Source organism: Ricinus communis, chromosome 1 (assembly GCF_019578655.1).
Source record: "Ricinus communis isolate WT05 ecotype wild-type chromosome 1, ASM1957865v1, whole genome shotgun sequence".
In the NCBI taxonomy this organism is placed as follows: Eukaryota; Viridiplantae; Streptophyta; class Magnoliopsida; order Malpighiales; family Euphorbiaceae; genus Ricinus; species Ricinus communis.
In genome coordinates, this window is record NC_063256.1 from 6,959,093 (window position 1) to 7,026,862 (window position 67,770).

The 67,770-nt window shown below is 32.7% G+C and overlaps 10 protein-coding genes and 1 long non-coding RNA gene across 14 annotated transcripts in view; 4 read left to right on the forward strand and 7 right to left on the reverse strand.

Annotated features, from left to right (window-relative positions):
* The first annotated feature begins 912 nt into the window (after nucleotides 1–912).
* Nucleotides 913–7,226, forward strand: LOC8272038 (ARM REPEAT PROTEIN INTERACTING WITH ABF2-like). Its single transcript, XM_048374682.1, has 19 exons — nucleotides 913–1,546; nucleotides 1,684–1,841; nucleotides 2,565–2,737; nucleotides 2,820–2,940; nucleotides 3,041–3,115; nucleotides 3,206–3,300; nucleotides 3,381–3,456; nucleotides 3,638–3,745; nucleotides 4,217–4,345; nucleotides 4,435–4,503; nucleotides 4,676–4,735; nucleotides 4,880–5,003; nucleotides 5,118–5,257; nucleotides 5,617–5,680; nucleotides 5,791–5,870; nucleotides 6,203–6,267; nucleotides 6,353–6,470; nucleotides 6,559–6,683; nucleotides 6,784–7,226. Exons 1-19 carry the CDS (start codon nucleotides 1,291–1,293, stop codon nucleotides 6,860–6,862), a joined length of 2,115 nt encoding a protein of 704 aa, XP_048230639.1. The 5' UTR covers nucleotides 913–1,290; the 3' UTR covers nucleotides 6,863–7,226.
* Nucleotides 7,227–8,214: 988 nt separating this feature from the next.
* On the forward strand, nucleotides 8,215–13,311 carry LOC8272036 (ribosome-recycling factor, chloroplastic). The gene is made up of 11 exons (XM_015720206.3): nucleotides 8,215–8,370; nucleotides 8,477–8,618; nucleotides 8,741–8,810; nucleotides 8,950–9,045; nucleotides 9,386–9,483; nucleotides 9,858–9,969; nucleotides 10,175–10,216; nucleotides 11,216–11,272; nucleotides 11,384–11,434; nucleotides 11,952–12,008; nucleotides 12,936–13,311. Exons 1-11 carry the CDS (start codon nucleotides 8,316–8,318, stop codon nucleotides 12,951–12,953), a joined length of 798 nt encoding a protein of 265 aa, XP_015575692.1. The 5' UTR covers nucleotides 8,215–8,315; the 3' UTR covers nucleotides 12,954–13,311.
* A 6,627-nt stretch (nucleotides 13,312–19,938) lies between these two features.
* Nucleotides 19,939–25,472, forward strand: LOC8272034 (protein TIME FOR COFFEE). 2 transcript variants are annotated; one of them, XM_015720162.3, is made up of 12 exons: nucleotides 19,939–20,211; nucleotides 20,300–20,575; nucleotides 20,685–20,749; nucleotides 20,824–20,995; nucleotides 21,101–21,368; nucleotides 21,455–21,515; nucleotides 21,593–21,667; nucleotides 21,765–21,990; nucleotides 22,110–22,176; nucleotides 22,293–22,359; nucleotides 22,490–22,879; nucleotides 23,004–25,472. In XM_015720162.3, exons 1-12 carry the CDS (start codon nucleotides 20,112–20,114, stop codon nucleotides 24,723–24,725), a joined length of 3,489 nt encoding a protein of 1,162 aa, XP_015575648.1. In that variant the 5' UTR covers nucleotides 19,939–20,111; the 3' UTR covers nucleotides 24,726–25,472. The 2 variants fall into 2 exon arrangements, with proteins under 2 accessions (XP_015575648.1, XP_002520735.1); XM_002520689.4 differs by having other exon boundaries at nucleotides 19,940–20,211; nucleotides 20,303–20,575.
* LOC125369109 lies at nucleotides 21,132–21,598 on the reverse strand. The gene is made up of 2 exons (XR_007214600.1): nucleotides 21,392–21,598; nucleotides 21,132–21,310 (listed from the first exon to the last, which is right to left on the reverse strand). It is a non-coding gene; the product is annotated as an uncharacterized LOC125369109 (long non-coding RNA).
* A 585-nt stretch (nucleotides 25,473–26,057) lies between the features above and the next one.
* On the reverse strand, nucleotides 26,058–29,253 carry LOC8272033 (fatty-acid-binding protein 1). Its single transcript, XM_002520688.4, has 4 exons — nucleotides 28,823–29,253; nucleotides 27,622–27,871; nucleotides 27,081–27,172; nucleotides 26,058–26,400 (listed from the first exon to the last, which is right to left on the reverse strand). The coding sequence occupies exons 1-4, from the start codon at nucleotides 29,220–29,222 to the stop codon at nucleotides 26,261–26,263; spliced, it is 882 nt and encodes a 293-aa protein (XP_002520734.1). The 5' UTR covers nucleotides 29,223–29,253; the 3' UTR covers nucleotides 26,058–26,260.
* A 10,278-nt stretch (nucleotides 29,254–39,531) lies between these two features.
* Nucleotides 39,532–45,055, forward strand: LOC8272032 (ent-copalyl diphosphate synthase 1). Its single transcript, XM_002520687.4, has 15 exons — nucleotides 39,532–39,687; nucleotides 40,281–40,367; nucleotides 40,484–40,572; nucleotides 40,752–41,055; nucleotides 41,204–41,387; nucleotides 41,543–41,757; nucleotides 41,856–41,976; nucleotides 42,117–42,229; nucleotides 42,322–42,548; nucleotides 42,658–42,773; nucleotides 43,008–43,106; nucleotides 43,222–43,473; nucleotides 43,854–43,974; nucleotides 44,096–44,278; nucleotides 44,685–45,055. The coding sequence occupies exons 1-15, from the start codon at nucleotides 39,609–39,611 to the stop codon at nucleotides 44,895–44,897; spliced, it is 2,403 nt and encodes an 800-aa protein (XP_002520733.1). The 5' UTR covers nucleotides 39,532–39,608; the 3' UTR covers nucleotides 44,898–45,055.
* Nucleotides 45,056–47,899: 2,844 nt separating this feature from the next.
* Nucleotides 47,900–50,429, reverse strand: LOC8272030 (N-terminal acetyltransferase B complex catalytic subunit NAA20). Its single transcript, XM_002520685.4, has 6 exons — nucleotides 50,247–50,429; nucleotides 50,079–50,169; nucleotides 49,839–49,971; nucleotides 48,940–49,009; nucleotides 48,289–48,349; nucleotides 47,900–48,197 (listed from the first exon to the last, which is right to left on the reverse strand). Exons 1-6 carry the CDS (start codon nucleotides 50,322–50,324, stop codon nucleotides 48,106–48,108), a joined length of 525 nt encoding a protein of 174 aa, XP_002520731.1. The 5' UTR covers nucleotides 50,325–50,429; the 3' UTR covers nucleotides 47,900–48,105.
* A 2,845-nt stretch (nucleotides 50,430–53,274) lies between these two features.
* Nucleotides 53,275–54,718, reverse strand: LOC8272029 (COMPASS-like H3K4 histone methylase component WDR5B). 2 transcript variants are annotated; one of them, XM_015720125.3, is made up of 2 exons: nucleotides 53,769–54,718; nucleotides 53,275–53,685 (listed from the first exon to the last, which is right to left on the reverse strand). In XM_015720125.3, the coding sequence occupies exons 1-2, from the start codon at nucleotides 54,432–54,434 to the stop codon at nucleotides 53,398–53,400; spliced, it is 954 nt and encodes a 317-aa protein (XP_015575611.1). In that variant the 5' UTR covers nucleotides 54,435–54,718; the 3' UTR covers nucleotides 53,275–53,397. The 2 variants fall into 2 exon arrangements, with proteins under 2 accessions (XP_015575611.1, XP_002520730.1); XM_002520684.3 differs by having other exon boundaries at nucleotides 53,275–53,688; nucleotides 53,769–54,709.
* A 1,983-nt stretch (nucleotides 54,719–56,701) lies between these two features.
* LOC8272028 (F-box protein SKIP17) lies at nucleotides 56,702–62,521 on the reverse strand. Of its 2 annotated transcripts, XM_048376679.1 has the most exons (13): nucleotides 62,096–62,521; nucleotides 61,832–62,007; nucleotides 61,561–61,755; nucleotides 61,361–61,471; nucleotides 60,785–60,870; nucleotides 60,589–60,710; nucleotides 59,812–59,876; nucleotides 59,651–59,723; nucleotides 58,522–58,584; nucleotides 58,372–58,436; nucleotides 58,211–58,285; nucleotides 57,797–58,065; nucleotides 56,702–57,092 (listed from the first exon to the last, which is right to left on the reverse strand). In XM_048376679.1, the coding sequence occupies exons 1-12, from the start codon at nucleotides 62,429–62,431 to the stop codon at nucleotides 57,849–57,851; spliced, it is 1,584 nt and encodes a 527-aa protein (XP_048232636.1). In that variant the 5' UTR covers nucleotides 62,432–62,521; the 3' UTR covers nucleotides 56,702–57,092; nucleotides 57,797–57,848. The 2 variants fall into 2 exon arrangements, with proteins under 2 accessions (XP_048232636.1, XP_048232642.1); XM_048376685.1 differs by lacking the exons at nucleotides 61,361–61,471; nucleotides 61,561–61,755 and having other exon boundaries at nucleotides 62,096–62,519.
* Nucleotides 62,522–64,043: 1,522 nt separating this feature from the next.
* Nucleotides 64,044–64,944, reverse strand: LOC8271085 (photosystem I reaction center subunit II, chloroplastic). The gene has a single exon (XM_002520681.4). It carries the CDS (start codon nucleotides 64,853–64,855, stop codon nucleotides 64,226–64,228), a length of 630 nt encoding a protein of 209 aa, XP_002520727.1. The 5' UTR covers nucleotides 64,856–64,944; the 3' UTR covers nucleotides 64,044–64,225.
* An 805-nt stretch (nucleotides 64,945–65,749) lies between these two features.
* Nucleotides 65,750–67,770, reverse strand: part of LOC8271084 (pre-mRNA-splicing factor 18) — a 3,394-nt gene continuing 1,373 nt past the window's right edge. Inside the window, exon 2 of the mRNA XM_002520680.4 lies at nucleotides 65,750–66,359. Coding sequence (XP_002520726.1) covers nucleotides 65,946–66,359 — 414 coding nt within the window. The 3' untranslated portion in view covers nucleotides 65,750–65,945. The remainder of the gene's footprint in view (nucleotides 66,360–67,770) is intronic.

Here is a 67,770-nt window from a genome sequence, read left to right on the forward strand (position 1 = left end):
TAAAAAATCATCAAATTAGAAATATTGAAATATGAAAAATTATGATCAAGAGTTATAACTTTGCAAAGGGTGATGATCAAGAGTCATGACTTTATAAAGAATTATAGTCCCTTATTGTAAAAAAATCTATAAATTCTCATTCATCCCCACAAGAAAATATAACTTAAGAAAATCTAAGGAAATTCTATAATTGAAAGAACACAACCTATCAAGTTCATCTCTCAACAATTTAGTCAACACTCCTTAATCAAATTATTATGGATTCTAAAAGTACGCTTCCGCTACATTTTATTTATCTCTTGAATCATTATAGGATACTAGTATGTTTCTTATTAAAACTATTATCATACTTGTTAATTTAAAGATTAGAAATAGGACTAAGATGATCAATTTATCCATCAATTCATTCTTTATAAATATGAAATTATAATAAAAAAAATTAAAATTAAAATTAAAATTTTACTCAAATTAAAATATATTTTTATCGTCCATATTAAGCATGTAAGTGTAAATATTCTAAATTTCTTAATGGATCATTAATCTTGTAATATATAGACATGGTATTCTATAAGTATTGTTTTATTTACTACAATTTATATTATTTTAAATATATATTTTCCAAATACAAATATTGTAATGTTAGAAAAATAAATAAAAAAATTATTTATATTAGATTGGAATTAAAAAAATTAACGAATAACATTGTACTTTTTAATTGTTCTTTTTATATATAAACAAGTTAACTGTACATGCAATAAAGTGACAGAATAAATATTTGTTATAATTTGTTAAAATAATATAAAATATAATCATTATATTTGAGAAATATTTTTTCTTTTGTAAAAATTCAAATAAAATTAAAAAGAATTTGAAATAGTTTTCTAAGATTTAATAAATAAAAGCTAAGTAAACATGTTGGTTCACAACTATAAGAACTCGATAGCTAAAATATCGGCAAGCCTTGCTATCACTTATCAGTTTTAGCTTTTAAGTCGTGATTTCGATAATTGCTATCGTATGGGAGTAAATGGCGCGCACGTTAGAATTTAAACTTCGTAACCGCCCAAAGGCGGGAAAACAAACTAAAAGCACGATATAATTAAAATTGGAAACCGAAATGGCGGGTTTTACACACCACCGGAGAAATAAAAAATAAAAACTATACCCATTATTTATCACCTTGATTATTAACCCACACCTTCCATTACCTTCATTTCCAAAAGAAAAAGGAAAAAATAGAAAAAAAAGAAGCCAACATCTTCTTCCCCAAATTACCCTCCCTCTCTCCAAATGGATCACCAAACAATCACCGCAAGAAAGAGCTTGAAGAGAAAGCTTGAGCAGGACTTCCACGAAGATAGAGATCACGATCGCAATCGCAAGATTCCTGCTATTGAAGCCGACGATGATGACACCACTCGCGAAGATCTCGCGCGAGATATTCAAGCGCATGTGGATGTCCTTAACTCCACTTTCTCTTCTCTTGAAGCAGATCGGGCTGCTGCTAAACGCGCTGCTAACTTACTCTCTCAGTTCGCTAAGAACGGTAACTTTTTTTTTCTTTTTTATTTAAATATATATTTTTTATGTGATTAAATTTGTTTGTTAAGTGGATTTTATTGAATTCTGATTTTATTTGAATTTAGGATTTAATAGGTTTGATTAACTCGTGTATTTTTGCAGAGGAAATTGTAAATTTGATTGTGGACTGTGGTGCTGTGCCTGCGCTGGTGAAGCATCTTCGAGCACCAACGCCTTCTAGAGGTGAAAGTGGACCAAAACCTAACGAGCATGAGGTCGAGAAAGGGAGTGCTTTTGCACTTGGACTTCTTGCTGTCAAAGTAATCAACGGATTTTATTTATCTTCATATTTGCATATTTCTTAGGTTATTAGCAGCATAATAAACTACTACATTGTGACTCTGATCAGATGGATCCAGTTTCCGCTGTTGCTATATTTTATATTGACTCAATGTCGATTTTATTTTTTATTCATTTTATTTTTACTTCTTTTGATTATTTTTATTTATCATTTACATGTTTGTTGATTAATTGTTGCAAAAGGACAATGAGAAACGTCTATGATATGGTTAATACTACTTCATTTGTGTTTGGAAACTCTAGAGACACAAGAATTTCAATTCAATTCAATTCAATTTTATTTGGTCGATTATTGTGTTTTTTGAAAGCCCATAGTTACTATTCTCTCAATTAAATAGAAAGACACACAAGGCATTTTGAAAGAAGTGAAACTATGCTTGAGAAATAACATATGGTATACTCCAAACAAATCATAAAAGTTGCCTGTGATTGTTATTGGTTCCGTCATTCAATTGGAGTGACTTAAGGATGTCCATAGTGTATCTTGATTTCAATATCTGTTGTCAATCTTTTTCCCTAATGATTCATCTTGATGCATTCTTAAATATAGAGTTTGTATCTTCAACTTTCAGGGTTGAGCTATATTGCAAACATTGGCTTTCTGTGTGTAAGCTATGCATATGAAACTTCTTTTTTCCTGTAGTTCTTAATTTTGTAAATTTTCTCTATCACTTGATGAGTAGCCTGAGCATCAACAACTCATAGTAGACGCCGGGGCTCTGCCCTATCTGGTGGACCTGTTGAAGAGACATAAGAGCAGTGGTAATTCTCGAGCAGTCAATGGTGTTACTAGGAGAGCAGCTGATGCAATCACTAACCTTGCCCATGAAAATAATGGCATCAAAACACGTGTCAGGTGTGCTTGTTTTTATATTTGTTATGGGTTCTAAAGCTAGTTACCATTATATCCCTTCTAACATTTTGGACTATACATTCAGGATTGAAGGTGGCATCCCACCTCTTGTTGAGCTGCTTGAGTTTGTTGATGTGAAGGTACAGAGAGCTGCTGCAGGGGCCTTGAGGACTCTTGCATTTAAAAATGATGAAAACAAAAATCAGGTAAATGAATTTTCTCAGTCACTCTTTCTGATTTACTTAGTGGGAAGGGGATACTGTTTTTGGGTGGGCAATATTGTTGATATGGAAAATAAACTTGCAGATTGTAGAATGTAATGCTCTACCCACTCTAATACTGATGCTTCAATCGGAAGATGCTATGATACATTATGAAGCGGTTAGTTAGCTCGCACCTTTTATATATTGCAGTTTCTTTCTTTTACATTATGCTTAACTTGGCATTGACCGACTTTCAATGGGTTGCCAGGTTGGTGTTATTGGAAATTTGGTCCACTCATCTCCAAGCATAAAACGAGAAGTTCTTCTTGCCGGAGCTCTACAGCCTGTGATAGGATTGCTTAGGTAAGAATGAAATTTAAATGTTTTCCCATTGATGCTTTTGAAGAATCATGTACTTGGTACTAATTGTACGACTTTGACAGCTCCTGCTGTTCAGAAAGTCAAAGGGAAGCAGCTCTATTATTGGGTCAATTTGCTGCCGCTGATTCAGATTGCAAGGTAGGAGAAATATCATCTGTTTGTGATGCTTGAAAATTGAAATTTATTTTAACAATAGGGATATAATTTTACTGGAGCATTGCTTGCAGACTGGCACTCCTCACACACATATATGAGTGGGAATACGTGCATTTGAAATTTATTTTAGAGTTTAATTGTAATAATATTGAGGTTAATGCAGGTGCATATCGTTCAAAGAGGAGCTGTCCGACCCTTAATTGACATGCTCGAATCATCAGATGCACAACTCAAAGAAATGTCGACCTTTGCACTTGGGAGGTTGGCACAGGTTATTATGTATATCTTTGACCCATTGCATGGCATGTCTTATTACACACATGCATGAAACTGTTGGATGACATTATGGTTTTGACATTTATTTCATTTTATTTTTAATATCTGAGTAAGTAGGAAGCATGCTATATTAGTGATTCTGCTGTATGATTCATACAATTCTAAGGAATGATTAGTGTAAATAATTTTATAAAATAATTGTTCATCAACATGTTCAACAAATAGTATAAGCATATGCTACTATTGTATCAAAGTTATAACCTTTAAGTCTAAATCTTTATCATCTTTAGAAGAGAGCTCTGCGCCCTTTCTCATTATTTGGTTCTATATTGAGACCATGCATCTCTCCCTCTTTCTCTATTTGTCTCTTTCGCTTTCAATGGTTTGTAGTATGCTGTGAAAGGGTTTTCTGCTTTACGTGCTTGTTAGATACCTTTTCTAAATCATTACTTCTTTTCAATTTTAGGAGACACACAACCAAGCTGGCATTGTTCATAATGGTGGGATAGGGCCACTGCTTAGGCTTCTTGAGTCAAAGAACGGATCTTTGCAACATAATGCTGCTTTTGCACTCTATGGTCTTGCAGATAATGAGGTAGGAATTAATTTCTTCTTTGCCTATTTTGGTTTATAGTGCAATAAGTTATTTACTCAGGCTGAAAGTTATTTGGATTATTTCGATAGGATAATGTTGCAGAGCTTGTCAAGGTTGGCGGTGTTCAAAAACTCCAAGATGGTGAATTCATAGTTCAAGTATGTTTTCTGATGTTTTTTATTTGCAATGGCTTCTTGGTACTTGAGTTGACTTATGCGCTTGTTTTATATTTAATAGAGCTGGAAAGTTATAGCTGTCTTCCCTTTTCTGATTCTGTTCGTTTGAATATTACTGTCTAGCTCTTATTATTCTGATTTTGTGATTATGCAGCCAACAAAGGATTGTGTTGCAAAAACATTGAAAAGGCTAGAGGAGAAGATCCATGGTCGAGTAAGTTGTCTAACAGGATATTTTGGTCATTCTTTACTTTGATTAGATCTTTGATTACTTGATAGACAGTTCAAGGTTTTTCTATTTGGACTGAGAATTTGGGCGCAATAGTTTTCTAAATCCTTTTATGCCTTTCCTTTACAGGTGTTGAACCACCTCTTATATTTGATGCGCGTTGCAGAGAGAACTGTTCAGAGACGAATTGCTTTGGCTCTTGCTCATCTTTGTGCTCCTGATGATAGAAAAGCTATTTTTATTGATAACAATGGTAGAATTTCTGGTCTGCTAAATTTTTCTACCTTTGTTTCTTTATCAGTCGCATTCATATGGACTGGAATGGAGTAATTGATTTTATAATATATGTATATTTGATTTCTTACAGGATTAGAGTTGCTATTGGACCTTCTTGAGTGTGGAAACAAGAAGCAGCAAAATGACAGTGCAGCGGCTATGTACAAGTTAGCCACCAAAACTACGTCAGTGTCACCTGTGGATGCTGCTCCTCTGTCCCCAACCCCACAGGTAAGTTATTCATATGTTATCCTTTTGATGCATCTGCAATTTTTCCTTAACAACTCTATGAATGTTTTGGGGGATATGACTTTTATACACGAGTATGTGCTTGAACTGAGGATTTTATTTTCTAATCATATGTGGTTCACTAGTTTATGTAATTAGTTGTTTTTTCTTTACATAATTGCTTACAGCGCTTTTTTTTTTTTTTTTTTCCAAAAGGTGTTGAGACATAATTATTATGATTGGTTGGTTTGGCTGTCATCAATCAATTCATCTCTAGTGTTTTAGCCATTTGTTATCCTCTCATATTGGGGTAAAAACAGCAGCTGCAAAATTCATTTTTGTTCTTATTGTTTTTACCATAGGTATATTTGGGAGAGCAATTTGTGAACAATCCCACGTTGTCTGATGTTACCTTCTTAGTTGAAGGTAAGATAAATTTGCATACAATAACTTGAACTTCCAAATACCATACTAATGTCAATATTTTCCCTTTATAGTCATTACTAAGAGCAATGATTGTAATTTTGTTTGACCAGGTAAACGGTTCTATGCTCATAGAATTTGTTTGCTTGCTTCTTCGGATGCTTTCCGTGCAATGTTTGATGGGGGTTACAAGGTGAGAAGTTATAACATCCTAAAAGCTTGCTTTTATATAATGAATTTTCTATTTATTCTTTATTGTTGCTCTTGCACCAACTTGGCCCCCTAACAAATGCATTTACATTAGACAGCATAGGGAAAAGTAGTCAGAATTACTCAGTTGCAGTTGCGATCTTACTTTTTGGTCAACAGTAAACTGTCAATTTATAAAGAAATGTTTGTTTAATTGATCTGTACAATGTCTTGCATTCTAGTTATATGTTTGCTTTATGCCAGGTAAAAATGAAATTTGCAGTTGCTGGTAAAATGGCTTATTAATGTCTGATTTGTTACTTCTGAAAATTGCAGGAGAGAGATGCTAAAGATGTAGAGATCCCAAACATTAGATGGGATGTCTTTGAGTTGATGATGAGGTGAGGTGTTGCCTTTGCTTCTTAGTTCCAGAGCGAACTTGCCTTCTGCTTTCTAGTACCTCACTGATGTGTGTTCTGTTTCTAGGTTTATATATACAGGGTCTGTGGATGTTGATATTGAGATTGCACAAGATCTCCTTAGAGCTGCTGATCAATACCTCTTGGAAGGCCTTAAGCGTCTCTGTGAATATACTATTGCCCAGGTCAGGTCCCGTGCCTTTTCAATAGCTGCTCTTCAATAACATCGTTAACAGATTAAATTTGGTCTGATAAATTCTGTCTTATCTTCAGGATATCTCTGTGGAAAATGTTTCGCTTATGTACGAGTTATCGGATGGCTTTAATGCTTCTTCACTAAAAGAAGCATGCATACTGTTCATCTTGGAGCACTTTGACAAACTGAGTTCTAAGCCATGGTATGTCATTTACTTCACCTTTCCAATTCTTTCCCAGGGTTATAGTTTAAAGCGCTATACTTTTCGATGTTTTGAAAATTTAATCCTGAGAATTTGCCAGGTGTTCTCGTTTGATCCAACAAATCATGCCTGAGATAGACAATTACTTGCAAAAGCACTTATCAAGCCCATCCAACTAACTTGAGGCAACCGTAGAGGATCCGTCGCATTTTAATCTTCAACTAACCACTTAGAAGGAAGGCAAAGGAGGAAGGATGTACAGGAATTCTTTAGTTGAGCTGATTGCTATTAGTCTTCTTTGTATAACTGGGCTAATTCAAAAGCCACAATTATTTTTCATCAGGTGCTTATTCACCACGCTAAGCATTGGAGCTCCTAGATGTACTCGTTGCAAATTTCTGACAACAGTATATAGTCCACACTAGGTAGTATTTTTACAAATTGTATCAGTTGTCAGTGTAAGGACCTAATAATTGATTGTTTTTAGGATGTTTCTTTCTTTTAATTTGTGAAGAGGAAGGAATGACCGATAGTTACTTCGTATAACTGTTGTTTGCGTGCAATTAGATTTTCAAATAAGCCAAAAAGAAAAGAGAAAAAGAAACACAGTCCAATGCGATGCAATTAGTGTTACGGCCTAGTAGCAGTAACTTGGCCGCATGGACACAATTTGAACTGTTTTGAGCTGGGAGTATAGCAACATCCACTGCAGAAAGCTGTCTCGGGCGATGAAATGTATCAATAAAATTGCTGGCTTATTTAGGAGGATGGAGTCATCGCCAGAGGCATAAGTTGATATAGGAAATGTGGCATTGCAGGATTGGAACTGTGGGTATCGATATAGGAAATGTTGCATTGCAAGGTTGGGCCTCTGGGCAGCCCACTATAAGCACATTGTATTATGCAGGATTGTAGTGAAAAACTGCAGTTCCACAGTAAGATATCTATAGAGAAATTATAGTTAAAGAGGGGAAAGGTGGGAAAAAGAAGTGCAGAAGCTTACGAAGAGGATCACCAACAAAGAAGTCCTTATCAGCAGCCCACTCACCGTAGTCAGACTGTTCGGCTAAAGTCCAACCAGCAGAATTACCAACCTTATAGTCCGCTGCGATGGAGATGGATGCTGCATAATATGCCACTGTCATGAAGACGATCACTTCAGCACAGTCATGTCTCAGTCACAATCACAATGCCAGAAATTTTCTTATTTTTGTTAATGTGAACTTACATATACATATACGTGAAACTTGTTCGAGTACAAACCGAAAATTCATCTGCCAGTCACCAAAACTTCATGCCCGGCTTTCACGCCTCATCTAAAGATTTCTAAAAGATTTGGTGAAATGAAATCTTTTCTGGTATTTAATCTGAAGTAAAATAAAAAGAAAAAAAAGAACGCCAGAATCACCCTTCTCGCTTTGGGCTTCGTATGAAAGGCCCGTATTTAGAAGTTTGATCGTTGGCCCATGGCTGACGTAATTAACCAGGATACTCGTAGCCCGCGTCGGGAATGCGGTTGTGCGTACTCCAGTTCGAGCAACCAAACAAGGCCTTGAGGAAATGAGTTGCTCTTATCCACAATCCTTCTCTCAAATTCTCATTCTTACCCTGTAGTGTGCATTACCTTTTAAAATGGCGACTCAGTTCTCTTCAAAACCATCTTTCAAAACTCTCCTCTCACTTCCAGGTTCTATTATAATTTTAATTATTAATCATTAATTCCTGCAATTTTACATTTTCTTTTGTACTACAGCATTTTTAATGTAAAGCACTTGTCATTTTATTTTCCGTAGGTTCATTTTGTAGCGTGCCACACTGTGTTAAAAATCATTCCAACTGTGCCAGTTTGCGTTTCTGGAACTCGTCTTCTAGCTACGCCGGCTCCGCCAAACTTTCCAGCAAACAGATCGTTGTCAAACACTTGGTGCAAAAGAGGCAAGTAAATAAGAGCTCCATATTCCACTGTGACTGTGTTGTATGATCGACAACTTAAGTTAACCTAATGTTGTTTAATATAAATAACAATTGCGTGTGCAAAATGTTGTGCGAGTATGCAGAAGAGGTTTTGTGAGGTGTGCAACTATTGAAGAGATTGAAGCTGAGAAGTCATCTATTGAGAAAGATGCTGTGAGTGCATTTCAAATTTTTTTTGATAGTTCTTCTGTAAGATTTAATGTATGTAGTATCATAGCCTAAAACCTAAAGTTGAAGGCCTTGTGAGTTTTCAATGTAAGTGATTGACAATGTTTGGTTTGGTTATTATCAGAAAGCAAGGATGGAAAAGACGATCGAAACAGTTCGAACCAATTTTAATTCCATAAGGACTGGCAGAGCTAATCCATCAATGCTTGATAAGATTGAGGTATAAAATCATTTTGTAGCTGTATGCAACTTGTATGTCATTTTTTTTCTTTTTATGAAAGCACTCTTTAAGGTTTGATAATATATTTATATATTAACCCTATGCCAATAGTAAGAGTGATACATATACCTACAGTGGAAGTATGTGATGTAATTTCTTATGCATTTTGCTTCTCCTTCCAATTTGGGTTAAATGGGCCACCTCTTAGCAAACATGAGTTTGCTTGTGCAATACTTGTTAGGGAATATCTACTCCATTAAATAATTCTTCTGCTAAATTATTTATTTTCTCTTTCTGAAAGCTATGAACTTCGAAAAGATATGAAACTATGCATATGTAGGTGGAATACTACGGAACTCCAGTCAGCTTGAAGAGCATAGCTCAAATCAGTACTCCTGATGCAAGTTCTCTACTGGTCCAGCCATACGACAAATCCAGGTTTTTGCAAAGATTATATAACTGCAGAGCTGTGAATTTCTTAGGACCAGTAGACTATGTTCATTTACTTTTCTGGAATTGACATAAGATTATAGACTATGTTCATTTACTTTTCTGGAATTGACATAAGATTCATACTTATCGTTCCTTTTTCAGATGAAGTATAAGAGAGTAGGAACTAACCGGTTTCACAAAATCTCTAATTGCTGGACTTCCTGACAAGAGGCTTGTCTTTTCTTAGGGGTTTATTCAAATGAGAACATTTGCCTGTTTTCTTAACAATATGAACTGGATATCTGTCAAAAGCATCTTGAAAAATTATTTACGTTATTTCTGTTATCTTTGCTTATTTCTGTTACTTATTGATATGCCAGCCTAAAGTCTATAGAGAAAGCCATTGTCAGCTCTGATCTCGGTTTGACTCCAAATAATGATGGAGAAGTCATACGATTATCCATTCCTCAATTGACATCAGAAAGAAGGAAGGTAGTTTCCTTTGGTCTATTGGGATGATGTGGCAAACCTAAATAATTTGGCAAAAGTTTCCTGAGTCCTGTAGTCCACCACATTACTTCATGCACTTAAATAATGTATCATGTAAATTGAATGTTAACTTGTTTATTATATCTAATTAATCCATAATCCTCCATATAGATGTTGGATTTACTATGTAGTTATGTTCCATTTGCAGGAGATGTCGAAAATGGTTGCTAAACTGGCTGAAGAGGGGAAGGTACATATCATATTTAGTTGATGGTTTGAATAATATTTGACAATCAGATCATTTATGAATAAGGCTAGATCTTCCTGGACCCACAGGATGTACATGTAGCTTATAAAATAAATTTCCTGGTATGGAATAACCAGAAAAACTGATGCGAAAGTATGTATTTTCTCCCTTGCAATTATCTTGGTATACTGTTAGATTTGGTGATGACATAACAAAATACAGTAAGTAGTTGCTTTCTAAAGTTGGTATTCTTAACTATCTCATCATTTTCATGTAGATCAACAGTTTCTAATAGGGGTATAATGTAACCAAGCGGATTTCTCAACTGTGTAAGTTGGGTTCCTCAAGATGCCTTCTTAAAGCTTGGCTTGAATGTTTCCTCTCAAGGTCAAGCCTGACTCGATATTGGCTCTTTGACTTCAAGCAGCCAAGCTAATTGAATGAAGGACAAACATTAAAAACTTCGAACTAATCATTTAAGGCCTTATCCTACAAGAAAGGCCCCAAACCAGAGGAGGATCATCAACATATGTGAGAACTAGAAGAAAGGTTCTGTTAAATAGAAAGAATGAGCATGCTTTAGGACATCCCCCAGCAAAAATAGAGAGATCCACATTCCTCACAGTATCTCCTTTTATTTTTCTTTTCCGGATTTTATTTCTAATAGATATGAGTCTTAATGCTATCTATTATTATGACTATTTATGTACAAAATATGACCGGTTATTTTGAAGATATCATAAACACTACATTTAAGACTGATGATCTAGCTACAATTATTATTGAACTTACCATCCTTGTGTTGAATTCATGTTGGATTCACTTATTAAATGAGCCTAAAATTAGTGTGTGAAATCTTAACTTAGCAAATGAAGGCACTAGCTTTTGTCAATTACTTCCTAGCTGTTCGCCAAATCAACTACTTCATTTATGGTCTTATGGCTAGTGGACTGCATTAAAATAATTAATCTTTCTCCCAGTTTGATCCTTCCTGATTTATAGGTGGCATTAAGGAATATCAGAAGAGATGCTTTGAAAGCCTATGAAAAACTTGAGAAGGTTTGAATTGGAAAGCATTGGCTTGCTTTTCCAGTTAATTTTTTTCCTTCTGTTTTTGTTTTTCCTTGATGCTTCGGTTAAGTTCGTACACTTACATTTTTTCAACTTTAGGAAAAGAAGCTTTCAGAGGACAATGTGAAGGACTTGTCTGGTGATTTGCAGGTAACTTGATGCTTTCCTTTTTGCCACCCATTCAATGGAATAATTCAGGATGTCTTCTATTGATCAGTACAGTTAAGATCACATCTGTTTAGAATAGTTTTCCAACAAACTGCTTCAGCAATATGAGTAGGGTAGTTTTAAAATACATGGTACTCCATGTTCTTTTGGGAGTTGTTGTATAGGTTGAATTAGAAAGTATTGCTCAGAGATAAACTATGGTGCTTATCATGTGCCATTATTGAATTGCAGTCAGATACATGTGTAAAACGCTACTCAAGAGAAAACCAAATAGTTCAATTACATTGCGGCATGCTGCAATTGGTTTTTCTGGAAATACCTTTATGGTATTTTGATCATATCATTTGTTGCCAATAAAATCTTAGTATAAATCTCATCCTCTTTCGTGTTCTCATCAGTGTTTATCTCATCTTTTTTCCTATGATGCAATATAATTTGATAGATTCCACTTTCCGCCTTCTTTTAAGCATTCTGTGCTGACATTGTTTTCTTCTCTCAGAAACTGATAGATGAATATATGAAGAAGATTGACACCATCTTCAAACAAAAGGAAAAGGTAGCTTTTTGATAATCAAACTGGTAGAATGGAAATTGTGGTTTACTTATGCTTCATCATTATTATTCAGCTGATTGTTTTCTTGCACGAATAATCCATAGATGTAATACACATAGCACCGCCAGACCTATGGTAAACATCTTTACTTATCTTGAATTACACAAAGGTAGAAGCTTTTGCACAAACTCATTAAAAATGGAATATGGATTCTTTTGGCTTGGGTTTAAATTTACTGTAAGCTCCCAGGTTATTTTGGCAAGTCAGATCAAAAGCTGAAGAAGTAGCTTACCGATTAAAAGATAAATCCTGAAAAGAACAGGTGAAAGTGACTTAAATCAGGGATTCAAAAAGGTAAAAAGTTAGAATAGCTAAGATAGAAATGTTATCACAAAGCTGAGCAATCTTATATGATAAATGGGCAATAAATTAGGATCATATTTTGTTATCATTAGATTTGGGAATAAAGTTGAAGTATTCAGCTGTTCAAGTTATACTTTTGTGAAATTGCAAGAAAGAAAACGAGTAAAGATATTGAATGATGGGCCTTGATATTTTGGCTTTTAATGGGGAAGTGGAACTTTCATGGCTGTCAAGTAAGAATACGGTCTTATCAGAATAAAGATGCAACTTTCTATCATTTTGCATCTGCAACTTATCCCAACAGAAGCATCCAAGCGTGAAGAGAGTGAAATAATATTCTGGATACTTCCAAACTCCCAATTAGCTTATATAATGAAATTGAGAGGGAGGGCTATTGTCATTTGTCAAAACAATCAAAGAGTGCTGCATCCTCAGTGCTGTCCACCCCGGTTATTTTACTGATTAGGAAATCCAATTAGACCAGCCTGAGACTATTCCGTTGACAATTGTATTTTGATTTTCTTATATGATGGTTGTCATATGCTGATCTTGAGTTTGTTCTTTCAGGAATTGCTGAAGGTTTGACGACTGATGGATTACAGACGTAAATGAGTGAGCCTCTGCTTGAAGTCTTCTTTTGAGCTTAACTTGTGATGAAGACTTTTCTACAACTGTCCATAGGCACTTCGGAAATTAATTGGATATGAATGGTCGTTATGTTGTCAAATGAAAGATGAGATGCAGTCTTTTACTTCTTTTTTTTTGAAAAAACAGAAAAGAAAAGAAGAAAACCATTTTGTAAGTCATTGTATAGCAATTTTCAAAATTCTCCTTCCTTCATTGTCTCCACTCAGGAATTCCTCCAAATAGCGTCTACAAGAAAATATTGTCCTTGTCGACATTCTAATGGTGAGGAATGTTAGCCCTGTTATTTTTTTTCCAACATCTGTTCCCCATGCCATTCTTCCTCGTACATTCTTTATCTGATAGTGTATGTGTCACACCATAGTTTCTTATCTACAGTCTTACTTGAGCTGCTGTAAGCATAAAACTATATGCATTTTGTGCTGAAATCTACTCAACTGCAATTCCAAGTATGAACAGTTATTTCTTAAGGACCAATACCAGTAAGCAAACCATCTACATTTGGTCTAGCCACATTCCTTGCATTGTTTTCGTTTTATAAGCTGGCGACCTTACCAATTTAGTATATTGTTTGATTTGAAAAAGAGAATTTTGAGGAAACCTTCAAAGTGGATATCGTCCCCCACATTTCAAGTTCTTGGCCAGCTCTATTCCGGAAGAGAGAGAGCTAAAGTTGGATGAGAACAATTTCTGAGAAACTTCCAAGAAACATGGAGGTACAGATTTCTTGTTAGCAACCATGAGTTATTACTTGTTAGGTGAGGACCACCACGCACTGTACTAAAGCAACTCTTTTTGGCTCGAGTAGTTGATAATTGATAGGCAGATGAGCTACGGTTCTTTTGATTGCATTTGCACTACCCTTGTTTGATTTTAAACCCAATGGGATAACCATCATCATCATCATGCTTACCGGTCTCTTTCCTTTCTAAGGGATTTGAGGATGTGAACAAGTTTTGTGGATTAGAATGAACTTTTTTAGCCCACTTTCAATGGTTCCTCGAGCAAAATCATTTTAGTCCCACCACCCATGTCCACATTGTATCATCCTTTAAGGCAAAAAGTTACCCATCAAGAAACTACTTCGAATAGGGTCGGTTACCTATTTATTATAAACTAGTGTATCCTTGACCTTAGAACGTCGAATGCTTGTTTTAACTATTATTATCTCTCTCATCACATATTCTAATGCTATATTTGATTAAATTTATAAAAAAAATTATTTTATATGAAAAACAATTAAAATGAAAATAATTAAGTTATAAAAAAATTTCTTTTTTTTAATGTTATAAACTATATTAGTTTACAAATATGAAATTTATTTAAAAACTTTATTTATTTTATTATAATTCAGTTTATCTATGATTAAATTTTAATTAAACATAAAATTTTAAATAATTATATAAATTTTATAAACTTCAACCAAATACAATAATACAATCTATTTTTCTTAAATTTATCAACACTTTTATTTTTAATAAATTTTATTTTCATCATTGGCCAGTGATAGTGTTAAAGCTGCTCAGACTTAGTACCTTCCATGCGAAGATAAAGCTAGCGATTGACAAATTAATTTTAAAATTAGTTTATTTTTTTCATTCGTATTTGGTGGTTATTCTACTAGTTTTCTTTAATTAAATAAAAGAAAGAAAATGCAAATACTATGACCCATTGGGTATGGGACCCAGCGACAAAAAAGGAAGCAGTTTACATGGGATTACTCCTCCTCCATTCTCGAATGGCTTTTAACTTTCCTCATTAATTATCTTATTAGGAAATGCCTCAAAGATATTGAAAATTGATGTGTGTTTATTTGTTAATTAGGTTCTTGGTTCCCGTCATATTCTTCTAAATATTATTAAAATAAACACAGACAATCCCATTTACAATATAATATCATAACTTGATAGTGTTGTTCGTCCTGCTAATGATTTCTTTTTCATTTTTAAAAGCCATTAGTCCAGAGTCTTCCATTACAACTCATAGGAACATTAATAAAATAATAATAAAAGGCTCTTCGCATTTCAATGCAATAACAAAATCTTACACAAAACAAATACAAAATTTAAAATATTATATAATATGATTTTAAAATGTTATAAAAGGGACAATATAATATCAATTTTCAAGTTGCTTGTTGCTTGACCCATTAGTATGCTAATATCCATAAAATTAAAACTGATTAAACAATGATACAATCTCGCAAACTTCACTAAACCCCTCTTCAGTGCTTACATTATTGACAAATTCGTCAAGACAAAACCTTTTCTTTATATATATATCCAAGTTGAATCCAATTAATGATAAAATAAATGGTCTAGGTTATAATATTCTTTCTTTATAATAAAATATTTAAAAGATGAGGTTGTTCTTAACCCACTAACTTATTTTAATTATATAATTTACATTTGAAAATAACAAAGTAAAGGTTACTTTATAAGATCTATTTGATTAAGGTGACATATAATTAATAATTTGATTAATTGAGTTCTATTAATACATATAAAATTATTAACCAATGGTCAAGTGTGATTAGGATTCGTGTAACACTTGTTTATTGTGTTATTCTGTATTAATAATTATTTTTGTTTTGGGTATGTGGAAGAGTGGATGGATTCCTTTGCTTGGATTCAATAGTACTTAAAAATAATTAAAATAAACCTGAGGTGTTGGAAAGCTAAAGAAGCATGCTTTTTTTATTATTTATTTTTAATTAGAAAGGAGAATATAATAGCAAGTATTTTGTGCACATCCATTGTAGAATGGTCCAAAAATAATGTACTTATTTAATGTATATGAATAGTTTATTGCATTGAATTGAATCATTATTGCATAAAATATTGTCTCTAGTCAACAATTTCCTATGCCAGTTACTAGTATGAATTGTTGAATGTTTGTGGGAGTCCCCCACCTATATATAATAAAATGAATATGGTTCCATTAAATCGAAAGTGCTAATTTTCTTTCATAATTAATTAGTTCCTCTTATTTTTAGAGTTTTATGGGGTATAAATTTTGAAATTCATTTTTAAAATAGTCTTATTTTATAAATTTATATTAAAATAATTAATTAATTAAAGGACAATACATAAATTTGGTTTACATTTTTATATTGGACGTAATGATGTATTAAATTTATTGAAATATTTTATGACGATTAAAAAAGCAATTGATTGTTTATAAAAATAAATTTTAAATTTTAAAATTGTTGCTTTTATAAAAGACTTGGAGTTAATAAATATGTTTGAGTTGCCTTAGGAATTCTAATAGTTTTTGGTGAATTCTAGAATGTTATAGTTTATAATAATTTTAAGAATATTTATATATTTATTAATAAAGAATTATAAAATTTTGTTAATAAATTTAATTTAGATTTAATATTTTTTATCAAACACATAAAGAAAATATTAAAAATTACTATAAACTACGACATTTTAAAACTGGTTCAATTATTTTAAAATTTTGAATTCTCCCTTTTAATCATGCGATCTGTTGCTTGTTTGATGTGTGAATTTAGTTGGGTGGTATAACAAGCAAAGAAAAACAATTTTGTTGATAATAATAAGAAGAATAGGTATTTTTTATTTGATGAAAGGATTTTGAAGAAGAACAATTGTGTTCAATTTTGATTCCTATGTCCTACACTATAATTAAGTTGGTGGCTGCAATCATAACTTAAACACAGGTTTGAATGAAAGTTTAATAATCCTCAATTCCATCATCATTTGTCTCTTTTTTCTTCCCCTTCAATTCTAAGTCTCAAAACCACTTTTGATCACAGAATCTAAACTCTTTCATTATTCGCCACCCAATCAATTGCATCACTTTTTTAACAAATAATATGTCAATATAACAATATTAAAAATACAATTAAAAAATATTAAAACTTTTTTATTTTTCAATGCTTTGACTAAAATAGCTATTTTAAATTGAAAATTCACTCTTTATTTTCAATTATATAAACACTATATCAGCAAAATACCATAGTTGTTTGAAATTTTAAATTTCATAAATATTTTTATATGATTATCCACAGAAAAGAAAAAAAAAACACTTTAATGAAATTAAAAAGTAGACAAGTAGGACGTAGGTTTTATATTATTTATCGCCACGTGTACTTATCACGATTGATCTTGATATTTTTACTACATTAGATATTTTCTTTTTTTCTTCTCTCTCTCTTCCTTTTCAAGATTTAACTATTATGGGATAAAATGTGGTTTAATAATTCTATCCTTTTCACCCTACAAACAACCGTATACTATCATTGTCTATCTCTGGTTTGTCTCCTCCGCTGCTTATGTCATCACAGTGCCACCTCATTGTTCAGACTTTTAGTATGGGATCATTTTCTGCAACTTCTATGATCGCGACTCCACTTCCACACTCTGGGCTGCCAACAGATTATGGACCGCCCGTGTGGAACGACACCAACGGCGGAGATCTCGCCCTTGATTTGGAAGCACAAGATCGTTGGTTTGGTGCCGCCAGCGCCAGGTCAGACTCGCTTTTTATGATTGGTTTGTCAAAATAAGCACACATCCACGTGGGATTCGAATCCGATGGCTATTTTGCTTACTGATAAAAGAACAGACAATCCGATCCATCAATTTCCTACATGCGGGCCATCGGGTTGAGGTCTCCTGTAGGGGGATCCGCTTGCGTGGCTTAAAAATATATAGCGAATTTGACCGGTTGGAGCGGTTGCTATGGAACTCAAGTCTCACGTCACGTGATGCCCTTTTATGTACGGACAAAGAGTTTGTTTGCCCCTCCAACTTGTCCAAAAAGATCAAATAAGGCAGAAACTCTATTTTAACATGAATTTTGCATGTACACAAAAATTAATTACATATATTAATTATTTATTATGATTTTATCTTAAACATCAAACTTCTACCGAAAAAAGTCCAAACTTTTTCTTTCATTCTCTCTTACAATTTTTTTTTTTCTTTCAACCATCTCTAGTTATAATACGTGTTTCATTAATTTTTGTTATTTCGTGGCACTATTAAAATTTGTTTCTTTTTTCATCATAATTTCATTATGAAATCAAAATTTTCTTGTGCTATCAATGGAAAGAGACAAAAGAGAAGAATTTATAATACCAAAAGGCCTGTTTGGTTCGGCTGATCAATGCAACTGGTAGCTAGCGGCTGATAACTATAAATTAAACTGTTTGATAGAATTTTATTAGCGATTGCTGTCATTATATCAAATGACCATTAAATGTATAATTTATCGTTAAATATATTTTATTTTATTATAATATATTTAATGATACAAATTAATAAAAATAATTTATAATAATTTGAAATTTTATAATTAATTTTTTAAACTCAACTATATTTATTATTAAAAATATTAATAAAAATTATTTAAAAAGAAGAAATTAAAATTCTACTAATAGAAATTCTTAATTTCAAATACTATAATTTTACATATTATAATTATTTAACTATTAAGAATAATTTTAAAATAATAATTATTTATTTTAAAAATAAAAATTTAATTATATGAACTTATTTCTAATAAGTTTTAATAAGAATAATAGTGTCAAAATAAATAAAAAATCAAATCAATTATCAACTGATAAGAAAAAAACTTTAAAATAGCGCTGATATAATCAGCAGCTGATTAAGACTAAATCAACTATCAACTGTTGTTTCTTAAGTCTTTACCAAACGTTTTAATATAGTTGTTTAATGAAAAACAACTATTAGCTACATCAAATTTCTGAACCATACAACCTCTAAAAATTATATTTAATTCAGCAATGAGTGATGAAGGGTGGCGGACTGTTTAATTTGAACTATTAAAAGTGTGATGATTGACACTTATAAAAATATGAACTTAATACTAAGGAGTATAAAAAGTAATTTTAAAAAGTTAATTCTCATCTTTTCTCAATTATTATCTAGAATTTTAATTATTTTTTAAAAATATTATAATTTGAATATTGTAAACACGTTATATATATTGATTTTATAGATATTAATAATAAAATTGTTGACCAAGATAAATATAGTTGTTCAAGTTGCAATAGCTAGTAGTTGAAGAATAATTGCAAATTTAGAATTTGAACTTTTTGTTAAGAAAATTTAAGATGTGATCTTTATTTTTGTTATAAGTAGTTTTTAAGAAGAGTTGTTGGCTAAATTTGTGGCTTTTTATTTTTAAATATTAACGGTATTTGACTCAGTAGATTAAAGAGAAAAAAAAAAAGAGAATACCGTGAATGTTTTTTCTTGAAATAAAAGATGGTGGTTAGAAAAGTCGAAGAGAGTAAAGAAAAGGATATTGATAAAAATAAAAAATATTAATTAAAAATATATAAACAAAGAAATTGATTTTAATATAAATTAGAAAAAAATTGTAAAAATTATATCATAAATATTAATATATTTATTTTTATTAAATTAATTATAGTGTGTATTGTTTATGGACGTATAAACTTATAATAAAGTGTTTCATCGTAGTCGAATATGTGAAATATATATCTAAAAATTAAGTTAAAAGTTGAGAGGGATCGTGGGCTATTTTATATAAATTCAGGTGCCAATGTATGTATTCAACCTTATAATTTATTGAAAATTTTTGTTTTTTTTTTTCTTTCTAACTAGTGATGGAGTTTTTCTAGAAATTTTAGAATTTTTATTTCACTTTTCTTCACAGTGCACCGTACGAGGAAAAAGAAAAGGATTCTAATAATCCAAATGTGTCAATCCAAGGTTTTTCTTGATATTTTTGGGCAATTAAGAGGGCAAAATGACACTTTGTCCTTTTATCTACAGCAAGTTCCACGGGTAACCGGCTTCACACATTCTGACGAGAAGAAGAAGAACAGTACATGGACAAGTATAGTTTCATGGGTGGGTGGGATCCACTCACCGAAGAAGGTGAATGAACATACAGAGAATATAAATATTATATAAAGAAAAGAGTACAAGTAAAAGAAAGAAGAGATAAACAGAGAGCATAAAAAGAAACAGAAAGACAATAATAAAAAGCAGGTAAAAAGAGTAGTGAAACAGAGAGAGAGAGAGAGAGAGCGAGCAAAATAATTGGAAATTGCAGAGAATTCAATTTGATGAGAGAATGGATAGAAGTAGAAAATTAAATATGGCTGCAGGAGGAGCCTCCGGTGGATTGTTAAAACGCCGACACAGAAGAAACACTCCCCTTCGAGACTCCCCTGGTAAAAAGAGATATTTATATGTTTATATTTGTATTAATAACATCTTTGTTGTTCAGTGGATTGATGATTTTATTTGGTGTCGGAAAAGAAGATGAGACGCAAGAAAGAGATAGAGGGAGTACAAGGGAATTAATGACAGATCGTAGTAACACCAACAGCAAGCCGAGAAGAGAAATTAGCACACAAGAACAAGAACCAGAGCAAGAAACAACAGAAGATGAAGATGATAATGAAACCGGAGACTGTCCAAATGCGACGTCCTATTCTTCAGTGTTTCGCAATCATGTTCACCGGAAGAGCCTGCCTTCTTTTAAGGTTGCTGATGAAATGATTGCACTCTCCGTACCAAGAAAGTCTCGCTCAGGTTCACCAATCTCTGCTTTGTAGATTTCTTTTCTCTTCTTCTTTCTTTTTTTTTTTTTTTTGCCAGATTTGTGAAATTTTTAGTTATTCTTTTTTGTTTTTTCTTGCAGCTTCTGCGAAAAGGTTGAAGAAGACTTGGGTTTCAGGAAATAGTGGAGATGATGCATCATCGAAGGTTGGTTGCTGCTGGTTCACTTTGAGTTTCAATTAAGTTTGGAATATTTTTGTGATTTTTGATGTTATTTCCAGAAACAAAAGACTACCGTTCCAAAAGTAGCTGTTGTTGAAGAGGAGGAGGAGGATATAGAGATTGAAATTGCTGAGGTGTTGTTTGGGTTGATGAAGCAATCATCATTTACCCCCAACATCGTTCATACTAAGGATACAGTTTTGGCCCTAAACAGTGGCCCTGTGCGTGTTGGTATATTTTTGCTTTTGCATTTTTGTTTTCTCTTCTTCTTCCTCCTCTTTTCACGAACTTGTTTTTGGTTTTTAATTCTTTTTACACAATGAATGATATCTACAGCTTCAAAGAAGCAGAAAGCGGAGGCTGATGATTCAATTCAAATACAAGACTCTTCAGTTAAAGATGAAAGCCAAGAAAAAATGCAACTGCTTTCCGGTAAATTGGAGAACAACGCCCAACAGTGTGATATGACTAGTACTAAATCACCGGAGTCTCCTGTAAATTCAAAATTGGCGATCGAAGATACTGGTGTTGCTACCAAAGAAAAATCTGTATCAGTAAAGAAGGAATTAGCTTCCTGCAATAAAGATTCCAAAGTGACAATAGCGTGAGCATCAAAGAATATAAAACCTTTTCCTTCTTTGGATAGTTGATTCTCCCTCCTTAATGCGATCTTCTTCTTGTATTTATCAGGACTTCAAATCTATCCGAGGTAGAGGGCCACTGCATCGAGAAGTTCAAGATCGATCTGATGGTGAGATATCTATTGATTAGAATTCCATCGGGATTTCCTGTTCACATTTCTGAACAAGACTACTTCCTTTTTAACAGGTTCCTCCTCCTCTGATATCTTCTCCAGAACAAGATGGCTTCAGTGATAAGCCTACATCTGAGGATGTGGAAATGGTGAACAGACTTAGCTTTTCAACTACATTCAGCTTTTTGCTTATAGTTCAAATATTGCATTTGATATTTGTAACTCAGGTATTCACGGAATTTGCAGAAAATAGGAAATATGGTTAGGAAGGAAGAACAGGTTGAGAGATTGGTGAAGCAGGAACCAGTATCGGTAGTGGAACTTGAAGATAAGAAGATAAAGACAAATGGGCAGAAGCCAGAACCAAGAATTGATTTGGAGAAGCTGAACCAGGACAGTAGAAATGACGATAGCACTCAATTACAGCAGAAACAGCAAGCTAAAGCTCCCATTTCTAAATTGGAAACAACTGGTATTCTACCTTTTAGCTTGCTGTTCAGTTTAATGATTTGTAACTTTCCTTTTAACTTGAATCTTAGAACTATATATTTGAATGCATATTTTTCCTTCCTTTTTGCCTCGTGTTATCAGCTGAATCTAGCTCAGTGCCTCTACCAATTGCAATTCCTGGTTGGCCAGGTGGTCTTCCTCCTCTCGGGTGCGATATTTCTCATCTTTCTTTCTTCTCACTTCTGATTCTCCTTTTAGATTCTTCTGTTAAGAAAACATCCATGTGAGTATGGAACTTAGAAAATAACTCGTGTTTATTGGCAGATTCATGCCTTCCTTTCAGACAATCATGCCCTTGGATGGGACTGCAGGATCATCTGCAGCACTGCAGGTATCCTGTGTATTTTATTTTTCTTCAGGGCTAAAACTTTTGACATATGTGTTTTTTTTTTCTTCTAGTTATTCTTATTTTTTATTTTGAGTATTATTATAATTTCTGTCTACTTTAAACAATCACGCAGCCTCCTCCTTTTCTTCTCTCTCAACCTTGCTCGAAGAGATGTGCAACCCACCATTATATTGCTAGCAGCATTCGCTTGCACCAGCAGTTCACAAAAATGAACCATTTCTGGCCACCAATAACTGGCCCTGCTGCTCTATATGGAAGCAAATCCAAAAATTCCAATAATATGCGTTACCTGGAGAATACGGTCATTGGAAATCCATTGCAAGGGAGCAATCCAGTTGTCAATACAAACACTTGTCAGGAAAAAGGAGAGAATGTGCCAAATATTCCAGATTTTACCAGAAAAGATAGAAGCTCTGAAGGGGCCAACTTCATAGACACAGTACAGAAAAAGCAGGTAGTGCTTCATCAATCCCCAGAGCCAGCCGCTGCTGCTAATTTAACGGTATGGCTTATCCAGTTAATATTTTTTGTTGGCTCCATAAATCTTGTACACTTATTGTATCATATATTTCCTTCTCAAGGCATACTCCTTTAGTGTTGTTGATCTTCTTTTTCTTGAACTATAGCATGGCCCTGCCTTCATTTTCTCTCTCACTCAGCATCAAGCACCAGCAACAACAACAGGAAGTCAAACTGAGGCTCCTAAATCTACTGCCTCATCAACATTGGCAGCTGCAGCTGCAGCTATGAGCTTCAGTTATCCAAATATGGCTGCCAATGAAGCTCCATATATGACACTACTACCAAACAGTGGTTACTCATTCCCTATCTCTGCCCCCATTGGGAACTCACAAGCATTCAGAGGTGGAAATCCTGCTCAAGCATTACCTTTCTATAATGGGTCCTTCTACACATCTCAGATTCTACATCCTTCCCAGTTTCAGCAGCAACAATCTCAAACATACCCTCTGATCCAACCAGTTCATCGGAATGCAAGCTCGTCAAGTGGCTCATCATCATCCCACAAACAACCGCAAACTCAGCAGCTCCACAGGACACAGGTTAGTGGCAATAACTTTGTGACCTCTACAAGTTTGCAGTCACAGCAGCAACAGAAGCAGCATGTGCTATCCCATCAATCAAGGAAGCTTGAATCTAATATGAGTGGAGAAAGTACCTCAACAATTGCTGATACTTGGGCCTCTCACTCTCAAAAGAGTGTTCATGGCCAGAGCTTCATGCTTCCTCTTCAGCCAAACTTTGCGTTAATGCCTTCCATAACTGTTGGTGGCAGTCGCAATTGTGGTGAGAAGCAGCAACCGCAGGAGAAGAGCTTGAAGGGTGGAGTTGAAATTATCCCTTCTCAAGCATTTGCATTGTCATTTGCCTCTTTCAATGGAGGTAATGCACCTTTAAACTTGAACTTCTCAGCCATGGCACAAAATCCCACAATTTTCCAAAGCCTTCCAGACATGACTCCTCAAGGTTACCAGGTTATATCTGCACCACAATCCACGCAAAAGAAAAATTACCAACTGTCTGAAGGGAAGACTGGAGATAGTGCTGGCAACCCTGATGATAGGAAAAACGTCACGCTGGGAAACACATCAAATGTCGGCCGGACAATTGTTTTTGATAATTCAGCTAGAACCCTTAACTTCGTGTCATCTCCTTTCACTGGAAACTGGCCTTCTTGCTCCATTACTTCTAACACTAATGCTGCAGTTGCTGTTAATGCTCCAAATTCCCAGAAAAGCCAACTAAATAAGCTTCAGAAGCAGCATATTTTGCACCAACAGCAACCTAATGGAGTAGCTCAGAGTAAAACACCAATAGCTCACAGCCTGCCTTCATCTGCCATTAATTCCAAATTTCCAAATAACGCTCTCATTTTTACGCAAACTCTATCTCAAAGCAATAGCTCTCCCCAAAGTCCCCAGTGGACAAGCTCACAAAATATCCCAGCAACTCGAGCCGCAGGAGGACCTCTCTTAGCATCCAACGCATCAACACTTGAGAATGTTACCTGGCATCAAGGAAGAGCTACACAAGGCCAAATATCTTTCGGGGGAGACCCCAAGGCCATATTAGCTCCCCAAGGGCAACAAATGCCTCCAAACAGTCAGTCTTCGTCTGTATTAGTTGCTGGGTCTCTACCTAGTTCTAGCAACTTGAGAACACCTACAATAAATGCCAAGGCAGCTAATTCATCAGTTAATGTGTTGCAGTCACAGCAGAGTGACAACTCTTCTACTGGGAATGGCCAGAAATCATCCCCAGTTTGTGGTAGGGATGTACCTTCAATCTTAAGCACATGCCCCAGTCACCTTTCTCAGCTGAAGTACTAGAATCTGGTTGAATGGGATTCAATTGGTGCTTCTGTAGGGTTAATTTCATAATAGCATTACGTTCTGTGCCTCCAGTTCAGGTACTGCTAAGTCTGGCTGTAGCCAATGCTCTAGATGGTGTGTTGACATCCTGTTTCTGGTAAAATTCCTACCATATACTGGGTAATCTAATGGTGTCCCATTTCTTTGCCCTTTATCATTTAAAGCCGTACTAGCTGAAGCCACATGACTGAAGAGCGGATTGTCTTCTAGAAACTTTTGGAGTATTTGGCATGTGTGCAGTTTTCAAGTCTTGGTGGGTAAGGGAGACAACTTCAACATTTACTGGCTGATGGTGGAATGACGCATTCTTTTTAGAGGATAGGATGTAGCATAAAGTCTAACTGATACGTGGATTCGTCACTGCCAAGTGCCCCCTCCCCACCACCCTGCGGCAATGATTTGGCAGGAGACTCTGTAAGTAGGCAAGTTTTGGAGGGGCGATGTGCTCTTCATTTATTTGGCCTACAAGTTGTGACATTAGTTAGTTGAGAACGACTGTAACTTGAAAGGGACTGAAGTGGGACCTGCCAAATAGAAATACTTGGGAATTTAGGTTGGTTTGGGCTATTAAGGGTAATGGTTGTTCATGTGTCTCTAATTTTGATTTCATTCGTCCACTGTGACGTGAGATGTATAGATGTTATAAATATATTAATCTGTAGAACAGAAAGCACTCTAAATATAAGTCTTCCCAATTATTGATGATAGGAACCTTTTTAACTGCCAGTTGAGTTCTCTTTTCAATTTTGTTGTTAAATGGAGATGGGTTAATTGAATGAAACTAGAAAATGTCCCAAGAAAGGACGCCTGCCTATTATGACTTTTTAAATGGAGATGGGCTAATCGCAGTCAGGAATCACATGAAAAAGTCATGATCTGGTAATTGCATCCATTGCCATCCACAAATCACTCTCCAGCTATGTTATGGATTTATCAGGACCATCCAATGCTGATATTGTCGGTTTTGACGGTAAAAGAGAATAGAGGATGTGCTGCAGAATCACAATCACTGTTAATTGTTAATATGCCGAGGAGATGCTCAGCATATTGAATCCACAAGATTGTCGTTCTTCCGCATTTCTTCCAGATGATGATACTTGTTAGACACTGCTCATATCCAAGAAATTTCCTCAGCCAAGTGGATTTCTTCCCTCTGTAACTGCTTGCACATTGCTGAACCAGAGTATGAAGGCAGACCTAGTATCCTCTTGCACAATCTATAAAGATATCTTTCACCAGTTCTTATATTTCAACCAACAGATAATCAAAACCAGATTTTGAAACCAAATGTCGTAAAACTTATAGCTTGTGCACCATGGTTTATCCTTAGAAAAAGTCTTCAAGATGTTCAGCTTATATCCCTCAGATGTGATGACTAGTTCAAAGAGGATGGTCTACTAGTTCGATCAAATACAGATCAAAGTAAAGGAAAACTGCAGATGTCTACATATATCTATATATATATATATATATATATATATATGATCATTTGCTCACTTTTGAATGAGAGACACCAATTTGCTCTCGATGTCTTCTTTGGCTTGTCTATCAAATGGATCCTCACCAATATATAAATCTAAAATTGATCGACATAGGAGTTTGCTTTGGATGCTTCCCACCTCCTTCCCGTCAACTGCAGAAATTAAATGGGAAATGAAATTAGACAGGCTTCATCTGATGATTGCAACATAAATATATGATCCATGATACAGAAAAATCTTCGGTCTATATTGACAGATGCATCCTGTTAAAAACTGAATTCCCTTCATGGAACATAAATGCACTTACAAAAATGGTGTATATTTCTGGTATCAGATTGGATGTTGGACAGATAGCCACATCTGACACAGGTTTGTTTCTTGAATGTAGATACCCAAGTACCCATGCCCATTCTAGGTGTCTCATATATGTCTAGCAAGGATATAATAGTGAATAGAATTAAAGTAACAACATGTGCTTAATTGCTGTTTACAAAGACAATTCAATCCCAATGTTTTATTGTTTAGTGGTGTCTACAATTTAACTTCATATGATATGTTCACTTCAATGCTTAAATCTATCACTAGCTATTTTCCAGGATGCCCAAAAGATTATTGATTCTGTTTCCAGGTAAATACTCTAATCCTGGTTGAGAAGTGCTGGATTTTTTAAAGCTTCATCATCTCTATTTCAGTTCAGAATCATAAAAGTGGTCATAGCTTAATCCAAAATAATTGTTTAAACAATATTAAAATAAACAAATACAATCATGAATCATGCGATAAGGTCATTTCAAACTTTCTTAAGAAAGCATATCAAAAAGTAAGATCATACTTGTTGTTCGAAGCACATGGCCTTTGTCTCTTGAGAGCTCTATCACAGAACCTCGTGGTATTTTATATTCATCCTTAAACTGAGAAGTGAACCTACAGATGAATCAACTATTAGAATAATATAAATGCACAAAGCATATATCATGCTGAAAACTAATCAACTAAGAACATTATCAGCAGGGAAATCTCTTGGTCTGTTGAATGAAGCTGTCTAAATCTTTAAATACACAGGGAAAAGTGAATGTAGCCAGACGAGAAACATTATGGGAATGCCAACATGATGCAGGGGCTAAGCATGCCAGGACAACTACAATGTTGGAGCAATATATCACACATTAGCAGCAAGAAAAAAATAGAATCAACTAATGCCCTCAAAAAAGCAAAGATCAAAGGTACAACAAAATTATACATAACCCGTAAACTGTAATTTTTCAAAATTAAGAGCCTCAGAATGGTTATATCCTGTTAACTTCTGGTAATCAGAAAGGCTCCAGCAGGAGTGTTACTAGCTGGAAAAAAAAAAAAAAAAAAAACAGTTTCACCTCTGAAGCAATTCCTTATTATCTGGACCCCCAAACTTTTGCAGTCTGCTTCCTACAGATTCTTCAAAAGCACTTCGTACTGAGCGAATGCTAAGCTTACTGTAGACTATTTGGAGTCTAACAGTTGTGCAAATATCACCTTCCATGTAATCATCTTTGAACCCTTTGTTTTGCTTGAGTTCGGAAATTGATATTTTTCCATATTTCTCACCCAAAACCTTTTTCACTTGATCATCATCAGCATAAACACCTGCGAAAACATAACTTTGTCAAGATCTATAAGTGAAAATATTTTTTCACCATTCAAATTACAATATGGTGTTTGGATTACCTCGCATTACATATTCATGTTTAGATTTGTCATTATCATCACTACCATATGCTACAACGACAACATATACTGAAAGCATAGATAGAGCGAACATCATAAGATTACTATAAATATTCATGTTTATATTTGTCATATATTTGGGGGACATGAATAACTTGAGCTATGATAATCATTGAATTAACGAAGCACATTAGTTCCATCAAGCAGATATGTGCAGTGATTCAAGTAAAGCTTAAATCCTAACTACATCCAGTAAACAACATGCTTATTTTTCTCCCAGAGGCAAAATGGAGCAAAAAGGCAAAACAACACAAGAGAATGAGAGAAGTGTTGTTAAGGGTCCCTGCAACTGAGCAGTGCAATCATAAAATCTGCTCAGAAAGTGTTTTCCGTCTAATGTCAGCGCCTAAAAGCATCTACTATACAGCACAATTTGCAAATCACCAATGTTACAATATAATCAACTATTCCACACAGAGTCCATGATGCACTTCATCACGACACTAAATCGTCCTCAAATTACACAAATTACATCTCATTTAACCCTAAATCACTTAAATTAGCATGCAAAATAATTTCTCTTGCTTTTTGGTTACTGATCAAACTAGAATTTCCCTTCATAAAGTTAAGAAGAAATTTCAAAATGAAAATCTACAGCCCAAAAAAAAAGGCGAAATTGTACACACCAACACTCAGTTTCTCAGCTAAGTAGGCAATGTACAGTAACAGACGAAAGGAAAATAAACTACAATATAAAAGAACAAACCTTTTTTTAGGCTACGAAAGAAGAAGAAAGAAATGCAATTACCGAACGAAAGAAAAATTATACTAAAATAAGAGAAATTTACAAGCTAAAGAAAATGCAATTACCAAATGCATATACATTAATGTTCTTCAATCCCAACACGCTCTTTCTCCTCAACCCAACTCCTAAAAGTCTCCGCGTTTCATAAACAACAGAAGGAAAAGACACGCCGGTTTTTGATTCCACAACAGTAGTAGTAGGTGAGGCATCAGCTAAAGAAAGTGAACCCCAAGGAAGAGAGTTAATATTAGCAAATAGCAAATTCAATACGTTTTGTGTAAATGGGCGTTCTTTGTTATTAAAATTGTAGCTATTGTGGGTTGCTGCTATGCCTGCGAATGTGGCAGCTCCGGCAGCCACCGCACATGCCACGACGGTTCTGGTGGCAGAGAAGTGGCCGGAGGTGGCATGATTGGGTTGCTTTCTCGGCTGAGAAAACAAGAATGGAAAGCGCAGTGAAACCATTTTAGTTTTTATTTAACACGATTGGACGTTAACCGTTTAAATGAATGTAATGCCATGGTGGTGAAAAAAATCACGTGCGTTGCACGTGATGTGAGTTTGGTAGAGTAGGGTTCGGACATGAATTGGGCCACTAATTGGTACAAAGATCAAACACTGCGTTGATCTGAGCCCATACATCAGTTTTCTATAGATAAACACAGACGAAGCCCATAGTTCACTTGAACCATAAATATTTATAAATATAATAATTTTTAAAATTTAAAATTTTGTGGACACATATACTAATTTTTGATATATCAAATTTTTATTTTAATACATGTACTACTACATTTGACACATATAATTCAAATCTATGTATAGTTTTATAATTTTTTATATTAATTTATTAATTAATTAATTATATTTCAAATTAAATACATACTCTAATCTTAAGAGATAAAATATTAATTATATCTTAATGTTATATTAAATAAATAATAATTTTTAAATAAAATAATGATATTAATTATATTCTAAAAAATAATAGTACACTAATTAAATTCTAATATTATATTAACTAATAAAAAATTTCTTTGTCAAATAATAATATTAATTTTGTCCTAAAAAACAGTATATTAACTATATTTTATTATTATAGTAACTAATAAATTAGTTTTGAATTAGATAATAATTTTAATATAGAAAATAACATTTTAAATTATATTTTTAATATTATATTTAATAATAAATTAAATTTTTAATTATATAATAATATTTTAATTTTAAAAGATAGTAATATGTTAATTTATATATTAAAATTAATTAATAAATAATCTTCATAATATTGTATTAATAAAATTTTCAAAAAAATTAAAAATAATTAGTTTGTTATTATTTTTTAAATTTTACAAAGCAATGTTATATATTGAAAATTTTATTAAATTATATCTATCAACTTGATTTTATAATCAAAATAATAATTACGGTCGTGCAATGCACGAAAAAGTGATTAGTGTATGCTTATTCTTTAACATATAAAATTTTTATTTTGACATACGAAATTTAACTTTATATGTAATTTTTTAGTTTTTTTTTATTAATTCATTGATTAATAAGTTAAATTCATAATTTAACATTGATTCTAATCTTAAAAAATAATATATTAATAATAAATTAGTTTTCCAATTAGATAATGATTATTTTAAAAGATAGCATATTAATTATATTTTAATATTATATTAATTAATAAATTAATCTTCTAATTAGATAATAATTTTAATTATAGAAAATAATATTTTTAAATATTATATTCACTAATAAATTAATATTTTTAATTAGATAATAATTTCTAATTCTAAAAGATAGTAATATTAATTATATTGATAGCATTAATCTATATAATATCATAATTAAATAAAATATATATATAATAATAATATTATATTATTATATTAATTAAAATTTATAAAATTAAAGACAATTAAAAATAGTTAGTTTATTGTTATTTTTTAAAATATCATAAAATAATATTAATATTAAAAAATTATTAAATTACATTTATAAATTTAAATTTATAATTTAAGGGGAAAAGACTCAAATTTGCCTCTAACGTATAACCACTAGTGCAGATTGACCCTCCAAGTTTTTTTTTAGCCAGTTGCACAAAATATCTCGCCAAACGAAGTTCTTAAACCCCTCTTTAGAATGGAGCTGAAGAACGGAAGAAACTTCCATTAAATGCAACTGAAGTGGCAAATGGTGAACTCTTCATCACCATCTTCCCTTCTCTTTCATCACTTTCCTTTTCATAGAAAATAAGAAACCCTAAGTTAACCAATTGATTTCAATTAACCCTAATGTAAGTAAAATCCATTGCTACACTCCTAATGTAAGTAAAATCCATTTCTCGGTACACAGGATTCTGTAGTTGTTACTACTGATTTATCTGAAAATCAAGATTCCTCATCTTTCTTTTCTACTCATCCTAAAATTCTTGGTACCTTAAAAAAAGAGTTCTAGTACTACTTACTCTACTCAAAAGCTACTTGCTTTCCTTTATTTTGATCTTGGTGCTATTGTTGCTATAGTTTCTTGATGCTCTCAAAGCTGAAACTTTTTTACAGCCGCTGATCCCAGAATCATAGAAAGAAGATTTTACCACTACCAAGAAAAGAGCAAAGGGAAAAGTTTTCTAGCAGTTAATGTGAGAAAGAAAGAGAAGAATCCTGACCCAGTTTATGAGATGAGCTATCTGATACTACTGCAAAGGGTAGCAAGGGATTTTACTTACATTAGGGTTAATTGAAATCAATTGGTTAATTTAGGGTTCTTTATTTTCTACGAAAAGGAAAGTGATGAAAGAGAATGGGAGATGGTGATGGAGAGTTTACCATTTGCTACCTCAGTTGCATTTAACAGAAGTTTCTTCCGTTCTTCAGTTTCGTTCTAAAGAGGGGTTTAAGAACTCCGTTTGGCGAGATATTGTGTGCAACTGACTAAAAAAGAACTTGGAGGACCAATCTGCACCAATGGTTATACGTTAGGGGTAAATTTGAGCATTTTTCCTAATTTAAATAATAATAACAACCATACAACAGATAAATCACTAGTTATTCTTAACGTAATAAGTATTCACAGAATTATGAATATTAACTTGACAGAATATCTGCTGATGCGGCTTAGTGTTTTGATGATTTTTGCTTAGTGCAGGTTCTACAATCTTTGGCAAAAAGAAAACATATAAATATTTAATGGAGAAGACAAGACACGATATAGCAAGCAATCTCTTGATTTAGAAAAAGAAGAAGACTAAAAGAATCATCAATAGTAATATTCAGACATAAATGAAATCACTCTGATAGAGTGAGAAATTGGTTCGGGTTCGTTCACTAACTGATTCCACTTCAACAGAAAAAGAAGACTTGCATAGATTGACCCATAATTGGTTTGTTTTCTTCTTTTTTTTTGTTGCTGTTGAAAGTATTGACCCAGAGAAATTAACAATAGTCACTTTAATTGAAATTTCAAAATTCCAAGGATTTTCAAAATTGATGGCGTTAAAATATATATGTTGAGAGTAATTTGTTCAAAGTAGCCGTAAACGATTCCCTGCAAAGACTAAACATATATAAATATTCATACCTTTCAATTCTGTTAGGGCAGTTGCGATATTTTGACCAGAAAACTTTAACAATAAATTATATTTGGATCAATCGTCATCACAAGGGGATCATGGGGGTGGTGGCGGGGCCGATTTTTAATTTTCAGAAATATATATTTATTTATCAGAGTTCTTCATATCTTCAATATTTTGCTTATCTACGTTACAGTTTTCTTCATTTTGACATCTCAATTCTTAAATGCTTTTCTATTTTTGAGTTCTTGTTTCCTTTTTCTTTTCATTCTAATCCTTTCTATTTCCACTTCCGGCTCCAGTCCTATAATGGGGAAAGGAGAGGAAGTGTAATGTAAGCATGCAAAAACTTACTGTAAATTACCAAACCTCCCAGAAAAGAAAAAGACCATGAAAAATGGATTCTGTGGTCTACGAGCAATTACCTTGAAATGCAATAGCAGGAAAGCCAAGGAAGCTTAACATTAACTTCCAAGTCCCTTTAGTCAAAATTATAATCATATTTATATCTTTCTCTGGGGGCATGCCCCTAAGTCAATCCGTAAACTAATAATTAATTAGGATATAATAATATTATTAAAATGGGACGAGAATATCAGTTAAATTGGAATCTATGTTATCAAATACAGGTTACTCTTTTTATATATATATATATATATATATTTTTAAATGCTATAAATTGAGATTTGAACCGATTATTAGAATATGTATATTCCTTTTCAAAGTGAAAACATAGTATTAGCCACCAATATTTACTTATACGACAGCCTGTAGCCCTTCATATTATCATAACACTTATTCAAAGAAAGCTATATGTTAGAAAACCATTTCAATCTTTCTGATTTTCTTACGAAATTGTTACTCAATTCAAACTTGACTCTAGCATTTTGCCAAACAACACTACTTCTTCCAGGAATTAACACGAATGATTTTTTTTATTTATTTTCATTTTTTACGAGAAGTCCAATCATCTATAGTTAATTATTTAATAATTCTTTTACATTAGGTATAAGGGTGATAACATTGAGCCCAGTAAATAATTTAATTAATTTAGAATATCCCTATATTCGTTATATTTTATACTTTTATTGTTAGAAATTTATTTAACCGTCGGACTGAATATTAGATATGAGATTTAATATTTTTTTAATTTTTTTATTTATTTACGAGTTGAATGTTATTAAATTTTTAAATATAGAAAACACTTATTTTTTCTATTCAATAAATTTTAACAATTAGTTCCAATAATATCACTTTACAGCATGTTTGTGATGTGTTAAATGAAATTAGATTTACTCACATGTTATAACCTATAAATGTTTTGATTACTTTCTGAAAATAAAATATGAAAATGACATCCCAATATTGCAGTACAAGCACTCATAGCACAATGGAAGACTTTTGAGCTCATCTACGGCTAGAATTTGTTTCCTTCCTAAATCTATGAATGCTGTTGCTGTCCAATTACCGAGGAAATATGAAAATACGCAAATGACATATCGCATTAATTGGGTGTTTTTAACTCTCCACCTACTCTTTTGCCTGTTCTTTATAAGAATTGATAATTAACCAAAGTATAGCTACCGGAAAATGATAACTAATCAAGTTGTAATCGTACTATAATATAGAATTCTACTATATAACTAAGAAGACCGATCCTAATAAAATTAAAAGAGTTTACATTTATAAAGTCTTATTTCTTATAGGAAATTTTTACTGTGTCACAATATGTCAGATCCATTCATCATTTTATAATTATTGCACATTTTACAACTTAAAACCATTATTGACTTAATTATTAGAGTGAGTGGTCTAACAACTCTATTCAGTGATTTTTAACCATTATTTCAGATACTTCAAAGTTTGGATCGGACTTAAAAATTTTGTTTAGCTTATATTTTTTAACTAAATTATCAAATGGAGCCGTTTGTGGGAAAAGAATTGAAAATCTTTTCTAAAACGGATTATAAGCTAATAACGAGAAATAAAAATACTAATGTTCTCCATCCACGAATTCATCCAACATCAAGAAATAAATATTGCATCTCACTTATTTATCTTTGTCAATTAGCTCTAACAGAAATCATGATACAATACAAAAAAAAAAAAATTAAAACAAGAAAGATGAGCAAATGGACACACGAGGCACCGATCTAAATAAGGAAAAAGATGATTTAAAAATAATAATGACAGTAAAAGAATGTTAAAAATTGATCATAAAAGCTCACGAGAGAGCATTAAGTCACGTAACAAAAGTGGCGATTTTCAAAAAGTTAATGACTTGGTACTTATAATTAGAAAAAGAATAATATTATAATACATAATCAAATTATTTCAAGTTGGATGAGTTAATGACTTACTAAATATGAGTATGTATATTCTTATATCTTATATGTCAAAGTAACACATATAGTAAAAGGATAAACTTACAAATCATGAGGATGCATTTATCAACTTTATCACCGGACCGAAACACTATACAGTTATAAAGGATTCTCATTGTAATAACACGAAGAACACAATTTTGCAATTTAGCTTTATCGTAGTCTGTTGATGTGTACATATTTCGTTGGCCCTAAAATAATGTTTTTGATGTATTATTTTTCAAAAAAGAAAGAAGAAAAATTAAGATTATAGTTATGAGGTACAAATGGCATCAAAAAGTAAAATGGTTAAGGTGAGGCATGATAAACAATGGAAGAGAAGAATTGAGAGATTCCAAACTGCAAACAAACACTCAGAACCCTGTGGTTGGGGTTCCACTGTTTTTAAGGTCATTGAGACAATTTGCTTTTGTTGGTTTACTATATCTATTTTCTTAAGCAAATCTTCTTAACTGTATATTCACATGGTCTTTTATTGATTTGGTTATGATTTGATTTTTGTGGCTATTCAATTCTTTTTTTGATCAATTTAAGACATATATATACATGGTAATGCTATTTTCTTTTTTATGTTTACAAAAATATAACGTGCTCTTCGACTATTAAATTATATTAAAATTTTTAGTCTATTTTTAAGTATCACCTAATCAAATAGAATGATTTTTAAATTGACTATATGCAATCTTTATCAAATGAATGGTAGACCTTTTTTATGTTATGCATATGCATTATCACTATATTTATGTGCTAAAATTATTTACACTTGTTTGAAATATTTGTGTCCTATATTTATGTATACCATGTTAGTGAAAAAAAAAAAAAAGCTATTAAAACTATAAATTAAATATCGCAACTCCTAAGAAAGGAACTATGACTATAAATATAACAAAGATTATCCGCTCTATCACAACTATGACTATTTTATATATATATATATATATATATATATAATCGAAAATATACTATTATTATATTTTAGAAAGATTAATTGTATCGCTGTCAGAATAAAATTAAAGAAAAATGACTAATTCTAGTATAATTAATATATCAGCGATATTTATAACTTACAGGCAATAAAGATCATCAACTTTACCACAACTATGATATATATATATATATATATATATATATATATATATATATATATATATATATATGGAAAACATACAATAGTTTCAAGAAGATCAATTGTATCCTTGTCAAAAAAAAAAAAAAAAAAGATAAAGAAGATTAGTTGTACAATGATAATTGACAAATTAAAGTCACTTATAACTTAAATCGGTAACAAAGATAATCAACTCTATCATTACCATGACTATTTATTTCTTTGATTCCAATTGTGCTCAAGACTTCAAATTAGTCTTGTGATTATTTCTAATAACTAACTATGAGTCAGAGAAATTAAGAAAATGGCTATTGTTAATTAAGAGTGCTAAAATAGAAAAGAAATCTAAAAATATATAGAAATTTTTGAAAATTGGGGGGTTGGGAAAAAAAGGTATTGGAAAGTTGTTGATATTGAGGGGCAAAATGGAAAAAATAAAACTTTAAAAAACATAGGAAAGAAATGTAAAAGTTAGGGAAGGAAAAAAAAAAAAAAAGAAACTTGAGACTATTATTATGACTTTTTTGAAGGGCCAAAACGTGAAATCAGCGTATTTATTTTTTTAGAGAAAATTAGCCAATTCTTTTACATGGTAAAAAGAATAAATATAGAGATTTGCTAGTAGTTTTTCCAATTGTATGCAATCAATCCTTTCGTAATTAATAATTAGCATATTTAGTAGACTAAATAATTATTAAATACTATAAATATTAATTTATTAAATCCAAGAAGATGAAAAATTATAAAATTGTTGTGCAATCAATGAACTTAAACCTAATCACATTTATAAGTTTAAAGTCAATAAGCTATTATATGTGAGAAAATAAAAAATTATAAATATGCGAACTAAATACTTAACTTTTAATGAATAAGTAACTCTTCATAAAAAGTTAATACTCTAAAAATGAATTTTGATATCTTTTCGTGTGAATGATTTTGATAGCTAGGTAGGCTTAAGTCGATTCCATAACAGTCGGTCCAAATAATCAAAGATTGAAAAATAAATTATAAAATTGAATAAAATGAGCTGACCCAGACTGAATCATATTGAATAAATCTACTTTATGTGATTTCATTTGCTCTTTTAATTTTCTTTTATGTGGGTCATGCATTTATAATGCTTAGAATATTAATCCGTTGACATTGAATGGAATTGATCCTTTCAAAAAAAAAAAAAAAAAAAAGACATTGAATGGATTGGATGAACTAGATTCGTCTAAAATTAAAGACATATCAACTTGATTTTAATATTTTAAATAACCGCAGGCTTGATTTAGAACAAGAGAAATTGTAATGATAGAATAATAAGTCAATTATATCTCCCCTAATTAATATTAAAATTAAAATTAGTCGATTTTTAATTTTTTAACTTTTTTTTTAAAATTTTGTTCTTTGTCCAAGTCTCTCGACCTCTACGTACATGCATATGAAGAGTTGGACAGTCCATTGCATTACCTTGACAACTTGTCGCAGCTTAATTAATTAATTTTAACTTAAGCTATGAGACTCTTAAATAATAATAAAACTTAAAATTTTTTGTTTAAGGTTCATGTAAAAAGATTAGAAAACTGATCCAATAAATTTAATTATGATGAATATAACTTGTTTTTTTTTTTTTATAAAAAAAATACATTTAAAATTACTATAAGATTTAATTATAAAAATATTAATTGAAATAAAAAGTGAATTAAAGGATTATGAATTTGATGGAGGTGGCGACCGCAATAGCAGCACATACCAAATCCTTATCAGCTTCGGAAGATGTTTTATTTTAGTTTAGAAGAGTAAAATAGAATTAATTTTGGAGGGATATGGTGGCGAAGGAGACAACGTTATTTGTTTTTAATAATTTAATATCGGATTAAGGCGCAGTACACGAGTCTGACCCGCAAAATGGGTGAGGTTTTCAAGCATAAGGTATTGGTGAGGGCGATTTTTGTGCCCAACCCAAACCCTTTGAAAGTCCAGATACCAGTTATACTATTTTTAATCACACAAAGTTGAATAGTCTCTTTTCTTTTCGAAGGAGGAAAGTTATAAGTAAATTAAGACTGCATTTAATAAAAATAATGCAGCAGTGTGGAATAACAAGTCAATAAGGTATGTTTCTATTCTAACATGGAAATTTTTAAGAAGAAAAGTAAATAAGAGGACGACGTCAACCCGGCATTCTAATGTGGAACATATTAACTCACAGCATTACATGCTGTTTTATATCATATATTTCAGCATTTTAATGCGTTAATTTTGGAAGTAAATTCATGTTCAATGTATTTCAAATTCAAAAATTATAATTAACTCATCCATTCACACTCCACTTGGTTTTCTTAATTAAGGATATTTATACAATGTCAATCTGCTCCATGAATTACTTAACTTTAGTCAATCAACTCCAATCTTAAACATAATGTTCATGGCTTCCTTAAGTTTTTATTTTGTTCTATATTATATTTATGGTACCTGCATTTTCATTCTATGAAGAATTAAACCTAATTTGTACGTAACAATTTTAAGGAACTAATTGAATAAGAATCTTAATATTGAAATTAGTTGGTCATCTTTTGCAAATTTAGGAAACATATCTTTATGAACCTTAATGTGGTTTGCTTTTAATATTGTTCCCTTTTATACCTTATTTTAATTTTCAAAATTTCCCTTGCTTCCTTCATTTCCTAAAAAAAATAAAAAAATTGAACAATGACACTGATCAATTTGTTAATATGTTAAATTTTGATTAGTTGAATTCCTTAATTAATAGGAAATCACTAGACATAAATGTTTTTTTTTTTTTTAAAAAAACATTATTTTTTCTTTAAAATCTCTCTGTTTATTTAATTTAATTTAATTTTATTCTCATCCATTTTTATCTTCATGATTTTATTTCCTTTGTCATGTCTAATAAAAAGTTGGATAAAAGAACTGTACTGAGAAAAACAGCGATTGAAAAAGAAAATCAAGTAACCTTTGATAAGTAAAAAACAAAAAAACAAAAAGGTTACCAAAACCAGACCATTTGCCAACTTAGATTTAGTTGTAATTAAGGAATTAAGTCAGAAAGAGTAACAAAAAAAAAAAGGAAGGTAAATTACTTATATATGTGAGACCAACAGGTGGGGCTACAGATACACTACCACTTATCTCCCTCAGGTAACATGAATATTTTCTTTCAGTATTATTATTATTATTATTTTAATAAGTAATTATCATTTTTTTGTATTAATTAATATATATTTCTAATTTATATATGGATTATTTCTTTAAAATGAAGGAGGTATTTTTAAGCTACTCACTCGATATTCATCAATAAGTCAGAATTCAGATTACAAAAAGAAACTTACAAATTAAGGAAAATCCGGATGACATCTCACTGTCAAATATAATAATAAAAGAAGTAATAAAGAATTTAATTTCAATATTTTATATTTACGTACTCATTTTACTGTAGATTATATAATATTAATAGAATTTAAAAAAAAAAAAGGAAAAATACAAGAAACGGAAAGCGAAAATAAGGAAAAAAAAAAGAAAGGAAAGAGAAAAAGACAGCTCTGCCTTCAAACAAATAAAAAAAGAAAAAAGAAAAAAGAAAATGATCCCATGCACCTATTAGCGGGAATCTCTTGGGAAGTCGATTCTGTCTGCTTCCTTCCCTCTTTCTGCTCTTCACTTTTGAGTACCCCTCTTTCTCTCTCCAGACTCTCTATATATACACATATACAATACCATTCCCTCCTCATTTCCTTTCACAACACACCAATTTTCTCCCTTCCTTCATAATCCTAAGCATGTCTTCTCAATCCCTTCACTTCCTCTCTACCGCCTCTTCTTTCTCCACTCCCAATTCTCGTCCTCTACTCTCCTCTGGTAAGTTCTTCTTCTTTTCTCTCCATTCCCTTTTAATTCTTTTTCACCATCTTTCCATTGATTCTTCGACTTTCCTTTACTTTTCCCCCGTTTAATTCAAGATCACTATGTATATCATCTTTTTTCTTCTCTGTATGCTGATCAGATTTTCTTGCCAATTTCATACACCTGATTACCAGTTTAATCATTTTCTCTTTCCTTTTCTTTTGTTTTCTTTCTTTGTTTGTGTTTTCTTTTTTCTCTGTAATTTGTTCGTCCTGTTTTCTGCTTCCCTAGTTGATTCATATTCAGCATTATAGTGTCAGAAAACAACATTTCCAATCTCTCCAAAACACTCTTACTACTGTAATCGGTTGTATTTACTCTAGTACAAATACTAATGTCATATACATATATAATTTCACTTTCAAGAAAGCTAATATACATTCAAGAAAAAAAACGTATATTTGATAATTACTACGAATGACTATAATGTCAATTACCGTTTTAGAATTTTATCGATGAACATATTAGCCAGTAAATCGGTAAATTTTTTTTTTTACTGTTAGTCATTAGTAAATTTATCATTTCTTTTTGTTTGGTTTTATTGGTAGGTGGTGGGCTTTTCGGGGTTAAAGACACAAGAATTACCTTTGATGTTCGTCCAAGATGCAGTGCACTATCCAATCCACCCACTCAGGGTAAATACAGATATTTATCTCCAATACGTACAATCCACTTTTTTTTATATACTTATAGCAAATAAAGATTCTACTTAATTAGTAAAAAGAAAATAAATATTTGATGATTCATGCAGAATACCCAGATGTCTTTCAAAGAAATGGTGTGGCAGTGATAAAGCGCCGTGAGGTTGTGGAAGATGCCATAGAAGAGCAAGTTACTAAGGTAATTTCAAAGTGGCACTTTTCGTTCACTTTTTCTTTTTTATGGTCCGCATTTAATTAATATCCATGTAGACTACTATTGACTAGTAAATTATATGAAATGATTGCCAAATAAATGGTTTATGGTTGGATTAATAACTAACTAAATTTCTTGTTAAAAAAAAAAAAATTCGTCCTCAGATTTCCGTATCGAATGAGATCCTTAAACGTGTCCAAAACGTTAAATCGATGTTGGATTCGATGGAAGATGGAGAGATAAGCATATCAGCTTATGATACAGCATGGGTTGCTCTTGTTGAAGATATTAATGGAAGTGGTGCTCCTCAATTCCCGTCCAGTTTGCAATGGATTGCTAATAATCAACTATCTGATGGTTCGTGGGGCGATGGTGATATCTTTACTGCGCATGACAGGATTCTCAATACATTAGCTTGTGTTGTTGCCTTGAAATCATGGAACATACATCCTGATAAGTGTGAAAGAGGTACTAATTATTACAGTGCTAATTATAAGAAAGATAGCTATAATTGATGAGTCTAATTAGCCTGCTCTTTTTCATTAATTAATCTAGGGGGGAGACATAACTTTCTATGCTAACTTATTATATATGTTTGCAATCATATCATCATCAGGAATGAAGTATTTTAAAGAAAACTTATGCAAGCTTGAAGATGAGAATGCTGAGCACATGCCCATTGGTTTTGAAGTTGCTTTCCCTTCACTTCTTGAGTTAGCAAAAAATTTAGACATTGAAGTTCCCGAGGATTCTCCAGTCTTGAAAGAGATCTATGCCAGCAGAAATATAAAGCTAACAAAGTAAAGATTTTCACAACTCAAAATTGAAGCTATAGTAATTATTTTGGCTGGTGCTTTTTCTTCTATTTTAAAGCATATAAGTTGAACTAAAAGTGAACTCTTATCTTCTATAAATTGTGAAAGTATGTGATGTAATTATTGTGTATGCTGGATAGGATACCAAAAGACATAATGCACAAAGTGCCCACCACACTACTCCATAGCTTGGAAGGAATGCCAGGTCTGGAGTGGGAAAAGCTTCTGAAATTGCAGTGCCCAGATGGGTCATTCTTGTTCTCTCCATCCTCCACTGCTTTTGCACTCATGCAAACTAAAAATGAAAATTGCTTAGCATATCTAAACAAGATCGTTCAAAGATTTAATGGAGGAGGTAACGTTTCCCTTTAAGTAGAAAGAAAAACCTACCTTTTCATTCTTTATATTCCTTCCGATATCTAAACATGCATTGTTTGGTTATGTTTGTTTCAGTACCAAACGTCTACCCTGTTGACTTATTCGAACATATCTGGGCTGTTGATCGCGTTCAACGCCTTGGAATATCGAGATATTTCAGAAAGGAGCTTAAAGAATGTATTGACTATGTTGCCAGGTATAGTTAAAAATCGCAAATGTCATTGGTATCAGAAAAATTTAATAACAAATCGTTAAGGAACATAATTATAAAAAAAAACGGGAAGATATTTACAACTTTCATTTTTCTAAGAAAAGGGTATTTGAAAATTTCTATAGATACTGGGAAGAAGATGGTATTTGCTGGGCAAGAAATTCTGCAGTTCATGATATTGATGACACAGCCATGGGATTCAGGTTGCTTAGACTATATGGCCACGAAGTTTCTTCTGGTAATTAATTATCCACACAGGAAACAACTATATGTGTAACTTCTCTGTAACTCTCTTCGTAATCCTTACAGTATGTTCTTACTACTTGGCAGATGTGTTCAAGCATTTTAAGAAAGGCGATACTTTCTTCTGCTTCGCCGGACAGTCAACGCAGGCTGTTACCGGAATGTACAACCTGTATAGAGCTTCTCAGGTATTGTTTCCTGGAGAAAAAGTCCTCGAGGAAGCCAAGGAATACTCGTCCAGTTTCCTAAAAGAAAAGCAAGAGGCTAACGAAGTACTTGACAAATGGATTATAACGAAAGACTTGCCGGGAGAGGTATAATATTCATGCATCTAATTTGATCTTCGATAATTATATTAATGGTAAGGTTGCACGTTTATTGTATAAATGACTTAATAGTGATATATAAATATTAACTGAACAGGTTAAGTATGCATTGGATATTCCATGGTACGCGAGCTTGCCTCGGGTGGAGTCGAGATTCTACTTGGAACAGTACGGTGGTGAGGATGATGTCTGGATCGGCAAGACTCTTTATAGGTATTAAAAAGAGTAAATGACTGATAAAATAATATCAAATGGGTAAAACAAATTGATATTTAAGAAGGGTTTCGAACAAATTAGTTACAATTTTCAATGGAAATATCCAAGAGGGTGCATTCATTTTTAAATGGGCCTGCTAGTTGGATTTTATGGTGTCATATATACGTGTATAAAACAAGAATGAAAATAAAAGTAGTAGAAAAAAGCTTAACCTCTTTCTAATTAATGCAGGATGCCGTATGTGAACAACAATGAGTATTTGGACCTTGCAAAGCTTGACTACAACAATTGCCAAGCGTTACATCGCAAGGAGTGGGACAACTTTCAAAAGTAACTATAATTAATGGACATATTATCCTAATTAAATAAGTCAAATCCTTTTATTTGAATATATTTATATATATGTATAGGTATTAATAAGCTATGTTATGTCACATGACCACAGGTGGTACGAAGAATGTGAATTGGGAAACTTTGGGGTAAGCAGAAGAGAACTGCTGTTAGCATATTTTGTAGCGGCGGCCAGCATTTTTGAGCCAGAAAGGTCAAAAGAGAGACTTGCATGGGCTAAGACCACAACCTTGCTCCATACAATCGAGTCTTATTTTGATGCCAGCAACAGTACCTATGAGCAAAGGACGGCTTTTGTCCACGAATTCAAAAACGGTGTCGCATCCATACCCCACTTAAATGCAAGGTATACATGATAATAATAGACAGACTATTCTCAGAAAAATAATAATCAGAGTCAATTGAAGTGAACAGACATTTAATAATAATCAATACATAAAATTTTTACAATAAAGAGAGAAGTAGTCGGCATTGATTTGTCCTACGTAACTCGATTAAAAAAAGCGTATATATATATATATATATATATATATATTACCAGAAATGAAAAAAAAAAGCATAATTAAGAGATTCTGGATTACAAAGAAAATTAAAGCTAATATTAATGTGTAAAAGGAGAAGTCATTATTCTTAGTAAACATCGAAGAAAAGGCAAAAAAAGAAAAAAGAAAACAAATACTAATATATTTTAGTAGTACCTGAGGAATAATTCACTTCGTTCTGCAGGAAGTTGGAAGTAAAGACAAATGAGGAACTTGTCAGGATAGCGATTGGAATCCTAAACGATGTCTCTTTGGATACACTACTGGCTCATGGGAAAGACATTAGCCACGATTTACGTCATGCTGTAAGTTTCTCTCCTAATATTTCCTTTTCCTGTTCCTTATCCAATTCCCTAGTCATCTTTCATTTTCTCACCTTAATTAATATATACAATTTTCTCTTTTCTTTTTCAAAATCAAATATAGTGGGAAAAGTGGCTGTTGAAGTGGGCAGAAGGAGGAGAAATACACCAAGGAACAGGGGAATTGCTAGTGAAAACAATAACTCTCACCGCTGGAGGTTCCACACCTGATCATCATAAATATGCACAGCTCTTTCAACTGACAGATAAATTATGCTATCAGCTGGCTCATTACAGAAAAAACAAGGTTTGTTTGTGCAGCCAATTAACTGATGCTGTTTTATTCTTCAATTGTCAAGAATCATAAATATCTAATATTATATATTCCGGTAATAGAATCCTCAGGAAATCTAAGGTCTTGTCAAGATGATTGTAGGGTTCCTAATCTTATAGGACATAAAATGTATTTTCTTCACTATTCGTAGTGTGGTTTATTATCCTCTTCAATGGATTCTGACAAAGCTTCCAAAACTTAATTGGGATTTTGAAGTGTATAAGGGTGTGGGGTCTGCACCACAACAAATTCTATTTGAAATCAATAGGATTTTATTTATTCTAAATATCATCAGACAAGACAAATTATCGATCGCTGGGGCACTTATTCCAAGACAAACGATGGAATTAATACTTTTTTTTTTTTTTAATCTTTCCAGGTACAAGGCAATAAGAAAAGCACAACCCCAGAAATAGAGTCAGACATGCAACAACTTGTGCAGTTAGCAATCCAAAATTCCTCAGATGAAATAGATTCCGAGATCAAGCAAACATTTTTCATGGTAGCCAAAAGCTTTTACTACCAAGCCATCTCTGATCCTGGGACTTTGAACTACCATATTGCTAGAGTACTCTTTGAGAGAGTATACTAATTTGTAAGTTGATATTTTTGTACAAGATTTGTCCCATCCTTCTTTTGTGGACAAACTTATCCAATCCTTTCTTGTGCATAATTTTGTCAACTAACTAATAATGTGATGTAATACACCTCTCAAATCAGTAAAATGCAAATAAATTCTTTTGTTTTGAATATCTAAGACCCAATTAATTTTCCTGTTAAATTGTATCAAGAATGCCAAAAAAGAATCCATAAACAAACAGAATTTTCATATTCATTTTTTAAGTTTCTTCTTTTGTGGTTTATTATGATACCAACAAAAAAATTGCTGTCTCATCCTTCAGATGATTTTAGAAGTTAAAGTAAAAAATATTTGTATATAAAAAATAAATTTAAAAAAATTCATATCACGTGACAGATACACATTCAAATTAGATCGAAAAATTTATCTAATTACTGTTGCCAAAGCCTGACTATATTTTGTAAGTTAGCTTCAAGGGTACAACAGGGGTACTTGTAGCTCTTGAAGTGGACAGTAGTACTTGTGTGGTTTCTATATATGTTAATGAGGGAGGACACACCTGCTAACAGAGACCTTAGAAGGCTGCTAAAAATGAACTGCGATATCAGAATTGAGCATGTTTAATTTACAAAAAAGGTAACACAGGAGCAGATGGCATGGCTAATTCTGGTGCCACTCTCCCCCTTGAAAGTCTCTTGCTTGAGTTCCCTCTTGCTAGTATTAGCCAGGTTGTTGCTCAAGATGTAATGGGAGTAGTTTATTCCAAGAACGTGCATGGCCTAGTGCCTAAATTGTTCAACCCCATTTTTTCATTTAAGAAAATAATTTTAGAAAAGAAAATAAGAAGTCTGACAAATAAAACCATAAACCAGAGATCCTCTTTCTTTCCACGACCACCAGAATTTTCTTCTTACTTTAGAGGTCAAAAAAGGTTAGAAATTGTGATAAGGAGACAACTCACGTAGTATCATTATAATCCTGCTTTAATACTTTTAATAACCCACAAAAGAAATTCCAAAAGTAGCAATAACACGAACCATATCATGAAAAATGGTAAGACATGGAAGAAAATTAGGATGAGAAAAATTTGACTTACATATCCTTCAAAGGAAGTTGGAGAGGAAAATCATTTGCTAAGGCCACTTGGACACATGAGAGGCTCTTGTTATTGCTGTCAAAGTATCCAAATCAGGATGAAGATAGATAAACAGACGTTTTTATAAATATGGTTAGTGGATATGCATAGTAGTCCACTTTAAGTTTTGCTTTTGTAAAAGACTATCTTTTTCGAGGATGTTGGCATGCTGATTTCTTCTAATTGCATTTTTGACAAACAAAAGATGGCAGACAAAATGTCACACACAACACAAGTAACATGTAATGTAACGTAAAAAACAAGTTGGTGCTCCTTTCAACAAGAAGTGGAGATTTGCCAAATCCCATATCCATGAGGTATCCTATATAGGTGAGAAACAAGATGAAATCCTAGTTATCTCCACTTTGATTTACTTCTCTTGGAACAACCATGCCGAAATTTAAAATATTGATACCAATTAGATTAGATATTAGGATGTAAATCACTCCTTAAACTAATTGATGATACCGTATGACCACCCAAAGAACTGTGCCGAATGTTGAAATACAATAATGCATATGTCAAAATCAATCAAAATTCTTACACTGCTCAAGTTTGCTACCAAGTTGCTACTGGACCACCTTTAATCATTAACCTGCAGCGGCAGATCCCCAAACACATAATGTTTAGAAGAGTACTACTCGAAAGTTGTATCTAAACCCCCAATGCATCATCATGACTGTGCATGGTTTGAAATTTTGGGTCTTTCTTTTTATCCTTCAAATCATGAAAAGTGTAAAGCAATGGAGAATATAATAGATATTGGAGGTGGAATCATGGCCTTCACGAGCTCAGGCCATTTAAAAATAATAATAATAATAAAATTAAAAAAAAAGAATTGACACGCATGTCCTGATAATACGGCGGAGAAGGTATGCATGTCCTGTGGTTTGCCTGAATCGTAATGCAATCAGAAAAAGAAGATTATAAAAACAGTGAGGACATGAAGTATCGATGCAAAAGTAAAATGGCGTTGTATGTTTGGAGGGAAACCCATTTTGGTAATGACTTTTTCAGTCCCATCACTCTTTTCCTTTTCATTCTAAGCGAGACATTCTATCTGGGCTAAGACATGGGCACGTGACCTCCTCCTCTCTTTAGTTGCGTTGTTTTCTTGCTGTATAAGCGGCCTACATGCAGTCGGCATTGGGACCTCTCGCTTGGGAACTCCTCCTTGTTGTATACGGCTGTCCACCCTCAGTTCACCCTCCAATTTCTTGTTTACAACCCAATTGACTTGCCTTCTATAGCATCCCATGCTAATGGCCCTTCCATCAGATAATCAGACCCCATTATTATTATGTGGAGACCCACGTCCATGAGCTAATTATAATTTCCCTCGCACAGCTTTACCCCTGTGAATCAGAATCCCGATACAAGTTATTAGTTTCCATTTTAAGTGGGCCTCTTAGTTCTGCTTTCAACTAACTAGTAGGAGAGCAGTCTTCCAAGCCTGTTTATACGAACAGAATGATGCAAGAATGGAATAAAACAATACTACAACTCAGCACGGATACCAAATTTCAACCAATCTTAAAATGGAAGAAACTAAACCAACCCAGATCGATTTTCAGTGCCGTTCAAGTCGGTTAAATTATCTTAATACATTTTCTTTTGAAAATTAGTATATTATCATGTGCATATTATTTTGATATACTGAAATAAACTAATAACAAAATAAATTCTATAGTTCGATCGTGAATCAAAACACTATATTTCAGTCTCAGTAGGGTACTGATTCAATTACCATTAAAGAATGAGTTCTATATTATAGTAGTAAAATAATTTTAGTACTTTGGTACTAAAATTTTTCGATTATTTCACTTCTAGTCCTTTTTGAGATGGTTGAAATTCATAAAATCACAAAAAACAAAAGCAGTGGGTTCCAAGATTCTCTGCACTTCTTTTCATGTTACTATGCTGGCTGACTCTGTTCAGGAGTTCAAACCCAGTTGGAAGAAAGAAATCATTATGATTTCAGTTATATATTCATGTCTCTCATTTGACACAAGTAAACAACTGATGTGAAGTGTTACTGTTCCATCTCAAGAATCACATGAAACATCTTCGCATTCAGTTTGGACTCTAATCATATTCCAACTCATCAGGAGTAACGGGCCGTTTGAGAGGAATAATCGACTTCTTTTCGGTGTCCCTTGATAGGGCTTTCCTCATGTCTGAAAACAGATGACAGCAATATCATAATTCAAGCCAAACAAGTTCTAACAGGAAATCAGGGATTTTTTTTTTCCAGATGAAGAAACTCACCTAAGCCATCTTCCTCTCCTGAGTAATAACGCAGAACTCGTCTATAGATTACATACCCAAGCTGAGAAGACAGGCAGAATAAGCATCACATTGTCTCATTATTGAAAAGTAAGGAAGAAAAGATATCACATGCATACACATCCACAAGATTCCTATTCCCAAAATACACTAATCATTCATGAATTTTTAATTGCCTTCAGCTAGTTATGCTTTATCCATCATGTAATTCAGCAACTTCTCACTGAAAAATGCAACAAGAAGCAAGAACTTTACCACTAAGAATTCCTCTGATTTGCCTGGCAAAGAAAACTGGTTCAAACAACTAGCTGCACTGAAGAAGCGTTCTTCATGCAACTTTCTTGCAGATTTTTATTATTAATTAAGCATGCGTTTAACACCCAAAAATACAACATAGAGAAGATATGAAGAGGATCACAGAAATGCTATCCAAAATCAAGGGCCTTGCTTACTTCACACTAGATCATTTCCAAGAAGGAAGCTTACACAGCTGAAGAGACATGCATCAATGGCTATGGACAAGGATATTAAAATGAAGTTTTATGACTTGCAAGTAGTGACATAGCTGCTAATTAAAATTCAGAAATATAATCAAGTAATCATTCCGAAAATATAGAAGATGAATGAAAATACCTTCTCATACATCTTTATAGCAGGTGCATTTGATGCTCGCACAAAAAGATCCACAAAGTACGCCTTATCGCTGGACAAAGAAGTTGAAAAAAATGAACTTGCAAACAAACAAAAGCCTTAAATAAAGGTGGTCCAATTAATTATATCTAAAACACAGAATGTTGCACAACTGTTTGGACTTGATCATTCAGAAGACAAATAAGGGGTCAAGAGAATTGCCTAGAATGATTTTTTTTTTTTCTTATAGAATTTCTTGTCTAAAACAATATGCAATTCAATATTAACAGAAAGCAAAGAAGCTAGCAAAGAGAATTTTGCTATTCTCACAAAGTCATATTGAAAGGTCCTAAATAAGATCACACTTGTCTTCTTAGGTAACTAATATCAAAGAACATAACACAATGTGCATCAAAATAATAGTATCAATCACTAAAAAAATTGCCAGCTTTCATTTCAGTTATATTTAGTTTAACATTGAATTTGATTGAAATGAATTTTCAAGAATTTAATGAAATTAAATTTATAAAATTGGTTATAACTAAATTCTAATAAAAAAATGTAGAATTTCTAAATAAACTTCAAATTAGTAAGATAATATATTTCATAAGACTAAAATACCCATTCAACTTTACAATTTCATCTTATATTCTCTCTCATTTTTCCTCTCATGCCTTCTCTCTATGAATTGTTTTTCTGACTGTACTTTATTCCAAACACAATATTCATTTCACCTGAAATGAGATGTATAGTTATTATTTAACATACCAAATATAAGAATTCATTTGAAAATGGAATGAATTTATTAATAGTTTTCATCCAAACAAAACATAAATTAATTGATTGAAGAAAAAAACACACCACATATGAAGCAAAAGTAGAGTTTAGGTATAGAGTAGTACATTTTGTCACTGATATCTTCAAGAAGGTTCATGAGTCTCTTAGCCAACTGCTGCCTTCGGTATTCAGCAGCCACAGTAACTGCGGTTACATGTCCATGCCAAGACTCGCCTTGTCCTTCTACTTTACCCATAACTGAAACCATCCAAATCTAATTAATTAATCATTTTTTATTTGAAAGAAAAGGTGAATTAATGAGTTATAAAAAGACAGAGAAGAAGAAAGGAGAAAGAGGTTATTACTGTAGCCCATGATTTTGTTACCAGGGGCTTCAGCCACATGGAAATAGTCGGGCCATCTTGCCAAATAGGTCATATAGAATGACATATTGAACTGTGAATAATAATCAAGAATTAGTACAGCAGCAGCAGCACAACATTGGATTTATTATTCAGAGAAATTGAGCTTACAGTTTCGGTTAGATGGTCAAAATTCACAGATGAGAAGCGTAGAAGATCGTTGCAGCAGAATCGGCGTATTGTCGTCATCTTTTTCAGTATCGTCTATTCTTTTGCTCCTCGCTCGATCTCTCTTCCTTGTCTAGGTGCAGAGAAGTAACAGTCCAACGGATGCCAAATAAAAGGTAAAGGGCGATGGACAGTCGTATCCTGCTGTTTAGCTCCGATGGGCCGTAAAATTTGGGTTTGGGCCGTGTTATTATTTTATGGGGAAATTTCACAAATATGGTTGAATTTATAAAAAAATAGGGTGTCATAAAACTTATTACAAAAATACTGAAATTTTTAAAAATAATATCAAAATATCTTATTTTTTTGAAATAGAATGTAAAACATAAAAAGTAAAGGATAAATCAATACAGTCCACTAGATCAAAAATCAAAATAAAGTTACAGTTGACAACTATATTAAAAAAATAAGAGAAAAAATTATAAATTTCATAAAATTACTTCATTTTGTTTGTTTTTGTCGATTTCTAACCAACATTGATGAAATCAACATATTTACAAGAGTTTTAAAAATAATTGATCAATCTGAGTTAATTTAAAAAAATCAAATCTGAAAAAAATAGTAAAACGCAAACCCATAAATAATATTGATCTGTTATATAAAAAAATAAAAGTAAATAAAAAATTAACATCCTAATAAGACATATCTAACATGATAAAAATAAATAAAAATGCTGATTTATTACAAAAATAAACCAAAAAATAATATAATTGAACGTAAACTATAACATAACAAAAAATAAATTAAAAAATGAATACTTAAAAATAAAAATGCTGATTTGTTGTAAAAAAAGAAAAATAAAAAAATAAGATATTGAAAATTAAACCATAGCATGATAAAAAAAATAAAAAATACTAATTTGTTGTAAAAATAAATATAAAAAAAACAACATATACTAAAAAGTATTTAAAACAAAAATGATATTTTGTAGCAAAAAAATAAACCAAATGAAAAAAAAAAAAGAAAAAAAAAATTCAAACATAACATATACATGGCATGCAATATGACATGACACATCAAATTATTCTACCATCTAATTTAATACAAATGACATAATAAAAGAATACATGATTGGCATGCATACTATTTAAAGAAATGTCACACATGACATATATGCAAAAATAAAAATTCTTTTTCTTTTATCTTATACTATTTTTTATTTTTTGATTCTTTCTTCAATTTTTCTTCTTTTGTTCCTCTTTTTTTTTAACTATACCTATACCTCTTTTTTTTTTTTTCAAAAATAAAGATTTATTCTCCATTTTTACTTGGAAGCTCATTCATTCTATCAGTTTCTTTTCACTTAAAGAAATATCACATATAGCATCCATGTAAAAAAAAAAAAACTATTCTTTTTTTTTTTTTTTTACTTTACTCATACTAGCAATCACTAACAACTCAATTTCTTCTCCTTTTTTTCTTAAATACATTTTATTCCTCTTCAACTGATGTTTGAATTCTATCAAATATTTTTTCTAGCTATTTAATTATAAAGCTATTAGTTATAACTATTATTAATCTTTTTAATACTATATTTAAGAAATATTTACCGATTAAAATAGAACTATTTGAATTCAATAAGAATCATTCACATGGATCTTGCAGAGAGAAAATGTATTTCTTTTTTTAAATTTTTGAATTATTGTTTTCTAATAAAAAAAAATATAATAATTAATTATCAATTTTTTCTTATATTCATATTCATTTTTTTATTATTTAATTTTTTTTGAGAAAATTAGAGCATGCTAGAAGACAACCCATTAAAACGAATGAAAAAAAAAAAAAAAAACACTACCGTTGAAAAAGAAAAGAATTTAAAGAAAACCGTAAATGCCGTGAAATTTTCTCTTATTTTATTGTAACCCATCTGTGTTTCTTAAAAACACATCTCTTTTGCTTCCAATTAGTGAAAAGTGAAAATCTAACAATAGATTTTGGGGAAAAAAGAAAAAAGGGAAAAACGAAAGCTATCTAACATAGCGGTGGAAGAAGTAGGTCTCCCCACTCATCTCCAACACCATTTGAGCATCTCCCAACAGACAAATTGTCTATTCAAACTGGACAACTGATGCCAAATCCTTCTTCTCTATACCTTAGTAGTATGGTTGGAAGACTGCAGTACCTATCTCTTACACGTCTGGACACTCTTTTGCAGTCAACAAGGTGTCTTGGTGTTTTTATGGTCTTTGGCTAACACCAGCGACTTCTTTCTCTTTGTCAGCATCCCTCAATGCGGGGATGGGGGCAGTCTGTGTTGATGACCGCCAATTCACAAGAAGTTAAAGCAATATTTCTTGGCAATAGTCCTGCCTCATTGAGATCAAAAAGAGCAACGAACTGACGCGGAATACCAAACTCTAGCTGCTGCTGCTTCTTCCGAATTTCACATGGATTCAATCCATATTCAAAAGAGACTGACCTACCTATCCCAACTCCAAACCTGTGGTGCGATAATTTCGCTGCACTTATTTGACTTTCCTGCAAATCCCATCTTCCATTCACCCACAAAGCATTTTGAAGTGGAGTGCCACTTTGTTAAGAATTAGAAGTTCCAGACAAAGAGCTGCTAGGTCAATATATTTCCTCTCATTATCAGCTAAGAGATTGTCTTACAAAACCGCTGTCTAGACTCCATTTATTGTATCCTATTCCTGTTCTGGTCAGCTTGTTGTATCTATGTATCTTTGTCCATACATATGGGCTTGTATAAATAGAAAACATATACTAGTTATTGCCTTTTTGCAGAATAATACTGGCTTCCATCTTCTATGAAAGCATCATTGTGTTACTCATTCTATTAGAATATAACTAACATGCCCTCTATCTCTGAGCCTCAAATATCACTTTCTTTTTCTTTCGCTTATTGGGATACGAAATGGGATGTCTATATATGTCATCAGAGTATTGGACTAAACACGGCGGCCACCAGAAAGTCTCAAGAGCAACTGAGAAATAGAAAGAACAGTAATGGTGTTGCAAAATGTCATGTTTTAGTTTTATAAGACAACAATGTTATATTTGTTTAGTAATTAAACCACAAACTATAAAGTTGTTTGAGATCCCGATTCAAAAACTATCTTGAAAGAGAGATAATTCAAGAATCTTGAACCCAAACTTTAATGGTTCTATCAGCATCAAGGCCAGCAGAAGCAATTTTATTCTCAGTTGGATGACAGGTTACAGAAATGACAGTATCGGAATGTCCTTCAAGTTTCTGAACCATAGTTTTCTGCTGTAGATCCCACAAGTAAACACAATTGTCTTCAGATCCACTCACAATGTACTTCCCGTTTGTCACTGAGAACGTTGCCGTTAAGCAGTAGACTCTGTTGGTATGACCTGTGTATATCTTCAAGAACTTTCCCGACGAGTAATTCCAGAGCTTCTGATATAAACAGAGTGCAAGAATAACTTGACCCAAACAAAACAGCAATCAAACAAGAATAACAGAAATAAATAACTTACAAGAGTGCTATCAAGAGTGGCAACAAGAATAAACTTTCCATTAGGAGAGAACTTGGCAAAAGAAACTGCAGGATCCTTGTCATCGATAAGAGTCTTTAACCAGGCACCAGTAGACGCCTCCCAAATCTTACAAGAACCATCGTGACTACCCGAGACAATCAAAGAGCCATCTCTATTGAAATGCACCGATGTAACCGGCATTGAGTGAGCTCTAATCACGCTCATGCATCTCCCGGTTTTTACCTCCCAAATACGAATCGTTTCGTCGAAAGATCCCGAAACTATTAGGTTAGACTGAGGATTAAAATTAACGCAGAATACGACGTCGGAGTGGCCTTTTAGGGTTTTGAGGCAATCGAAAGGGGGACGAGCATCCCATATGCGGAGAGAGCGGTCGTCGGAGGCGGAGCAGATATAGTGGGAATCGGAGGACCAAGCGAGATCGGAGACGCCCTCGGAGTGCCCGAATAAGCGGTGGAGGAGCGAGAGGTTTGAGGCTGACCAGATAATTAGGGTTTTATCGAGGGAGGCAGAGGCTAGCAGAGTACCGTCGTTGGAGAATTTTACACAAGAGACAGCTCGTTCGTGGGCTCTTAAGGTTTTCAGAAGCCGGTATGGCTTGTATGGTGATGGTGGCTGGCTGGCTGCTCCTCCGCTACTAGCCATTTGCAAATGAAAATGATTCAGCTAATTGTGGGCGTTGACGGTTGAATTTAAGGCACCGATTGCGTCTTAAGTTTTTTTCCTCTTTTCTTTCTGTCTTTAAATTAGAAGTGTTCAGTTTAGAGGTTTGGTGGTTCCTCCTTCCTCTTTTCCGCAACTAACTTTGCTTCCGGCATTATTAAACAGGGAATAGCCTCTTCATGTTTAATTTGAAGACCCTGTCATTAACTGTGCTTCTTTTTGTTCTAAACTATGTGGGAACATTTTGCCCTCTCAACTTCTATCATAGTAACAAATAATTTTTTTTTAAAAAGTTTGCTAATAATAAACTCCTAACTTGAAACTTTTAACTCATATACATCCTCTTTTTCAGTTAAAAAACTGTTCTTTCTCATCTTTAACACTTCCTTTTTTTTACTTTAATTAAAAAAGAATTGTATATTTTAGATTTGTAATTCCATTTTAAAAATTGTTTGAAATATAAATAATAGAAAATTATTATACTAATTGCTCCTTCATGTTTAATAAATACATTAAGATTATATTTATTTTTTTAATTTACGATGTTAATCTAAAGCTCCCTTTTGTTAAATATTTTCGTTAGTTAACCATCATTTTGAACTATAATGACAAAGTTAGCTATACTTTAACCTGGTTTTAACTGTTTAATTATCTTTCCTAATAATAATAATAATAATAATAATAATAATATAAAAATATTTAGATATAAAAATAAATTTTAAATTTAATAAACTCCGTATATTTATTTTCTTCAAAATAATATTAAGTTTTACTACTAAGAAAATTAGAATCAAAATTTGATCTAATTAATAAATAGAGATTATATAGTTCATTTTTATTCCTTTGTCAAGAATAAAAAAATCTATTGATTTCTATGACATATAAAAGTGTATTAAAGATGCTCCTATACTTAAGATTAGCAAAAGAACTTCAATTTACCCCCCTTTTCTCGACCAAGACTTCAATATTGATGAGCTCCATTTGTAAAATGCTGGCGATGAAGAATAATACAACTTACTATAATTTTAAAAATAAACTATCACATCAATTAAGAGAGAGAGAGAGAGAGAGAGAGAGAGAGAGAGAGAGAGAAAGGAATTTATACTGCATTTTCTTTACGCATCTTCTCTCTCTGACTAGCTTCTCTCAAGTTATGCATATGGCGGTTGTCAGTGACTCATACTACTACCAACCTCCTAATGGCTTTCCTAACCTTCTTTTTGTGCAAATATTTTATGCTGTATTTATTATAGTAGTATAAAATGCTGGTTTTTTATGTTTATTTTAATACAAGGGTACTCTTGTCTGGCCTTTGCTAGGCCTGTAACTGCGATGTTGTCTGCATCTCGAGCCTACCGATGTCTTGTGAGAGTTCGTCTATTGATGGATGTGGGTAAGATAGAAGGAAAGCTGTTGGATCTTATATGAAATCTATGGAGTCTAGATAGTTGTCGATCCTTTCTAGGTTGAAATTTAGAACTGCTCTGTTTCACCATAGCTGGAAGCTTTGAGGTGGTTAGGTTGTCGATGTGCATCAGATCGTTTTCTCCAATTCTGTTAGGTTGTGGTGGTGGCGCTTTAATGATTTATTCCTTATGCTTTTGGTGTTGAGGTTTGAGGGCAAGTGGTGCTTGGGTGTTTGAGTGCTAGAGAAGAATTGGAGCTATTGTTTTTGGCTTTCTATGGTGGTTGTGCTTTTAAGGAGCACGTTTCGACACAAAGTTTCAAGCCAGGGACCAGTTTATACTTTTCCAATATTTGTCGGCCTTAGAGCCGATTTGGTATTAGGCTTCCAGCCTAGTATGTTGAGTATATTGGGGTCTATCTATTATTTGTAAACACATTTAGTTATAATTTAATTTGGGCCCTCGGCCCTTGTAGTGTAGGTTGGTATGGATGCTTCCTCTGTACTCGGACATCTCATGTACTATCCTTTGCCTTTGAGCCTTTTAATCCAGCAAGGTTCTTTATATGATAAAAAAAAAAAAAAAAAAAAAACACAAGACAGAGAGAGAGAAGAAGAGTTTACGAAAATGGTGGAGGAAGACTGAGAATGTGTCAAATATAGGGATCCCACTGGAAAAGATACACCTACATCACCCAAGAAGTAATTCAAAATGATTCTTGCCTATTTCATCAGCAGTCAATAACTAAAGTCAGCTTCCCGGGGAATCAAGTAATTAACTTCACAGCCAGTTGGATCAAGTTCTATGAAGGATCAAACATGAAATTTAAGTGCAAAATACAGCTAATGAAGGCATGATGTATCAAATAATTCAATAGTATAATACACAATTAATTTTTGCCTGTATGTAGGGCCAGAACCATGATGGATGATTAACAAATAAGATATCATCCAACTCCTTGGACTGGAATTACACCAGAGGAGGAAACTAGACCAATCCTCCATCACCCATAAGATTACCAGATAAAGCAATACACTACGGAGAGCAAAATAAAAAGATAGGAGAATTGGGGAAGAAGATGGGAGGACGATTCCCAGCAAACCACGAGAATATCCGCAGCTTCTGAAAACCACAGGCATCAAGGAGACATAAATGAGATGGCATGCACAACAAAATGTCCACAAGTTGATTCAACCATAGTTCATTTCCAGCTTGCCTCAGCTTTTTCCTCCCCCTGGAAATTAAGGCGGTACAAAAGTAACACAATCTTATTTAAGGTTCAAAAACCAACCTACAAAAGGAAAAACATTTCCAATATCTCCACCACCAGCACCAAATCAAATATCACAGTCCCCAGAATCCCACAGCTCCCACAAAAAGATAAAAAAAAAAAAAAATTAAAAAAAAAGCCCTAAGGCCACCAAAGGAGATTCTGACGAAACTCATGATCACAAAACAATTCTGTAACTACTTGTTTAGACGCAGATTACATATTCCAACGCAAATGAACCTACTTACATCTCATTACATCATAAGAGGCTGCTGCCAAAACTAAATTAATTTAAGCAACAGATATATAAATGCATTTACCATGCTCACAGCTAAACAGAATCAAAGTTTACCATGCTTGGTTATTATCTTGTGCTCTTATTTTGTTAACTCAATTGCAAAGGGAGGGATGGAAAAACATAAGCTTTTTGATAAGTATATAGGTGCTCAAAGGATACTTAAAACTCACTATCCCAAATGAAAAGTGGTTATTAGCAGAAGATAATAGGAAAAGAAGGAAGAATATGATCCAGGTTGCTATTCAACTCTCTGATATCAAGTTGTTCTGCTCTCTTGGAAAGTGAAAGAGGAGGAATACCGTGGGGGGGAGAGAGAGAGAGAGAGAGAGAGAGAGAGAGAGAGAGAGAGGGAGAGAAGAAGAGTAGGTACCCATTGCATTGCTGGCCACTGATCCCAGACTTTGCTAGACTTCAATGCTCACCTAGACACCCAAGAAATCAACTTCATCTGAACTTTCCTCGTAGACAATGTAAGCAGAGTCTCTACTTTCTTCATTGCCACTACTCTGGTCACTGTTATAGCTGCTTTCTGATGTACTCATGAACAGGGAACTATCTGACGTGTGACTGCTCAATTGTGATGGCAGGCTGACTTCACTATTTAGCTCACTGTCAATCATTTGTTCTACATCAATAAAACTGCAAAATCCACACCACAACCAACCACGGAAAATTAGTTCCAAAGTCCAAACTTCCTTGGCCTTTATTCTCCTTGCTTTAACATTTTAAAGAGAAGAAAAACATGGAGATTGAGTTCTGCTTTTCCATCAAACCATCAACTAACCTTCCATCTGGTGGAAAATCAGCCAGCAAACACATATCAGGCCTTGCTTCCAAGACCTGCTTTACAGGTATCGTTCTGCACCATCCACCAAAATGTAAGATAAAGATGCAATTCAAAGAAACTACTGTAAGCATAACGAATACAGAATAATCAATTATTACCTTAAACTGTAACATCTATGGTACCAGTCACTTTCAGAAGCTAAGCCTTCCCTGTTAGACACATCCTAGTAAAGCACAGTAATCAAGCATTAGAAGAAAGCCAAGTATCAAGCTGGATGTCTAGAATATCAACAATATCAATCAACCCACAAGATGTCGAAGAGACTTGAAATCTCCTGTAAGAACAGCTGTCAGTAATCGAGCAACTTCCACCTGCACATGACAAAGCAGCAAATATGGATGAGTTATTAGTTCATATATATATATAGTCGGCCCTCTTATATTTAGTATTTAATAAAACTATAACTACATTATCCAATAATAAATAAAATTTGAAAAGAATTCTTTGACACTATTAATTATTAAAAAGAATATTTAGAAGAAAAATGTTATATATATATATATATATATATATATATATAAATTTTCCTTCATTGTGTTCGGTTGAAGTAAATTTCACAAAATTTTATAGCATATATTTGCAAATTCAAAGTTTATGTAAAATGAAAGCTCATTAAGAATTTTAATCCATTAAATCAAAGGAAATGATTAAAGCTAAATTAAATTCAGGCGAAATAGATAAAATTTCTAAAGGAATCCATATTAGTAAGCCACTAAATTTCATAAAACTAAAATAGCACTTTCAACTTTACCATTTCAGTTTATTTTCTCTCTCATTCTTCTCTTGTGCCTTTTATCTCTATATATTTTTCTTCTAATGTAATTTATTCAAAACACAATATTCATTTCATTTAAAGTGAATTCTATAGTTATGATTTAACAGATAAAATATGAAAAATCAATTTATAAATGAAATGAATTCTCAATATTTTCAGCCAAATATAGCGCCAGAGTTTGTTTTTAATGCTTATAATTGGTAGTAAATTTGAAATCTTAGAAGTTATCGAATCTAAGAATTTTGTCTTATGCTTGCCACCAAAAGAAGAAAAAAAAAGGTGAAGTAAAAATTATAACATTTATTAATAAGAAAGTGTTATCATCATGAAATCATTTCAGAGAATAACCTTTTCCTCGTCGAATTAAAAACTAAGTATTTAGCCTGTACTTTTATAATAAGTGATTTATTGATTTTAGGTTTATGTATGCGACTTACTTTGAATATATTAATTTTATCCTATTTAAAGATTTTTATTCCATAAACTAAAAATTAATACTTCCAATATTTAATAATATTTTAATCTATCAAATATAATTATAAGAAAGTCTAATATATATATATATATATATATATATATAGGGGGGAGATTATCCAGTCCACCTCTTTCAAATGCATGCAATCTCGTAAAATCAAAACCTCCAAAAGATTCCCACCTGAGCTACCTCCAAGGTTCCTATTCATAAGAAGTAAACAAACTTATTATAACTAGATAAAGAAATTATATGATCAATGGAAATTAATTAGTTCAAATAAGCACAAACCTCAAAAAATGTCCTGTAATGGAGTATGACGTTGAGAAATCGACATATTTAAGTTTGCGAAATCCCTACACAAGAAGGCAGAAAGATCAACAATTCCTCTCAAACTTGCAAGGAACAAGGTATTTCCTACTATTCAGAATATATAAACATATAACACCATCAAGTAATTACAGCTTCAATTCTGCAATATACACACATATATATATATCAAGAATACAATATATACATATATATTACATATTTTTATATTGAGCTCAGATCTCATTATGATCCAACTTGTGAACTAGAGATACGGGTTACAAATCTTATCTCATTAGACCAAATCATGTTTGTAGAATTAATATTGGACAGATGTCCTTAGAGCAGTATACAAGCATCATGCATCAACCACAAAATTATGAAGTGTTGATCATAATTCAACTGTTTTGAAATGACAAGAAAAGGATCATGAAGATAAGCAATATCATTTTAGTAATGTAATTAATGGGAGATGAAATTCAAAGCATTGTGCTTGAAGGCTACAACTACGATATTCTCTCAAGCAACAAACAAAAATACTTTTCAGTTCCACGAGCGCTCCAGCATCAAATCAGCATAGACTATTCTTTCTCGGTGTATTCATTTTGTTACACTTGACCATAGTGAAAGCAATCAAACAGAGAGAGAGAGTAAACTGACTATATTTACATGGCAATTTTTTTTTTTTTTCAAACATGTAAACTTGGGAACTTGCGGTTGCAAAAATGATAATTGCAGTCATTCAGCTCTTCAACATACCTTCACAAGAATGCGAACTTTACAATCATGCAGCTTAAAGCCTCTGAGGGCCAACGAGGTTAGATTTGGACAATTAGTTACTAAATCCACACAGGTTGGCGATTTCAAACTTTCATCTCTCCCTGATATCAAATAAACAGTGAGAAAAAACCTTAAGAAAATGGAACAGAAAATCCTCATCAAGAAGACAGTGCACCTGTTTTTGAAGATTCGAAAAACAAGCGCTCTATCAAGGGGCAATTCATGCTGACTGACACCAATGTTTGCCTCAGCTCAACATGTCTGCTCCACGCCAGCAAAACCACCCAAAACACAAACAGATTTAGCAACCAATGGGAAGCGAAAAATAGTTTTTATTTTCTAAGAAAAAGAGCTCAATATGAAAATAACAGAAAATACAACAATGAATGCCATTACATCCAATTAGCACAAATTAAAAACTAAAGTTGCAAACTGGACCTTAGAAAAGAACATCATAAGAGAAACGAAGGAAAAATAAATATTGAGCATCAAAGTTAATCTGAATGGCAACATGTCGTGTTCAGGGAAGACAAGATTACGAAGTTAATGTTAATTTTGATTCTTAATTCGTATCTTAATTTTTAATATTAATTATTAATTTAGTGTTCCCAGCAATATATAACACCAACACCTAATTACACTAAGAACTACAAAGTAACAATTCTAAATCATCTTTGTGACCTAGTAATCATTACCATGTTATGCATGTTCTAAAACAGATATTAATATTATTGAACTAAGAGAAACTTACAGGCCAACAATTTCCAGGTCAAGGAGAGATGGGCAAGCTGACAACGCCCCATAAAGTGAGGTATTATCCATTCTTTCAATATTATAAAGGTGCAACCTTTTCAAAAGAGTCCTTACATCATAATAAAAAAAAAATCAATAAAAAATCAAGCTACAACATTAAACCATAAATTTCTTTCAATCAAAGTTTTTAAAACATACCCTGCAGCACCACTATCCCCAGTCAAAGAGTATAGGCATGATCTAGTAAGAATAGACGATTCCTTCCCTTGTCTGGTTCTTTTATCATTCCATGAAATATTAGATACATCTACTGAATTCCTGATGCTATAAACTAATGTCTCACAGGACCCAGGAGACGACGTTGGTCCTGGTACTATACCAAGCTTAAGTGACCTGATGAGTAACCATTTAAATTCAGCTAAATTACTTCTAATAAATTAAATTCACATAAGAAAATATATAATCTTACTGAAGTGATTTTCCAGCGCGCTGAATCATTGTAGAAACAACAGCATTATTAACTTTAGGAACAACTGTAGTCAAGTCAATATTAGCGTAGCACAAAGGATCCATTGCACATTTGTGGAACATTGAACAAGTTGCAGCTGCATAGCATAAACTTTGAGTATCAAGCATTGAGAACACCTGCACACATAATAATTCGCTAAATCAAATTCGTAAAACACCAAACCACAAAAAGAAATAATTAAACAATAAAAAGTAGAAAATGAACCTTGATAGTGAGATCGGGAGGTAGGACCCAGGTAAGGGAATTATGTTTGGAAGAGCGTTTTCTGGAGGAGCGATTACCCGCTTCTAGGAGTATAGAACCTAATTTAAGGGCGCGATCGATGAGGACAGACTGATCGGAGTCGCAAGGGGAAGATTCGAGAAGATGCTCCAGCGAAAGGTCGATGGAGAGAGAAGGCGAGTCAGCTAGGTCTAGAAATGTTTGGAGAAGGCCGTCCACTTGGTGGTTGTTCATGGCGACGGCGGTGGAGGCTGTAGCTGCGGTGAAGGGGCAGGGACGCTTGGCCATGGAGGTAGGGGTGTGGAGGAGGGTATCCATAGTAAGTTGTGGTGGATGTGTCTGGGAGAGGAACAGGGAAAGGAGAAGGAGGATTAGACATGATGGATTGGAATGGAGGCTTTGAGAGAGAGATGGTGTACGGTTTTGGGGATTTCGTGACACGTGTATGTTTACATGGCGCTTGCGTAGTTCGTGGAGCTGGGTGGCCTACGTGCTTGTGTATCACCTCCTGTGGTTCTAACATACCTCGTTTCACTTACGTGTGAGTTTGAGAATTACATTGTTATGGATCATGGATGACATGACATGCTGCGTTCATTGCAACAATAGCCCATGGCCTAATACTTTTACTATATAACCATATGTCGCAATTCTTTTCTTCTTATTTTCTAAGGTTTGCTTAATCAAATTATATTTCAAAAAATAATACATTATTTTGAAAATAAAAAATTGGATTCCCATGTTAAGAATAAATAAAAAGAAAATGAAGAGAAAACATGAAAGCATATTAGCTCATAACTAGATTAATTATGGAGTTTAATTTTTATTAATAACTTTCAAAATATTTATATATTCTCTTTATTTCATATTAATTGTATCTTTTTCAAATTAAAAAAATTTCAATTTTTTTTGTCACTTTTATGTATCTAGAAGAGCATTAATTTTTTCTAACTTATTTATTATTATATTTGAATAGATGTAATAAATTTTGTAATAACTATAAAAGGATAATTTAGTCTAATTTAAGTAGTTTTTTCTTATAATTAAGTATAGCAGATGTTTTCTTAATCCGAATGAACTACTAAAAAATGACAGTTATTATAGAATAGATAGAAAATAAGATATTATTATAAAATCTGCTGGATTTATTTCATGATAATTTTATAGATAAAATAAGATAATTCATAAATATATAAATAAATATAGGTGATGTGCTTTATAGTTTTAGTTTTAAATATAATTCTAATTTATAAGTTTTTATTTTTGACACATGAAAATTAAATTTATATATAATTTTATTGATTTTTTGTATTAATTTATTAATTAATAAATTATATTTTTAATTAAATACTCATATATTAGTTTTCTAATCAGATAATAACTTTAATCTTAAAAAAATAATATTTTAGATATTATATTTATTAATAAATTAAATTATTAATTATATAATTATTTATAATTCTAAAATATAATAATATTAATTATACTGATAATATTCATTTATATAATATTATATTAATTAATAAATATTTTTAAAATAATTTTTATATTAATATGCTTATAAAATTTTAAAATATTAAAAAATTGAGAAAAAATTAAATTATCTAATTTGCTGTTATTTTTAAAATATAATAAATAAATAGTAAATATTAATTTTTAATAAATTTTATTTATATACTTGATTTTATAATTATATAATAATAATAGACGTGAAACGCACAAATAAACTACTAGCTTATTTTAAGGCTCGGATAAGATTTAAATTCTACTAATCACTCTTAAAATAGCCCTATGTGACGCCCACGTATGGACGATAAACCTATAAATATGTATAATTTATGTGATTTATCTATGAAATGATTAATTGAGATGTCCATAATATTTCAAGTGGCATCTGCTATTTAAATAAAAGAAAAAGAAAACGATATCATGCTTGGAAATGTTTTAAAAGTTACAAATATAACATTGATGTTACAGATCTTGCAAATTGGATAATGGTTCAACAAGGAATCATTCAAGCATCATATAAAAGTGTTCACATCTCAACCATTTCTATGAACAATAAAAGCATATTCAAGATTCAACAATCAATTACTCCATCTCTAAATCACATCATATGTCGTAAACTTGCTTGCCAGTAAACTTAACCTCAATAGGACTAACATTCTTTCCGATGGATCTAAAGTTCTGGCCTACACCTTGACGACCAGGGTTCACTTTCTCAGGATAAACTCCATCCTTAGGGTGAAGATATTGCACCTCTCCATTAGGAAACACCCTGTAAAACTGGTACTTGATCTTGTACTTGGATCTCAATCTAGTGCCAAGAGCCAAACACTGCTCTTTCCTGGCCAACTTGAGCAAGTTAGGACCCTGCCTCATAATAGCTGCGCCTCCAGTTGGCATCTCAAAGATTTGTTCTTTAGGGGAATCCCATGTGATGACATAGAATTCTTCAACCTGTGCCTTGCGCAGCAACCCTCCAGTGCTCCCACCGAAGATTGGCGATGGTGTGCTTGGGTCCAACTCTGGTGGCGTGAAGCCTACTGGGGCCTCTTTCGTGGGAGTTTCAGTTTTCTCTTCGGCTGCAGCGGCAACTTTGAGAGATCTTTGGGTGGTCGAAAAGGTGAGAGGCTTTGTGGTGCTAGTGAATGAGAACGAAGAGGTTGGTTTCCATGGAATCAAGTTGGGTTTTGGAGCGGTGATGGTGGTGGGAGTAAAGAGACCGGATTGGGTTGCCATGACTTTGCCAATTTGGGAGGAACTATTGTGGCTAGTATTTTTGTTTTATCAGTTTGGCTGACTGAACAAGGAAGAAAAGGAAAAGAGGATTTTTGGATGAGTGGTGCTGTTTCGTATTTGGATCTTTGGATAAGTTGATAATGCTTCGACCAATATAATTTCTCAATTTGATTCTTCGCCCCCACCAATTTCTACTTCTTTAATATCTTATCACTTTATAATTGCCTAGGTGGCTTACAACGGCGGCCCCTCAATATTAGTGATTAAATAAAATAGATATAATATATTTTTAATCATTTGGATTTTCTAATTTTATTTTATTAAGTCTTTTAATTTTTATTTTATTTCTCTTATATTTTTATCATTGAAGACTTAATAATTCTTAATTAAAGTAAAATAAAAGTATAAATATCGAATAGAACAAACAAAAACAAATTGAAATTTCAAAAGCTCAATAAAACAGATTAATAATAGGTTTTGCCAAAATAAAAACTGAGGTACCCATGAGCTGGCATTCACTTCCAATCCCACCCTACCCTCACTAATGAAATCTGAAGGCATTTTCACCCTGACATAAACACATCAAGAGCACAAAGTCTAAGGATTGGTAGAATAACAGGGGAAAAAACTGTGAACCCAGTCGGCAATACACCATAAATCTTGTAGGAATCTATCACGAAAATCATAAAATACCAACTAGTAATTCGCAAGTCACATCCTAAAAAATTGGATGCCCTAAAGTTGGTCTATCAAAATCCCTAAGAAATCAAGTTGCTTGGGCAACAAAATAAAAAAGCAAGGTTTGTTATTCACCTAGTTCTTGTTAGGAGTCAGACAAATCACACATAAAATAAATAATACGTAGGATCATAGTAACTAAAGAAATTGCTCATCTTTACTCCAATTTTTTTTTCCCTAATTCTTGATATTCACTTCCAGCAAATGTTTCAGCCTTGCCAAGAACAAATTGATAAATATAACATAAGGGTCCAACAGTAAATTTATCAGTGCAAGCAACAGGGCATCAAAGTAATGGCACTAAGAAAATGGTACAGAAACGAACATCATTATACAACTTCCAACGTTATACCTAATTCTCTTCTGGACCAGCCATTAGCTGAAGTCTTCCCTCAGAAGGCTGATTACCGCTATGAACCCTCTCTTCTGCCAGTAAAGACTGTAAATCACTACCATTTGCCAGGCTATTGAACTCCACAGCTTTAGATGGCATAGTAGGATAGCGCCGTTGGCAAAAGGTCATCAACCTCTTGACAGACTGTAAATATTTGCGCGTGGTCTCATCATTCATAATGTGGGCCACACTATTGGTATAAATCTTCTCACGAGCTGAACGTTCATGAATACCAACCATAGTGACACCAATTGGCCATGGTGCATTACCAATTGCCAGCTTAATATAATGATCCATGGCAGCAAGGTAGTCTCTCTTCATGCAGCACTCAACCACCACTAGCAAGGCTTGGCGAATATCATCAGGAAGAACCTAAATAAAGAAAATAGCACAAGTTGAATATGGATATGTAAGGAGTGAGCATAATTGTTGATAGTGGAGGAAAGAAATAGAAAGCACAAAATGAGCTTTTTTCACACAATCTGATATCTGTATGCTGTGTTCATGTGCATGCTCGTATTCCTGTGTATACGAGAGAGAGAGAGAGAAAGAGAGAGAGAGGATCACAGTAATAAGCATGGTAGACAAAGTAAAAACTCAAAGGCAATCACACCGCAGAAAATAAGTTGACCAGCCAAAACTGAAGTGTAAAAGTGAAATCATTCTTCACCAAAAACATTAGAATAATTTATCCTTCCTTCCCCTATCTTCTTTCTCCCCCTTTCAATTCAGTTATTCAAATAATCTAACATCATGAAAATATTCTCTTTGCTTGTTCTTTTTCCTATTTCATATGATTTCACTCTTCAACATGTTCATATCGTCAGGATAGGCCAGTTAATGGGATCTTTCTGCGCTTATTTGGTTGCATAACCTTTCTCTAAATTGGTTTGGAAATGCTGCAGCTTTAAGAATGTGTTTACATGGTCAGTTTGTGAGGTGTATCTAGACTGCAGTCCAACGACTCTCCCTTAACATAAGAACAAAACAAAAATAAGGAATTTTTGTCTGGCCAGTGCTAACAAAAAAGAAACACATACATCTACCGTAGCCAAAAAGCTTAGACAGTGGCGATTTTCCAGGCTTAGACAAGAATAAGGCATTAACCACACTGGTTCCAAGAGCAGCTTCAAAAGTCATCTCTAACCACTTTTGAATACCACAATTTACAACTACAAAGCTATAGAATTTTCTGCAAGTTGTGGCACTGGCAATTATGAAATAAAAGCAATATCACGGATGAAAGACTTCAATATAGGTTTGTGACCGTAAATAAAAAGGAACCCTGACATTATACACTCAGATTATCCATATATCAAGGATTGAAGATATTTATTCTGTTGCTATTTTTAAAAACTGATGGTGCATGCTTTACTCCTGGTCTTCCAGACCATATTAGAAGGTTCTTAATTTTGGACATTTATAAGTTGGCACCCAAAATCCTGATTCACAACAAGATTTCTTTAAAAAAGGGTGGGGATTTCAGTTGTTTTATGTGTAGTTTTCTTTGGCAATGTAGGATTAAGACTAGACAATCTTCTTTTTCAGCTCTGACCTATCCTCATAGGTTAATGCCAACAAGCTCCACAAGAAAGTTTGATGTCATTCACAAAATCTTGATTCCCAGTGGCCTATCAAGCTTGTTCCAATCATCACTAGAACAATGGGCAAAGCATTTTATCTACACTTGAACTATTAACATAATACTAAACTAAGATTGCATGCGAAAAGATGCAAGACAATTGATACACCTAAAGCATACTCTTCTGAAAAAAATAACACA

What these genes read in the sequence shown, in the direction of transcription:
- LOC8272028 (XM_048376679.1), bottom strand. Translation starts at nt 62,431, where the DNA reads ATGGATACCCTCCTCCACACCCCTACCTCCATGGCCAAGCGTCCCTGC. An exon ending in CGCGCTGGAAAATCACTTCA is followed by an intron (nt 61,756 to 61,831) that starts GTAAGATTATAT and finishes GTTACTCATCAG; the next exon opens with GTCACTTAAGCTTGGTATAG. An exon ending in ATTACAGGACATTTTTTGAG is followed by an intron (nt 59,724 to 59,811) that starts GTTTGTGCTTAT and finishes TCTTATGAATAG; the next exon opens with GAACCTTGGAGGTAGCTCAG.
- LOC8272030 (XM_002520685.4), bottom strand. Translation starts at nt 50,324, where the DNA reads ATGACGACAATACGCCGATTCTGCTGCAACGATCTTCTACGCTTCTCA. An exon ending in TTGACCATCTAACCGAAACT is followed by an intron (nt 50,170 to 50,246) that starts GTAAGCTCAATT and finishes TATTATTCACAG; the next exon opens with TTCAATATGTCATTCTATAT. An exon ending in CTATAAAGATGTATGAGAAG is followed by an intron (nt 48,350 to 48,939) that starts GTATTTTCATTC and finishes CTGTCTTCTCAG; the next exon opens with CTTGGGTATGTAATCTATAG.
- LOC8272033 (XM_002520688.4), bottom strand. Translation starts at nt 29,222, where the DNA reads ATGGTTTCACTGCGCTTTCCATTCTTGTTTTCTCAGCCGAGAAAGCAA. An exon ending in CATTAATGTATATGCATTTG is followed by an intron (nt 27,872 to 28,822) that starts GTAATTGCATTT and finishes ATGTTTTCGCAG; the next exon opens with GTGTTTATGCTGATGATGAT. An exon ending in AATAAGGAATTGCTTCAGAG is followed by an intron (nt 27,173 to 27,621) that starts GTGAAACTGTTT and finishes ATTCATCTGTAG; the next exon opens with GTTCACTTCTCAGTTTAAGG.
- LOC8272034 (XM_015720162.3), top strand. Translation starts at nt 20,112, where the DNA reads ATGGATAGAAGTAGAAAATTAAATATGGCTGCAGGAGGAGCCTCCGGT. An exon ending in TTCTAAATTGGAAACAACTG is followed by an intron (nt 21,991 to 22,109) that starts GTATTCTACCTT and finishes TCGTGTTATCAG; the next exon opens with CTGAATCTAGCTCAGTGCCT. An exon ending in GGTGGTCTTCCTCCTCTCGG is followed by an intron (nt 22,177 to 22,292) that starts GTGCGATATTTC and finishes GTTTATTGGCAG; the next exon opens with ATTCATGCCTTCCTTTCAGA.
- LOC8272036 (XM_015720206.3), top strand. Translation starts at nt 8,316, where the DNA reads ATGGCGACTCAGTTCTCTTCAAAACCATCTTTCAAAACTCTCCTCTCA. An exon ending in CAATGCTTGATAAGATTGAG is followed by an intron (nt 9,046 to 9,385) that starts GTATAAAATCAT and finishes ATGCATATGTAG; the next exon opens with GTGGAATACTACGGAACTCC. An exon ending in CAGCCATACGACAAATCCAG is followed by an intron (nt 9,484 to 9,857) that starts GTTTTTGCAAAG and finishes TTGATATGCCAG; the next exon opens with CCTAAAGTCTATAGAGAAAG.
- LOC8271085 (XM_002520681.4), bottom strand. Translation starts at nt 64,855, where the DNA reads ATGGCAACCCAATCCGGTCTCTTTACTCCCACCACCATCACCGCTCCA.
- LOC8272032 (XM_002520687.4), top strand. Translation starts at nt 39,609, where the DNA reads ATGTCTTCTCAATCCCTTCACTTCCTCTCTACCGCCTCTTCTTTCTCC. An exon ending in TAGAAGAGCAAGTTACTAAG is followed by an intron (nt 40,573 to 40,751) that starts GTAATTTCAAAG and finishes ATTCGTCCTCAG; the next exon opens with ATTTCCGTATCGAATGAGAT. An exon ending in CTCATTACAGAAAAAACAAG is followed by an intron (nt 44,279 to 44,684) that starts GTTTGTTTGTGC and finishes TAATCTTTCCAG; the next exon opens with GTACAAGGCAATAAGAAAAG.
- LOC8272029 (XM_002520684.3), bottom strand. Translation starts at nt 54,434, where the DNA reads ATGGCTAGTAGCGGAGGAGCAGCCAGCCAGCCACCATCACCATACAAG. An exon ending in CCACTCTTGATAGCACTCTT is followed by an intron (nt 53,689 to 53,768) that starts GTAAGTTATTTA and finishes TGTTTATATCAG; the next exon opens with AAGCTCTGGAATTACTCGTC.
- LOC8272038 (XM_048374682.1), top strand. Translation starts at nt 1,291, where the DNA reads ATGGATCACCAAACAATCACCGCAAGAAAGAGCTTGAAGAGAAAGCTT. An exon ending in TTGGACTTCTTGCTGTCAAA is followed by an intron (nt 1,842 to 2,564) that starts GTAATCAACGGA and finishes CTTGATGAGTAG; the next exon opens with CCTGAGCATCAACAACTCAT. An exon ending in ATGGTGAATTCATAGTTCAA is followed by an intron (nt 4,504 to 4,675) that starts GTATGTTTTCTG and finishes GTGATTATGCAG; the next exon opens with CCAACAAAGGATTGTGTTGC.